This window comes from Gigantopelta aegis, chromosome 10, assembly GCF_016097555.1.
Source record: "Gigantopelta aegis isolate Gae_Host chromosome 10, Gae_host_genome, whole genome shotgun sequence".
Lineage (NCBI taxonomy): Eukaryota > Metazoa > Mollusca > Gastropoda > Neomphalida > Peltospiridae > Gigantopelta > Gigantopelta aegis.
This window is the reverse complement of record NC_054708.1, coordinates 76244520-76316608: the sequence shown is the minus strand read 5'-3', so window position 1 is coordinate 76316608 and position 72089 is coordinate 76244520. Positions and strand designations below refer to the sequence as shown.

General features: G+C 38.8%; 4 protein-coding genes across 6 annotated transcripts in view; all 4 read left to right on the top strand.

The window, feature by feature from the left end:
- The first annotated feature begins 10115 nt into the window (after nucleotides 1-10115).
- On the top strand, nucleotides 10116-12847 carry LOC121383812 (pantetheinase-like). Its single transcript, XM_041513911.1, has 3 exons — nucleotides 10116-10337; nucleotides 11723-12056; nucleotides 12663-12847. The coding sequence occupies exons 1-3, from the start codon at nucleotides 10116-10118 to the stop codon at nucleotides 12845-12847; spliced, it is 741 nt and encodes a 246-aa protein (XP_041369845.1).
- A 22676-nt stretch (nucleotides 12848-35523) lies between these two features.
- On the top strand, nucleotides 35524-39128 carry LOC121383811 (pantetheinase-like). The gene is made up of 2 exons (XM_041513910.1): nucleotides 35524-35745; nucleotides 36997-39128. Exons 1-2 carry the CDS (start codon nucleotides 35524-35526, stop codon nucleotides 38281-38283), a joined length of 1509 nt encoding a protein of 502 aa, XP_041369844.1. The 3' UTR covers nucleotides 38284-39128.
- A 7432-nt stretch (nucleotides 39129-46560) lies between these two features.
- LOC121384210 lies at nucleotides 46561-54896 on the top strand. Its single transcript, XM_041514485.1, has 2 exons — nucleotides 46561-46603; nucleotides 51690-54896. Exon 2 carries the CDS (start codon nucleotides 51707-51709, stop codon nucleotides 53999-54001), a length of 2295 nt encoding a protein of 764 aa, XP_041370419.1. The 5' UTR covers nucleotides 46561-46603; nucleotides 51690-51706; the 3' UTR covers nucleotides 54002-54896.
- Nucleotides 54897-62193: 7297 nt separating this feature from the next.
- The window catches only part of LOC121383298 (tetraspanin-5-like), an 11499-nt gene continuing 1603 nt past the window's right edge, over nucleotides 62194-72089 (top strand). The window contains exons 1-7 of one of the 3 annotated variants that reach the window (XM_041513226.1): nucleotides 62194-62377; nucleotides 62823-63253; nucleotides 65498-65686; nucleotides 67947-68135; nucleotides 69485-69619; nucleotides 70200-70247; nucleotides 71183-71299. In XM_041513226.1, coding sequence (XP_041369160.1) covers nucleotides 62272-62377; nucleotides 62823-63253; nucleotides 65498-65686; nucleotides 67947-68135; nucleotides 69485-69619; nucleotides 70200-70247; nucleotides 71183-71299 — 1215 coding nt within the window. In that variant the 5' untranslated portion in view covers nucleotides 62194-62271. The remainder of the gene's footprint in view (nucleotides 62378-62822; nucleotides 63254-65497; nucleotides 65687-67946; nucleotides 68136-69484; nucleotides 69620-70199; nucleotides 70248-71182; nucleotides 71300-72089) is intronic. The other 2 variants (XM_041513228.1, XM_041513227.1) reach the window with 2 other exon arrangements.

The window sequence follows — 72089 nt, the reverse complement described above, 5'->3', positions numbered from 1 at the left end:
AGGTAATTAATGCAGTTATAATCAATCAAATTATCACTAGATGGATTTTCATAAAAGTAACGAAATATACAATCAAATTATTCAGGGGAAAAAGGGTGCAATATCTGTTGTGAGCTTTACCATCGTTTTGCTTTGGTATCATTCTGTCCGTGCAAAACGTTTCTACTGAACAGTTTACTTCTTATGGTAACAAATACAGTTGTCGGTGCATTTCGATGGGACCTATTTACATACCCATCTGGTGCCACTCAGTATCAACACTTAATCAATTCACTGCAGTCTTTGGAAGTCAAAGTTAGAGTATTCCACAAAAGAATGTAGAACTATTCGTCTTTATCAAAGATACTTCCCATCTCTCTAGAGTGGGTGCATTGTTTTTTCACTGGTGGAACATAGTGTTAGTTTGATAAGTAGCCCGTTTTGAGTGATGTAGTTTTTAGGTACTGATGTTCTGATAATCGATTATAATCAAACATTGATCCATTTGGCTGCAGATGTTATGATCGATTATAAAAGTCTATAATCGATTGTGTGGCGAAATGTTAACTGTAATTATTCCTCTAGTCTAGATGATGTAATTGATGTAAATATGTTATGGTTTGTGTTTGTTTTCATGTCTACATACACAAAACGTCATTAATTAGTCATTGAAGGTAGATTGGCGAGTTGTGGGGTGTATTTCAGTGAGCATTACGAGAGGTACTTTGTCCTTATAATTAAAATTATTTATTATATTCATACAATTTTAATCGATTGTGTAATCTAAAGTTGATTAGTTGGTAACAACCGAATATAATTGATAATGGATGATCGAATTCCAACCGATTTCCAACACTAGCAGCAAGGCTTATTCGGTGGGTGGAATGGTTTCCATTGTCGTCATATTCTGGTAGGATAACAATTTCCTTGCTTCGTCAACATGTTCCACGTCGCTGGTCTTATTATACAAGATAACTCTGAAATGTTTCATTAGCTGGGGGAGTGGGGAGTGGGGAGCATTTACGATTACTTCGGTGTAAGGGTTGAGTACCATGTAGGTAAATGCACAAGTCACATCAAAGTAGCAGTTTTAAGCTGTCCTCTTACCTTTTCCAGTGAAAGCAGAGGTAGTGTCACATCCTGTGAATAGAGGCAGTGAAAAAGTTGTGGATTTTTTTTATACAAGACGTCATATTAGACACCATGATGCCTGCTTCCTTGAATATCCTTTCCTCACTTACTCTTAAAATGATGTTTATGTTACACGCAATGCATGTATTTTGGAACGTTCTATATTGTATAAAAAAGAGACACAATCGGCATGTTCATCACATGTCCGTATCTGGTAACAACAACATTCCGGGAAACTGGGCAGACATTTTTTGTGATCCAACCTTCAGGAACCTTTTGCATCACAAATGCTATTGTAGACTACCCCGAGGACAAGTAAGTAACCATTGCAACTAGTGCCGCGTTTATTCTTCTTAGTAGATATTCTCTACACTTCCGCAATTGGAACGTTTCACAGTTATTTTGTGTGTTAAGACTAGTTAAAAAAAACGAAGAAGAAGACAATGGAAACCATTTCACCCACTCAGAATGCCCTACTGTATTCAAAACGTGTTGCCTACCAAGCTGGGATATGGTCTACGAGCGAACAGCATGAACAAAATGCACACAATCCAGAGGGATGGGGAAGACTTTTGATAAAGACAGCCAATGCGGAGTTCTTATGTGTGACACTACCTATGAGACGAGAACCTGCAGTGAATTGGTTAAGCATACTTACAAGAGTTTGAGTGGATTTAGGACAAATGCCCATCGAAGCGCACTGAACTGTCTTTGTGATAAGTAAAATATTCAATAGAAAGGTATTTCATGTGTAGTGAAGTATGGAATCAGCGAAGCATCTTAAATGATAAATGCCTCTATATATTGAAATTCGGAATCAAGTTATTCTATGCCACGACTACCTATAGTATTGTAACTGGGCACCCTGCCTAAACACGAAAGAACTCTCGTGTTCACATTTGCTCGCGCCTGTAAAGGTGGTAGCGTGTATCACGAACAATTGTGTTCGGATAGACCCCGTCAGATATGGATAACCGTAGCCGAGTTAGAAACGTTCTTCTCAGGGTCTTAGAGAAGTTATGGTCCAATCCCAATTAATAACTATGTCTAAAGTATACAGCTGAAGAAAACAATGTTATATAAATTTATTTGTATCTACTCGCTTGTTTTTATCAAGGAAAATCGCGCGATTTGTCAATAAAGTTCGAAGTTCAATTTATAACCCGAATCGAATACATTGTAAGTCGTCCATTCTTGTATGCTAGTGTCATAGATGCACACTGGCATTGATAGGGTCCCACTCCTACATCAATGGTAGCAATTCGAACAATTCCAACAGCAAACAACATCAGTAACGTATACGGAAGTGTACGCTGGCACTTAACTTGCAAACGGAAGTAACTAGAATAACTGTCTTCAACAACAGGTACTATACACGGGTCAGGTACTCACTGGTCGAGTCCTGGTCCGGGGGATAAGTACCGAAGTCGGTCTGGAGTTTCAGTCAGCACCGCTGGTCTGGAAAAGGTGACGAATAGTGTTCATGTCGTCGAATTGACGGGGAGAACCTCTCTATGGTTTCTTAGGGTAGAGAGCCCTTTAGCCCGTGTATCTCCGGTAGACGAACTACAAGTCCTCGTCTTGATCAGAAGTATAGCACAACCAAACACTCCCGTCCAAGGATAATCAGCTGGAAATGGAATGGTAGTGGTCTGCAACTCCCTAGGTACATCCATATTGTGAACATCAGCATCCAACACGATAGTCAGAAGTCTCTATTTCGGTACTGGCTATCTAGTCTGTTCACAGTGTCACCAAAATGATGTAGCATACAGGATGGCAAACGTCAAATAGACTTCTTGGGATTCATCACTAAGTATCACTATCTTTTAGGTAGTTTACTAAAATTCCTTTTACTTGTATTCACACTGCGCTCCTATGCACCGTACCACTTTTTGCACTGTGCGTCCTTTTGCGCCTTTACTGTGCTCTTTTGCGCCTGTTTGCGCCCTTTTGCACGGTGCGCTCTTTTGCGTCCTTTTACGTCCTTTCGCGCCTCTACTGCACACTTGAGCGCTCTCGTGTGCCGTGCGCTCCTTTTATTTGCGCCTCTGTGGCATCCTTGTGTGCTCTACTGCGCCTTCTATGCGTCCTTTTACGCCGTCTGATAATAGCATTTGTCTCACAACTCTTTACTGCCTGGATGTGTTGATACGCTTGTTATATCACTTTTATTATAGTCAATGTTAACATTATTGAAAATAAAATTTTATTTTGTACAGTGGAATCTCCTCCAATTGTTGCATTTACCACAGACTAGCATGCAGCTAAGTCATGGCCAATTTGTTTCATTGCAGATGGTTTTTTTATAAAGTACATTTTACAGAAATAAAAAATACAAACATACAAATTTATAGTTCAGTAACGTTAGTTAAATTACATCAGAGTGACAATTAAATGTTGAAAGGTGTAGCAAGCGTTATGTTGGTTAAATTACATCACAGTGACAAGACAATGTGGAAAGGTGTGGCAAGCGTTATGTTGGTTAAATTGCATCACAGTGACAAGACAATGTGGAAAGGTGTAGCAAGCGTTATGTTGGTTAAATTACATCACAGTGACAAGACAATGTGGAAAGGTGTGGCAAGCGTTATGTTGGTTAAATTACATAACAGTGACAAGAAAATGTCGCAAGTGTGGCAAGCGTTACGTTGGTTAAATTGCATCACGGTGACAAGAAAATGTCGAAAGTGTGGCAAGCGTTACGTTGGTTAAATTACATCACAGTGACAAGAAAATGTCGAAAGTGTTGCAAGTATTGCGTTTGTTAAATTACATCACAGTGACAAGAAAATGTGGAAAGGTGTGACAAGTGTTACGTTATTTATTTTAAGGAAGAGGTTGTTATACAGATAGGATCGAGGGAATTAAGAAGCCACATTTTGCGTTACGTAACGTAATATCAAAAACATTTATCAATCATTGACCGTCATTGAGGGCAATATCATGTTTTATTATCCACATAGTTCAAGATATTCAGAGAAATATAACCAGCATGACCCATGTGTGTCATAATGATTTCACGTGCACAACGAATAACGTAATTTTGTGAAGCGATGTCATAACTTAATGGGGCTTCCCCAGTGTAAACGTTTATCAAAATGACGTCATTTCGGAAAATGACGTCGTTTCGTCGTCTCTTTTTAGTTACGTTTGAAACGTCTTGACATGGTCCAAGCTTGCTATTCAAGAAAATAATATTTCGGATAATGTTGATAATAAAGAAACTATTACACTCGTGTGTGAATCGTACTTATTTTATGAAACTCGCACGTCAGAATTCATGTATTACCCTCGCTCTCGATCGGGTAATACAATAATCCTGACACTCGTTTCGTAAAATCAGTACGACACACAAGCTCGTATAATAATCTCTATTTATGGATCGAAGAAATTGATATTGACCAAGGCCAACGCCCGAGGTCAATATCAATTTCTTCGGTCCATAAAACATGATATTGCCCGAAATGTGGTCAATAATTGTTTTATTACATAATGTCATCCATAAGGCTCGTACATTCCTGCTTCGAAATACGCCAACGCTTATAATTTCCCGCAATGCGTTAAAACTGATGGGATTTAGTGACATCACGTAATCCTATGACGTATGACACGCAGAGGAATGCGGAAATAAATAGAAATTATTATACGAGCTTGTGTGTCGTACTGATTTTACGAAACAGGTGTCAAGATTGTTGTATTGCCCGAGTGAGAGCGAGGATAATACATAAGTCTTAGCTTTTTTTCCTTTTCTTTTTGTTTGCATGTGTGTGTGTGTATGTGCTTTTGTGTGTGTGGGGAGGGGAGGGGGGTTGTGAGGGAGTAACCTATATGGTTGTGAGCTTTAGGGGGATAAGGAAGTATTGTCTGGAAAGTTATAAATTAGGCAAATTTTATGTAGGGACCTTGAAATGTTTTGAAGCAAAAAATATTTTTTAAATAATAATTGTGAGTTTTTGCAATCGGTACAGATCTGCCGGTTACGGTTTTTTGGTTTGATTCGATGTAAGCCAGTGCATGACGACTAGTATATCAAAGGCTGTGGTATGTGCTATTCTGTCTGTTGGGTGCTGTATATATGTAAAAGATACCTGGCTACTAATGTAGCAGGTTTGCACTCTAGACTAAACATGTCAAAAGTACAAAATGTTTGACATCCAATAGCTGATGATTAATAATTCCGTATGCTCTAGTAATGTCTTTAAACAAAACAAAATTTTACTTGTCCATTAGTCCCCCTCCACCCCACCCCTCAATTAAAACAACCCAATTTTACCATAATATATATTAAAACAATTACTCACCTAACAACAGATCAATTACCAATCTTGGGTAATTTATAATACATACTGGTAAGACATTTTATTATTCCTTTATTGTTATTCTTAGAATTTTCAACTTAATGGTTTCTGCCAGAGGCTACTGAGGTTAAACTTATATACCCTAAAATCTTGGAAATTAATAGATATATTTTTTAATGTTTAGATAAATGATAGTAAAAGAACTGCTGTTTATAAATGGTCATGTGCTAGAAATGTAATGTCCTAACCCTAATTTCAAAACATTTCAAACCCATAACCACCTAGATGAGGCACTTACATCTGTTTTGTTTTTATTACCTACCCTAAATATGATTTTCTTTTGAAGACAGTAGTTTTGTTTTTCATCATTATTTTATACCCCAAATTTTAGCAAAGCATAGGCATTTTTCTTCTTCCACATGTCATCTTATATGTAGCTTTGTGCAACTTTCTAATAGAAATCAAATAACATCATCAAAGTTAAATGCATTGTTCACTACTTTTTTTAATTTATTGCAATACTTTTTAATTTTATACTTTTAGTCACAATGATTTTGTTTCCTGTTAAAAAAATGTTTTCCTAAAATTAAATTAAACTTTAAATTAATACAACGATATATAATTAAGTTACAGACTAATGTACTTCTTCAAATGGATGTGAAATACTTAATATGTTTGTTTTTATATATTTCAGCAACTGGACCAATGGATGTGGAGTCATTGATTTGATGTTGAAAATGAGATTCTGAAGACAAACTATTACTGAACCGCAAAAGAAACGCGGCACATGTGTGGCTGAGAAAATATGTTTCAATTTATTAATATCAAAGATAAATTTTGAAAAATCTGATAAAGTCAATTTATTGGATGCACTTTGACCACAGTCTCTGGTTCGTTTGCCTGTGTTCAGGTAGTGGGGGGATCCAGCACATCGAGATTGTAGGGCGTGACATGTTCAATACCGTGTATGTCCTCCCTGGGTGTTCAAAACGGCCATACACCGTCGGTACATGGAGTGCAAGAGGCGGTTCACAAAAGCCATTGGCACCTGTGCCCACACCCTCAGGAAAGCTGCCTCCAGTTGCACACGAGTTGTCGGCCGTGGGACCACCTGGTTAAGCCGTCTCTGGATTTCATCCCACAGGTGTTCAATCGGGTTCAAATCAGGGCTCAGAGCCGGCCACGGCATGGTTCTGATGTTGTGCTGACGCAGGAAGTCCATGGTGATCCTGGCCGTGTGGGGGCGAGCATTACCCTGCTGGAACACGTGGTTATGGTGACGCGTGAAGAAGGGCACTATGTGAGGTGTTAGAATCTGGTCAACGTAGCGCTGCGCTGTGATGCCATTCCCTCTGCCTGCACCAACATTTTGGAACAAATGGGGCCCAATTCTCTGATTCAGGCCTATAGCGCCCCAAACCATGATGCTTTGGCCACCCCACGGGTCTCTCTCCAGGACACATGCGTCTCTGTAGCGTTCACCCCTCCTACGCCACACCCTCACTCTGCCATCCAAGTTGGAAACGCAGTACTGGCTCTCGTCAGAGAAGACTATCAACCTCCATTGTTGATGCCGCCAATGTTGGTGCTGTGTAGCCCACTGTAGTCGTGTCTGACGGTGGCGGGCGGTGAGGACAGGTCCTCGAGCGGGATGTCGGCAAAACAGGTTGTTGGCGGCCAGTCGACGTCGTACCGTGTCGTCACTGATGGGTCGCTGTCCAGTGCCAATGGTCGCGCGAGCTGTCATGCTGGCCGTTCTGAAGCGATCCTGGAGGTGTTGCCGGTTGATGTAGCGGTCCTGCCTGGGCGTGGTCACCCGGGGGCGCCCGCTGCGGTGACTGTCTGCAGTGCTGTTGGTGTTGATGTACCGCTGCTGTAGACGATGGATGGTGCTGACATGGACATTGTAAGCGTTAGCAACAACCAGGGCACGCTGCCCGGCTTGCAATCGGCCGATAGCTTGTTCTCTCTGCGCTGCTGACAATCGGGTCATACCTGATGCGTGCAAATTACGAATGCCAGGAACCGGTTCAAGTTGGTTTTTATACCCATAACCTCCACGAGATGCACGCGCATTTCGGTTTTCATGACAATTGTTTGCGACTGCCACCCACGGCCTTCGAGACAGGTGCGTTTTGGCGTGTCGTTTCATGGAAAGTTGAAAGGGTACCTGCAATTTGGGTCTCAGTCATAAACCAGCATGTCTTGTAATATTGACAGTTACATCCCCGAAATAAATTGTTATAATTTACCATATAGAAATGACATTTAAAAATCTCGCGTTTCTTTTGCGGTTCAGTATATTAAACAAATGACATTGCATCTTGATATTGAGAACAGAATGATAGAAATAATAGAACAGTTTCAACTGATATGTGAAAGAAAAACTGGGGCAGGGGATGAAATTGCTGCTGAAAATGAAACACTTTCAACAATTTCATTTAATACAATATATATATATATATATTTTTTTGTGTTTGACATATTGCTGCTAAAGAGTAATTCAGACTTCCAAGACTTGGGATTCAGTTTGACACCACCCATCAAATGGTAATCCTATATTTACCTGTACCAGATTGCATGGGGATTAATATGTAAAGACCCGCTCTTTGAGAAAAATGAAAATGTTAGGAAGTATTCTCATAATAAATATTAAACAAATTGTGCGAACTGCAATCTGTGGTTTAGTTTCATGTTATATATATGTATATATATAATTTTGCCTCTTTTTTTTTTTTGTTATATATATATATATATATATATATATATATATATATATATATATATATATATATATATATATATATATATAATATTAATTTAAATTTTTATTTTGTATTATTATTATTCTGTAGGCATGGGTTGTCTTATAATATTTATTACTATTTTTTATCTGTCTATGCCTCTAGAACAGATAAAGCTTTGTGAGTACATTCTGTGTGACAGTGGGATAACAAATGGGCGGGGTGTGTGTGGGGGGGGGGGGGGGGGCAGAAGCTTCAAGTTTGATTCCCAACAGTTGTTGCCACAACACGAGTTTATAATTTATTTAAACACTTGTACTGGCTTAATTGGCAAATATTTTACAGACTGTCCGGCTATCCTACTTTTTCGTACTTTTTGGTCTTTGTCCTATTTTTCCTACTTTTTCTTCAGAATACTTGGTTTTTCTACTTTTGTTCTACGTTTTCCTACTTTTGTCCTACATTTTCTATATTTTCATTCCTAATTGTGTCCAACTTTTTCAAAAGTGTGTGCTAGACAGCCTGATTTTATAAAGGGATGGGGCACCCAAACGTAAACAGCCCTAATATGTCTTGTCAGAACGGAGACGGCCCAATATGTCAGTATACATAACTGGAGGGCCAAACATGTGGTCCCCACCAACCTATTCTCTGGCTACGCCAGTTGTGATTTTATTTTTTATTTTTTTTATTTCGTGTATGGATTTGGTTTCATACATAGGGCAAGTGCCGTATATCGGTTGATTCAAGCAGTGCAGCTATGTAAGAATACACCCCCATAAACATCGCAATCCCACAATCTAAACCACTGCCTGAATAATTTTGGCACAGGCAACTGTATCCTGATATAGTTTTGTAACCTTTCGTGCATAAAATTATGGTACACTGATAGCATTCCCACACGCCTTGTATTTTAATGTTACTGCTCACGTCCCTCCCTTTTGTGTTTTTTTAAACAAAACATTTAACGTAACCCGACCAAACATAAAGACGGTTTTAAACGGGTCGAGGCCGGGTCGTCGCCGCGCATTCTATTCTCTTGTTCCTCGGCATATCGGGATTCCATTAATATAAAAGTCGAACAACAACAACAACAAAAATTAAGATGAAAAAGAAGAAGAAAAAAGAAACAAACAAGTCAGTTTAATTTATCAGTTCTGACAAGAAAAACTAGCATAGGATTTTTTTAATGTTCTTTTGGTTGCATTCGACGTTCACTTCCGGTTTCTTGTGCTTCGATAAAATTTACTGAAGTAAAAATGGTTTCGTCGATTTAAATCACGTTGTCATCGTAAATGTACCCTGTAGTAAAATACTTGAATGTCTCCTCTTGTCGGCTTTTTAATAAAACAACGATATTTGTAAATAAATTAAGGCAAAAACGTAATCGACAGATCGGTTGAATTTGCTATCGACCTATGCGAATTGGCAGCCATTATTGAATGTTTGTCTAACCTTGCATCACGTGTCACGGTGGGAGTGGTTAACTCGTCATACGGAGGGGTCAATTGTGGCTGAAACATTTTGACTTGGGTCTTGTTATAGATAAAGAAAACAATAATAATATGGATAATAAAGAAATTATTACACTCGCGTGTGAGTATTCCATATACAATTTGACGATTACCGATCTTGTTTTTGATGTATTTTCGGAATTAAACTCAGTATGACTTTTTGTTGAAGGACAGCAAAGCGTTTTGTCACAAGTTTGTGCTTGTTTACATTAGAATTAGCAGTTGACGTTGCATTACGTTACCTACTCATTAATTGGATAGAATTTCGTCTCGTGTTTATTTTCATTGGTCAGGGCAATATCACTTTTGATGGACCGGTGCAATATCATTATTTACGGAAGGTCATGTGACTGGTTTTCTGACCAATAAGAATACAGATATATTTTCATTATGTAATAATACAATTAAACAAACATTCCGTTTCTTCTTTTACAGCCCACAAGACAATGGCGAGAACTATGATCATCTTGTTTTTGACTGCGTGTGCTAGCCTTGTTCTGAGCAGTGCCTCTCGATATCCGAGGTCAAGGTTCAAGGCAGCTGTGTACGAGCACAAGGTAATTTTGCCGGAACCCAGCTATATACCGGTGTCCCGCCAGAAGGCGCTGTCCCTCATGTACAAGAACCTGGCCGTGTACAGAACCCAGACCGAGGCTGCAGGCAGACAGGTGAGACAAGGCCCAAGTTCAGCCAGAAAACGTTTCGCAAACGTTCGCGAATTATTTGATTTGGTCCCATCGTGGCCATTTGGTTTACTGTGAAGAGCATAAACCAGTCTAGCGGGCGTTTTTCCACTCGGTCTGGCTAAACGCAGCCAAAGTCTAAGTTCAGCCAGATCGAGCAGAAGGCCTCAGATTACAGTTATCTTCCCATTTGGTTGTCGAAAATCCGGAAATTTGACCGCGCAAGTAGTCTGCTGTTTGACTGTGATTATTTCATGGCAGACAGCTATGAAGTGGCAACTGTTTGACTGAAGTGACAGGGGATAGCATGTAGTTTGTAAACATGTGTAACTTGTTGACATTGAAGACTTGTTTGTGGTAATTCCGGTCCATACAAAAGTAGTGCTTTTTGTGTAAAATGGGTGTACTCCGGCCTGGTTTAGAGGGTGTGTCTGTTTAAACCAATATGCTGGGAGAAAGAGCTGGACAACAGTGGTTGTCCTTTTCAGGGTATGTGTCCCCCATGCAGGCAAAGGTACATACAAAACTTCACGGGTCTGCTGATATTAATAAAAATGTTATAGCCACTAAGGCTATATAGAAACATATAGCGAAATTAATTGTGGTCTGAGGCCAGAAAAACATCCGCTAGACTGGTTTATGCGCTTCACTGTAAACAAAACTGCCACGTCGGGAACCAATCAAATAATACGCGAAAGTTAGCGAAACGTTTTCTGGCTGAACTTGGGGTTGGCCTACGTTACGCCAGCCATTTTTTCCGCTAAACGTTTGAAAACTATTTTGTCGGGTTCCTGCTATAGGTAGTTATTTGGTTTAACGTGTTGCGTGAAAACCAGTCCAGCAAGTAAATATATAATAATAATAATAATAATAATAATAATAATAAAATAAAAGACCCACTCGACAAATTATAGATCCATCTTTAATTGCCCGAGTAATTTAATTAGCTTTAATTTTATTGATCAGCTAATCAACAACAGATCAATCCAAGTAAATGTTAATGCATTCTTTTCCAAAGAATCGACTTTGGAAAATGGTATACCAAGAGGCCCAGTCCTTCCTTTGTTTGAAACGCACCACTGTTTTGGATAGACTGGGTCATTAGTCGTTATGAAAGTCTGCAAAGCCCCACTAATCAAGTTAAGAAAAATATCAGTCCCTACCAGAGACAAATGTTCTCCATCGGCCAAGAACAATGTGAACTGAACAATTAAAATATATACCTGGGTATTGGGTGTAGGCATGGGACCCTTGTGAGGTATATAGACACGTGTGTGTGCTTGCATGCGTGTAGAAAGGAGTTCTAAGAGTATATCATACTTTAGCCATTTCACAAACATCTGTATAAGCATTTTCGTCTCTTTTCACAGAATGTAGACATCTTGTTTTTTCCGGAAGATGGCATTTATGGAATGATGTTAAAGATAAGAAGACAGGTGGCGCCGTATTTAGAGTACATCCCAGATCCTAGAAAGGAAAGCTGGAACCCTTGCACGGAGCCTGGGAGGCATGCTAACACAGAGGTACAGCAGTATCTGAGTTGTCTTGCGAGGAATAACGCCCTCTACCTTGTAGTAAACATGGGAGACAAGCAGCCCTGTTCCATCAAGACTGACCCAGGATGCCCATATGACGGACAATATCAATTTAACACCAATGTCGTTTATGGTCCCACGGGAACTTTGATCGCTAAGTATCATAAAGAGAACCTTTTCTACGAACATTTCGAGACCCCTTTTGGTAGATTTGGGGTTTTCACGTGCTTTGATATAATGATTCGCGAACCACCAATCACATTAATAGAGAGATACGGTATAGGAACTGTTGTTTTCCCCACAGCATGGATAGATGCTCTGCCGTTATTGACCTCCATCCAATTCCATTCTTCCTTTGCCGTAAAAATGGGAGTGAATCTTTTGGCAGCAAATATACACGTTTCATCATGGCAGTGATATTTATACACCTGATACCAACGCAGTTTATTATTACAACAGGTCTGTATCGAGTGGCGGAAAGCTGTTGATTTCAGAAATTGATGTTGTCAGCCGAGCCCCGCGTCGTGTCACCATCTCGCGTGAGGACAAAACACCACACCGCATGTCCAGTGGAACTGAATTCCCATCTGTATTTTTCCATGACGTATTTAATTTCGTGCTCCTTAAGGGAACACGAGGATCACTGTCAGTGTGCAACAATAAACTGTGTTGCTATCTAGATTTTGAGAAAGAGGAAATGGCATCAACAACGACGTGTATGCTTTCGGCGCTTTAGACAAGCTCCATACCTACAGCGGACATTACTACCTTCAGATATGCACCTTGATACGATGTGCAAATTCCATGAAACAAAGTTGCGGTCTCCAGTTTCTTTTACGAAAAACAAGATTCCGTTACCTGCGTATTAACGGAACCTTCGGCACTCCGTACGTATTCCCAGCGGTGCTGCTTTACAGACGGTGGACAACTGAAGCTGGCGCCAAAACAATGGATGTTTAATGACCTGGTTCTTGAAACGTCTCGGCGATTTGACTTCCCACTTCTCTCTGCCGACTTGACTGGCCGAATGTATGACCGAGACGGAGATGTAAACTAATTTTGGGTTGGACGCTAAATACAGACAGTTTTCATTATTGTGGGATTGTGGGTGACTGGTGGGTCAATATTTCGAAGAAAGCATTTTCTCATGGGTTTTGTTTTGAGGTTGTTGTTGGGTGTTTGTTTTATTACTATTATTATTATTGTGGTTGTTTTGTTGGCCTATTTGTTGGCCTTTTTGTTGACACTTGTTGTTTTTGTTTGTTTTGTTTTTTGGTGGTTTTTTTGTGGGGTTTTTGTGGGTTTTTGTTTTTTTATGGGGTGGGGGTGCGGTATGTTTTCCAACTTTGATACTATTTCATTTTCAATACAGAACACCTCTACGCAAAATATGTTTGTTTTATTTGTTTAGTTAAATCAGTACAGCCAGTACCAAAAGAATCATTTGTATAAACAGCTTTTTTTCTGGCATGAAGTTTTGCTTTGCTTAAAAACACCACTAGGGCACATTGTTCTGTTAATCATAGGCTATTGGATGTCAAACATTTGGTAATTTTGACATATAATCTTAGAGAGGAAACCCACCACATTTTTCCAGTAGTAGCAAGGGGTCTTTTATATGCACCATCCCACAGACAGGATAGCACACACCACGATCTTTAATATACCAGTCTTGGTGCACTTGTTGTAACAAGAAATAATTCAATGAGTCCACAGACGGGGATCGATCCTAGACCGACTGCACATTAGGTGTGCGCTTTACCACTGGGCTACGTCCGGCCCCTTCTGGCATGAATGTACCACTATGGGTACGTACAATTATTTCTGAAGAAAAGAGGGAGTGGAATGTAGTCCAGTGGTAAAGCGCTCGCATAGGATCGATCCCCGTCAGTGGTCCCATTAAACTATTTCTTGTTCCGGCCAGCGCATCACGACTGGTATATCAAAGACCGTGGTGAGTGCTATCCTGTCCGTGGGATGTTGCATATAAACGTCCCCTTGCTACTGATGGAAAAATATAGTGGGAATCCTCTCTAAGATTATATAGCCATTAGCCGATGATTAACAGATCAATGTGCTTTCGTGATGTTGTTAAACAAAGCAAACTAACTTTAACTGAAGAAAAAATTAGAAACGGAATCTGATGTACCAATGTTTTGGTTATTTCTCAAATACTGAATTGTTTTTCAACTTTATACTTAAAATATGAAATAAAATTGGTTATTAGATGACAAACATTTGGTCATTTTTGACACATTGTCTTAGAGAAAACCCGATGCAAGATATCTTTAATATGCACTTTCCCATAGCCAGGTCAGCACATACCACAGCCTTTGATATACCAGTCATGGGGCACTGATTTGGGATGGGGGGAAACTTAATCAGAGGATGGGTCCATTGAGGTAACTCGATCCTACGGCGCAACCAACCATTTAGGAGAGGGTCGTACCGACCGAGCTAGGTCCCGCTCCTAGGAGAAGGGGCAATGCACTATCGTTTAGAGTTCAGAGTGGCCCAATGGTCACCTTACAGATTCCGACCACAAAGTAAAAGTGGTGTGAGATTACAATGAGATAGGTCGTCAGTGTGGGATCTGATTATCTGCTGGTGGTGACATGGTTGTTGTTGAAGACGGCGTCGAGGGAGTTGTAGAAGATACTTCAGTTATATGAAGGAAACACGAAATGTTTAATTTAACCATGCACTCAACACCTTTGTTGTAATTTACGGTTGTAAGTGGCGTCGTACATATAATTAAAGTCCACTCAGGTAAGATAGGAAACATACTGCCGCCAATCCAGGTGCTTCTCTTTTCTTTTCAGCGAGTTGCGAGTTTTACCTGTTGTTGGTTGGATGGTTGTTGTAGGCAAATCTGCGGCGATTGAATAAGTTGAATCTCTAAAAACAAAACAGCTTTGATAGATTGTTTATACTAACAGTTTGAAATTTTGTCATTCACTTGACCAAAGTGCAAACTTCAATATATATTTATAACTATACCCCCCAAAATAAATAAATAAATAAACAAATAAATGTTCCCTTTTAACTTGAGAAGAGATTTGTTCTTTAGCAGGAATTGTAGAAGATACATCTGTTGTAGGAAGGAAAAAAGAAATGATTAATTTAATCATGCACTCAACACTTCTTCTTCTTTTTTCTTTTCTTTTTTTGTGGCGTCAAACATATAATTAAAGTTCACACAGATAAGATAGGAAACCCAGCCTATTCAGGTGCTTCTCTTTCCTATTAGCATTCACTAAACTGGGATGGTCGCGCAGACCTTATATATTATTTCAACTTGCTTGCTAGTTAGAAAACTTCCTCTCCCACCCCCCCCCCCCCCCCCACCCCAAACCTTTTCCTGTCTGGGCGGAGAAGCTGGCGAAAGTCGACACTTGCACCCATGACAGGCGTGTGCTAAAACAGCTTCTTCTGAAGTTTATTTTGTTTAACGACACCACTAGAGCACATTAATTTATTAATCATCGGCTATTGGATGTCAAACATTTGGTAATCTTAGAGAGGACACCCGCTACACCTTTTATATGCACCATCCCACAGACAGAAGAGCACATACTACGGCCTTTGATATACCAATCGTAGTACACTGGCTGGAAAGAGAAATAGCCCAATAGGCCCACCGACGGGGATCGATCCCAAACCGACCGCGCATCAAGCAAACAATAATCTATTACAATGAATTAATTGTCAAGCCTATTTTAACGACGTTTGTGAGTTTGTCCCTTATTTCCTTAAAGGAATAATCAGGCAAAGTTTTTAGACTGGATTGGTATGCATATGCAACACTATTTAATGCACATTATTGCTTAAAATATTGGTATATATAATTAATAAAACGGTAATGATATGTGTTGACTAAAGGGTGTGGGGCGAGTTTACCAACAGCTGGGCGAGTTGACCAACAGCTGGGGCGAGCTTACCAACAGCTGGGGCGAATTGACCAACAGCTGGGGCGAGTTGACCTACAGCTGAGGCGAGTTTACCAACAGCTGGGGAGAGTTGACCTGCTCCCGTCTTGTTACCTGCTGTTGGTTGAATGGTTGTAGGTAAAGCCGCCGTGGTTGAATAAGTTCAATATGTAAATAAAAACAGCTTTAGTAAATTGTTTTTACTAACAGTTTGAGGTTTTGTCATACACTAGATCAAATAAAAGTGGAAACTTCAACATATAGTTATAACTATACCCCCCAAAATAAATAAATAAATAAATAAATAAAAGCTCCCTTTTAACTTCAGAAGAAATATTTTCTCTAGCGAAAGAAGACCTATTTTACTGAGCTTTGGATCTACACACACACACACACACACACACACACACACGCACACACACACACCACTCTTCCCACACGTGCGTTATTTTAGGTTAATTATATAGGCCCTTGTGATATAAAATGATGGTCGAATACTTTTGTTTCGTATCCTGTAACACGTGTAGAACACCTCTCCACGAACGGGGCCCACCGGTCAAAAGTATCCTTAGGAGGTACAATTTGCCATATATTTCCCCCACAAGTCATGAAGTGAAGCAAATCGTGTTACCCTCCTGTGCTAATAATACTCCGAAGGCAAATACGTCATATACATGTAAGCATTCTAGAGTAGACATTGGGAATACATGAGTGGCCGTTAGATACTATTTATCTCACTAGTTATTTTTAAATGTATCTAACGAGCGAAAGCGAATTTGATACGTTTCTAAATAACGAGTTGTAAGATAAAATGGTATCTAACGGACACGAATATAGTATTATATTTCTTACAGTCATATCCTCAAAAAACAGGTTTTAAGCAAATTTTAACATCTTTTTCGACTAAAAGTTATTATTATTATTATTGCACTTACGCGTCACAAATAAATAATTGTCAGGCAAACTATACGTCACAGTATAATCGATTTCGATCGTGCTGTTTTTTCATTGGATGTATGGCATTGGTGACCAGGGTCCAATTTCACAAAACATCGTAAGCATAGTTTTGCACGTAAATGTAAATCTACGAATAAACAACAGTTCTTATTACTGTTAGAAGAACAACAAATAAAGTTTGAAGCGTGTCATTTTCTGTGGAAATAGATGCCAAACACATGTAAACGCTTGACCGGATAACTGCTAGTCGCAGACGTAAACTTACGTTTTGTGAAATTGGCACCTGGTCGTATGTCTTTAAATTGTTAGCACACGTACATGTGTAACCTAGTATGTGTTATCAAAAATAACGAATGATGTTCTCGCCAACGGGTGTGTAAGAAAAATAATTATTTACGTCACGCTCAAACTTAATATTATAGTTTGCATGAAATTAAGTCGTTCTCGTATTTTGTCACAACATCTGTATCTGTCCATGGTCAGACAGAAAGTGATTAAATAAAATACTCTACGTAGACCTACATTAGTAACCATGTAGAAGTAACATGACTGTGTCATTTACCCGTAGCTATAAATTTACAACAGGGAGTAAAATATCTAGGACAAACTAGGTTAAAGCATTCTAGCGTCTCTACAATAAAATACCATCGAGGGGGGGGGGGGGGGGGGGGGGGGGGGGGGTGTTATATTATTTGAAATTGATAAGTGTCTCCGAACATTTAGTGAGACAATTATAATATCAATATACACAGGAAAGACATATAGTTGACAATTTTGTTTTTTTAATATCCACAGTCTTTTGTTCGATAGTCCCCAAATTTCCGAGCCATATAAATAGATAGGTTTTATAATTTGGTTCATCAGTTTGAGCCCAAGTTTTGGAGGTATTAACAATTAAGAAAATTTGCTTTTAAATTGAATATAGCTTGCCTAGCTTTGGCCCGTATATTTTGAGTAGGGACTTTCATTTGTGCATTTGAATTAAAAATAATTCCTAAATATTTGTATGTTTTAACACAATCGATCAGATAATTATTCATGTAAAAAGGTCAAAACAAAGCTTCCGTATTAAAAGTGTCCAAGCTTGACTGAAGGCCAGTAACTGTTGATTAACTTAGCCAAAAATAGAAGATAATATAATCTTCATACGCATGTCAGTTGATAATTTTAATGGCTAGCGTAAGCATGTCGTTATAACCCAAATATTCAGGTATATCATTAATATAAAAACAATATATAGGATAAGGCTTGAAACTTCGCTCTTTTTTTCTACAAGGTTGACTAGTTTTGATTTATTGTTTTTCTACATACTTTCTTCAGTTCTAAAACCTTTTTTATTTGCCACTTATATTATTTCGCAGTAGTTTTAGAAGTATTCCTTTTCTCATTATCAAATGATTTCTAAAAGTATTTAAACAAGCAAGCACAAAGAGGACCGCCCTGTCGACTGTCTATCAAAGTTTTATGAGTAAACATAATTTCAGTTGCTCGTCTAGATCTTCTTAAAATGCACCTTGTTCCCTATAAAACATATTTTATATATATATATATATATATATATATATATATATATATATATATATATATATATATATATATATATATATATATATATATATATATATATATATATAAATGATAAAAGAAAACAAGTGTACAGTATATATGTATTTTAAAAAACAATTTAAAGAAATAATGATCCTTTTACATGTTTCAATGTTATCTTCAGAAAGGATCTGCTAAATAACTGCTAAATATGACGTCATACATATTATGACGTTACTGTAGTAGAAGGGGATTGATTTAATTACGTCATTGTTGCTTTTATCTATATATATATATACACACATATACACATATACACATATATATATATATATATATATATATATATATATATATATATATATATATACATATACATATACATATACATATACATATACATATACATATACATATACAGATACAGATATATATAGATAGATATATATATATATTGTGACGACCGAGCGTCTGAATGTTTTGTGAATGGCTGGTAATAAACTCCCAAATAACTATAGAAGGCAAAGATGACACAACAAATTTGTAAAGTTCAGTCATTTATTATGTAACAACAAGGGTAAATAATTTTCCAACAGTCTCAATAAAATGCTTCTTGCACTTCACTATATTATTTGTATATTTGCTATCAACAAGCACTTTCAGGTCATACACATTGACCAATATCATTAAATGTTGCTAAAAACTAACATTGTCTCAACTATATGTATTCATTAAAGTAAGTAGTATTCAGGTTACCTATTTTATCATTAAACTACATTATGCAACTACACAACTATTTTCATTATAACTAAACTTCTATTTACTTATACTCTAACTTCAGATGTGCTAGTTTAATATATTGCTTTATCTTTAATACTACAGTTCACTACACTATCTCTAATACTCTCTCTCTCTCTCACTACTTCCTACTACTTCAGTACTATATTTCTCTACTCAGAGTGGCACTACATCACTCTGTCACTTCGACACTATAATAACTACACAGGGTGGCACTACATCACCCTCAGTTACTACTTAAACACTATAAACTACACAGGGTGGCACTACATCACCCTCCACTACTACTTCAACACTATAAACTACACAGGGTGGCACTACATCACCCACAACTACTTCAACTATATTTCACTTCTCTTCACTACTTCTACACTATCTTCTCTTATACACAGTGTGAACAACCTCACTTTTCAATACTTCAGCAATATATTAAACTACACTTAAACTTCTATTTCAGTACTTCTCACTCTTCACTACTTCTATTCTATCTTCTCTTATACACCGAGTGAACTATCTCACTTTTCACTACTTCAGCAAAATATTAAACTACGCTTAAACTTCTATTTCAGTACTTCTAACTCAACAGACTACATATTCCTATCTCAGAATAATATCACTATGTCCAAGACACTTTATCTCAATGTTAACTTTTCACAGTAGATACCATAGCACTTCTGGGCTCTCAATTTATGATTGAAGGCTATCAACCTATATCTAAATAATAACTTTCTAATTAATTATTATTGCCAAATATAATTATCATGTTTATTGATACTACTTATTAGTGAGAATGGCTGTCTAATCCCAACTCTTTATTTAAAAACCCACAATTTTAGAAAATAAACAAAATGGGTTCCAACCCACCTAATGTAAGGGTAAAGCCAGACTGACGGCCAGCGTTAAACGCTGCCTTTTTATAACTTTTCATAATCAGCGAAAAATTCAGCGTGCTGAATCAGCGCACTGGGAGGGTATTCACGTCTAAAACAACCAAAATCAGCCGTTTGAATTCAGCGTGCTGAATCAGCGCAGCCGGCTGAATCAGCGAACTAAGACCCGCCCCCTGTTTGGCTGGGTAAGGCTAGTCACGCTAAAAGTACACCCGACTTCCCTATTACTGGTGTAAACTAATACCTCAATAAATTATCTAAATAAACATATACAGTAAATTTTAATCTCATTCATGTTCCTACAAAAATAATAATTTAAACTTTGGTTTTCCAAAGTTTAGTTATATTTACCGCTAAAATGTTTGACAGCTGTGACCCGGATGTATAATAAATATAATTTTTGAAGGTCACGGTCAACTCGGCCATTACCGCCATTTGCAAATGTGTGAACATATAAACATGATTTGTTAAACACTCAGAAGTGACAAGAAACTTCGTGCCACGACATGACATCATTGGAATATGAATTTGGAATGTACACAAGTAATAATTACATCATTTAAAAGGATCGACATTCGCCCAAACTTAATAAAATGGACATAAAAGACTTCGTAAGTTGGCGGTTGGCAATGGTCTCATACCGGAGTTATGTGAGCGCCAGTTAACAATTATAAAAAAAAACGTAACTCACAACAGTATTACTTATAAATATACTGGGTTCTCACTATATATATATATATATATATATATATATATATATATATATATATATATATATATATATATATATATATATGCTGTCTGTGGGAAAGTGCATAAACGATCCTTTGCTGCTAATGGGAAAAATGTTGCGGGTTTCCTCTGATGATTACGTGTCAGAATTAACAAATGTTTGACATCCAGTAGCCGATGATTAATTAATCAATGTGCGCAAGTGGTGTCACAGTGGCGTCGGAAGGTGCCACAAATGGTGGCACACTTTTATATTTACACACTTTTACACTATTTTAAAGCAAAATATCTGAAAAGTAGGGGGCATATAGTTATAGTTAACACCTGTACCTGTATGTATTCTGGGTAACTGGTTCGAATTGACAAGCAAACTGTTTAATTCGAGGCAAAATTGTATTTTCACTTACCTTTTTTTTTGTACCACCATAGACCGAATGTTTCTATCGTTGTATGATATACCTTCTATATACAAGGTATGTCGCCCTTTACAATGAAACTGATATCACAATACACGGATGGCTGGTCATTACACATAAAGAACTAGGATTATGTTGGTAATACAAATAAACTAACTGCAGTTGTGTAAAGTATGACACAGCATTGGCGCCAACGTGAAAAAGGTAATGTAAGAGAAAATTGTAAAAAAAAAAAACACACACCCCCCCCCCCCAAAAAAAAAAAAAAAAAAAAAACAAACAACAACAACCGAAAACCAACAAAAAAGCCATTTATAGTGTCAGAACATTTTTCTTTGAAGCGAAATGCATCAAAATAAGTGTAAATAAGTCACTAAAATATCAGTCACTATTGAAGGGTCACTCATATTGTTAGTACTACACATGTTAACGATGCCCATCCAACACACTAATTAAGAAAGAAGGAATGTATGGCCTTCCTGGATTAGCCCCAGAGTGAGATTTCCTAAGTAACATTTGGATTTCAATATGAGTAATGGTACTTCCGGTTATAGGCCACAACAAAATGATAAAAGTTGTACAAACACATGTACCTACTATCACCCCAACAAATGGGTTTTAAATCAAGTAATTCGAAAATGATCGATGTAAAGGTATTTGACGTCAAACATAGGATTATTGTGGTGTTAGAGCGGGAATCTTTGACTACCGTGTGGTGGGCAGCGATTGCCAGAAAATTACATAGCTTGGTCACTGACTGTAGCCAGGGCTGAATATCTGTCCAAATGTCCGTTTAGACCTCTACAGTCAGAGTACTCGGGTTAGGTTATGTGATTGCCATCCACATATTCACGCACACTTCATTTGAAAATGCGTCGTGTTGTTTGCTTTGTTTAATGCTGGCCCTGGTCTTTGTACATAGGAAACGGATGCAGTCATTTGAAGTTGTTGCCTCATCCACCAATCACACTGTTGCTGCAATCACTCTACGTGTGTTTTCGGGATTTCTCATTCTGTTTTCAGAATGAAGAACATGGAAGCGTCTTTCGCATCTTCTAACACTTTGCTCCACCAAAACTCTAGTACGTTTGTGTGACGAATTATAACGTTGTTCTGCAGCACCATGGGGTTGTAGGAGAGGTGCCATGAACCAATTACGGCAGGGATATCCACTGTCACCTAAAATGTAGCCAGATGTTTGTCCATTTTCCATTATATTCCAAATAGTACTCGAACGTAACATGCGACTGTCGTGAGTTGACCAGGCAACTATGTTTATCCATTTTCCATTTGCATCGCACACCACCTGCACATTGGTTGAATAGTACCATTTTCTATTGGCACAGTCAACCTCGTGTTCATGTGGAGAAATAATCCACACGTGTGTCATCTACACACCCGATAACACCAGGTAACTGCTATTTGGAAAAAAACCCTTCCTTAATTCTTTGAACCTCGGCGTTATTTAGGAAATTTCACAAAGTCATCTATTTTCTGTGCTAGGGAAGTGGATACACGGTGGATCAATCTGCAAGCTGTAGATTGTGATCTGTAGAGGATCTCCAACAATGATATGAAAGGTCTCAGACGCATAGTATTACAAAGCTATGAGGACTTGCTGATGGAGGCAGAAGGTTGCAGTTTCGTCTTGTTTCGTTTTCAATGTCCACGGCAACTATATCCGTAATACGCATTATTCCCATGCGCGAAAATCTATAGCGTTTTATAACTTCAGAGTCGGAACACACATCCAAAGGGTTCTTACGATCCCCGAAAATATGTTCCCGTCGCATTGTTCGTCGTAACTCCGGCAACTGCAACCTTCTACGTGCCATCTTGACTGCACGACGTAACACAAACAAGTGACTTAACAGCTTCCTAATGAGTTAGAGATACTCCCTCGACTCTAGACTTAGCAAACAACTTAGAAGCTTGCTACCATTAGAAGGGTTTTATGAATAACACTTGGCAACAAACTGGAGTTAGAAGCCAGTTTAGCAACTACCTAGGCTTACCAGGAACCGAACGCCCGTGGGACCTGCCTCGGTGGCGTCGTGGTTAGGCCATCGGTCTACAGGCTGGTAGGTACTGGGTTCGGATACCAGTTGAGGCATGGGATTTGTAATCCAGATACCGACTCCAAACCCTGATTGAGTGCTCCGCAAGGCTCAGTGGGTAGGTGTAAACCACTTGCACCGACCAGTGATCCATAACTGGTTCAACAAAGGCCATGGTTTGTGCTATCCTGCCTGTGGGAAGCGCAAATAAAAGATCCCTTGCTGCTAATCGGAAAGAGTAGCCCATGTAGTGGCGACAGCGGGTTTCCTCTCAAAATAACAATCAGCCGATACACGATTTGTCACCCCGAAATGTTTTTTGACCCCGCGGTGACAAATCGTGCTAAAATGTACACCCAATACACGATTTGGCACTCTTTTTGCCGACACCATTGTCACTTTATTTTTCATCGCCACTGTACCGTAATTTTTTTCTCCCTTCGTCTCTTATCTTTTTCTTCGTTTGTTTTAGATACGTTGACCTTCGTTTTACAAGGTGGAACAGGACTAACTTATTTTCAGATAGTATAAACCTGCTTTTGACAGTTTAAAACGGCTAACATTACTTACAATTCCACAACCTTTGTGTTTCTGGATGCCCCTAATGTTTACAAAATGGAGGGGTCATATCTGGCTGCCCTATAGCCATTTTTCGGGGACCAAAGTTTGAGGGTGGATTTTAAGTCTTTGGAACCTTTAGAAAGAATTTAGACCTCATGTACCTCACGAATGTTCCCGATAACAGAAGACCAAATCTATCATGGCCGTCGGTGGGCATACTGAAAATCGGAAACCACCATATCTCACTTAATATGTGAGTTAGAATCATGAATATGGAGTCTTATTTTCATTACATAGAGCGTACATAATGTTCCGGTGGGTTTGTAATCTTGACATTGAAGGGTGTATACTACCAAATCAAATCCCATAGACGACAATAGTAACATATGTGGCTAAAACTCCTACATGCAACGTATCAATCGACACAGACGCCATGGATATAAATACTACCACCCCTCACCCTTAAAGTGAATCACAAAAAAGTGGGTGTCAAGCTGCTCATTTCTGAGATAACGGGTAGCGTCTATGACTACCCTAGTTCCGCACAAAATTTGAGTACTTTTTTTTACAGGTACCCCATACATGTTCCAAGCACAAGGCTACTTGACACAGTGGTACTAGATGAAATACAATTGCATACATTTTTAGCCCACATGAAACTAATTTTTTTTACAACCAATACACTCACATTTATAACCAATCACAGGACTTGTGGTGTCCACTTCTCTATCAAAAGTTGGGTGCACCTCGAACTTTGACCCAGCCGGAAGTTATTTGGTTTAGTACTACCTGAAATCCAAGATGGCCGTTCTCTACAACAGTGATAATTGGAAATCGCTGGAACTTTCGAAATATTTATGTTAAATCGTAAAAGTGAATTGCCTGTTTGCACTGGAAAGAGGATGCACAATCAATTGGTGAGGTTATTTTTGCAAGTTGAGATCATCTTGATCTTTAAATCCAAGATGGCAGCTGTTTATTATATTTAAAATGACAAAAATGAGAACTAACAAATAGAATGATAAATGAGATGTCATTCATAATAATTTTATGGGTCTTTTATATAATTTGATGTCATTTTGACCTTGAAATGTAATATAGAGGGCGTGGCAGCTGTATTCAAACTATGGAAAACGTAATATATTTTGAAATAATTGTATGTCCACTGGAATCTTAAATTCAATGTATAATTGGTTGTAACGGAAACCTAGTCTCTCACAATAATGAACTGTCAGAATGACCATATGTTTGACGTCCAAATGAACTGTCAGCATCTGTTACACTCTGCCTGTATACTGGATGTTCGTCGGAGTGCCAGCGGGATTTTTTTTTTTTTAAATCACTGACCAAGGACCAGTTAGGACCACGGCAACAGGAAATGGGTGTGTGAGAATGGAATGACAGGAGTAGATGAAAGCGAGGTCACTGCTTTTTATTCAGAATTGTACGAAAGAATCGCTGTCTGGTATGACAAGACATAAAAAGTATTAGTCTTGGTTTATTGTGAAGCAAGTTATATTACAAACGTACACTGGTAGCAATAGCGGCGGCCATCTTAAATTTCCTAAGATGTAATCCCAGACCAACCTAGTAGATGCTTTAAATGGGTTCCACAACCCCCAAAACCTAATATTATGCAAAATGTATAGCTAAGCACATTATATTTAGAACATAATTTAAGGTAATACTGGACGGCTATCTTGAAATTCTTGTGATGCAATTTCACATTAATCAAGAAATTGGATTTTTTAACCCCTAAAATCTATGACTAGACACAAAAGTAGGTTTATTATAAAGCAAGTTATACTCAAAATATAAATATGAGACAATACTGGTGGTCATCTTGAAGTTCCTACGACAGTGCGCGGGGGGCGGGGGGGGTCGGCGGGCGGAAGTTTGTCCGGGGGGGTGGGGAGCGTACGGGGTCCCATTTTTGTACGGGGGAAGGCTAGCTTTTGCCCGAATTAAAACAAAAATGCCCGAATCTGGAAAACAACAGTTATTCATATTAGCATTACTACCAAACAATTAAATAGGGTTGCAAAGACATCACTGCGTATTTTTTACATGGATTACAACTAATTTTGAGGATAGAATGATGAAAATACATTTTTAAAACGGTCTCATTTCATATGTACTTGTTTTCGTACTTCAAGCTAATTAATGTTCAAGCACGCTTTTCTGGGCATACACCTCATCTATCTGGACTGTCTGTCCTGGAACCCGTACCACGAAGCGATCTTAGCGTTAAGATCACCTTAACTGCATATGGTAGATAGGAGGTTTTGAACACGCTCATCCCGGGATTAACTTCTAAGTACGGGACAGGAGGGGGAGGTGGAGTTGGAGTTGGGCGGAATTTGGAATGAATTTAATAGATAGGACAAAGACTTAGAGCCAAAAATGGAAAACTGATCATTCTACTCATGCCTGGAACAGAAAAAAATAGAGTGAAATCCAAAAATAAACTTTCACTGCTCGGCCGAAAAGGTATCAAGTGGTTTGGGCAATTTGACGGGCTGCCAAAAATAAAGTCCGTCAGACTAATTACAAAAAAAAAGAAGAAAAAAAACACATAAAATTTTGAATGGGAGCCAAACAAATTTAAAGTCTGACTAAGCCCTTATATTATTTGGAGGCAAAGATTTGCGGAAGGTTGCGTCTACGACGACTGGATAAGTTAATGGAAGTTGTAGTGTGGTAGATGGTCAGTCCAAAAGAAGAGGTGCTTCATCACGTAGACATAGGCACGGCCAAAGATGATCTGGGTGATTCTTGAAATTCAAAATGGCCACCATTTTAATATATTTTTCCATCTATTTCAACTCTCGGTTAACATAGAGACACAGTATTTTTTGTCGATATGTACATTTATGTAGCCACGAATTTATTGATGACATTTTTATAGTCATCCAGTCGTGGCAGCCATCTTGAACTTCAAAATGGTCACCATTTTAATGTATTTTTCATATATCATAACTTCCGGTTTAGGCAGAAGCACAATTATTTTTGTCTGTAAATTTTTAGGATCAATGAATTAAAGGGTGACATTTTTATAACCATCCTACAGTCATGGAACCACGTTAAAATTCAAAAATGGCAGCCACATGGAGATTTAAAAATGGCCACCAATTTTGTCATTTGGCAAATACTTTTCCTCCTAGTCCACATACATTTTATGTGAAATAATTAAAATATTGCATTACTAATGACTTTCATGTTCTAAATTTTAAACTAATGAAATAGAGGAACAGACCAATTGTAAACTGTAATTCACAATGACACATTAGCAGGGCTCACCCATTTAGTATCTGGCTAATTGAATTTTGTGTAAATTAGCCACTTTTTAATAATTTCTAAAGAAATATCCTACATACATGTATCTGAAAACTGAATAAAATTTATTATTTTTCATTGTGACCCCTGATTAGGCATCTACTTCGTCTGTAATGGCATGTGTATTGCATCAACCATCACCACTTGTAGAGTTCTGTACATTGCAGGTTGTATTCCGTACAGGTTCATCTACCTGAACACTTACCGATACCACAGTTGCATCTGATCAGTTCTTGCACCTTCCACCACATTTACAAATATATCCTCCTTGATCCAACCATGGGTCTAGATCACTGGATGTAGCATGGAATCCTAAACTAAGATAGTTGCTTGGAGATATGCTCTCTGGGTATGCTGTTATTAGATATTTGACAGTGTTTCCACACTTTGGATTGGTGATGGTGTCTCAGTTATACACATGACCCTTGAACTTAATACAATGGGGTACTGACCTTACTGCACAGTGATCGCAATTAAGGTCAAAACACGTGGTCAAGTTAATTTTTCTACACAAACATTGGAAACCATAAAAAAAATCTTTCTTTTTTTGTAGAAACCTTCGAAACCATAAATAAATAGTCTAATAATAACTTGATATTTCTAAAAAAAAAAACAAGCAATGTGGAGTCTTTATATTATAAATTTATTAAATATGATTTCATTACCGTGTGATATTAATACAAATAACTGAGTACAAACGCAGACATACACACAAACACAAACATACGTACAGACGCACTTACACTCACACACACACACACACACACACACGCACACACACACACACACACATGCATACATACATACATACATACATACATACATACATGTATATTAGAAGATTGAAGTAAATAGTTTTGCGAAATATCTATTTATATTACTGTTATCAAGCGATTTAAGAATTTACAATACTATTGCACTGGTACTATCACTATTACAATACTACTGCAACAGTAAAACTGACCGCAATAGTCACCCCTATAATACAGTAGCCTTACTGATACTGATAAGTTGGGGGTCAACAGATGTACATGTGGATAAGACTTAATAAGATCATCAAGCATCAGGTTACACATAATATGGTTAACTGTTACGGCCAACATACATCCCATAGGTGCAAGAGTGGAAATGAAAGACCCATGCCCAGTTGATATGGCGGTGCAGCGCTTCCAGACAAAGCGCAAGTTTCTAGAATACCGAACTGGCCCATGAAATGCCAGATGAGTTAAGATGATGATAGCTTGGAATCGGAAGACGATGCTCAATGCAATGATGAAAATAGCTCAAACGATGAAGACTCATAAAGACGATGTGAAAAATGACAATATTGTGCTTGCTTGCGCAGGTTTTATATTAGTGAAGTTGTGTCTGTTAGGGAATGACTCTCCCCAAATCTGTTTACCCCTTTTGAGCCGGTTGTATACCATATGCATAATAAAATCAATCATTTTATTAAATCTTATCCACATATACATCAGTTGACCCCCAACTTGTCAGTAAGGCTACTGTATCATAGTGTTTCTGCATCGTCCTGAATATGGGAAATTTGGAAAGACCACATAATGGTTGGGTATAGTCACTCGGCTCCCTGCTGCCCATATAAAAAACTGGTAGACATTCACATACCTCAAAGTTTGCCGCGCCATTGTCGCGCCATTGTGGTAGATTGTCTCTCATCTCAGTTTTGATGGTCCTTGCTGGAAGGTTAAAGAACTCCAGCATTTGGTACCAGTAACTAGCATTAGTGTGTAAACACTCGTATCATCGGCTACGACACGTGTCTGAAAAAATCTAAATTACGGCATGGGATTTTTAATCCAGATACCGACTCCAAACCCTGCGTGAGTGCTCCACAAGGTTCAGTGGGTAGGTGTAAACCACTTGCACCGACCAGTGATCCATAACTGGTTCAACAAAGGCCATGGTTTGTGCTATCCTGCCTGTGGGAAGCGCAAATAAAAGATCCCTTGCTGCTAATCGAAAAGAGTAGCCCATGTAGTTGCGACAGCGGGTTTCCTCTCAAACTCTGTGTGGTCCTTAACCATAAATAAAATGTGTTGAGTGCGTCGTTAAATAAAACATTTCTTTCTTTCTTTCTATTGAGCGCGGGCGGGACGTAGCCCAGTGGTAAAGCGCTCGCTCGATGCGCGGTCGGTCTGGGATCGATCCCCGTCGGTGGGCCCATTAGGCTATTTCTCGTTCCAGCCAGTGTACCATGGCTGGTATATCAAAAGCCGTGGTATGTACTACCCTGTCTGTGGGATGGCGCATATAAAAGATCCCTTGCTGCTAATCGAAAAGAGTAGCCCATGAAGTGGCGACAGCGGGTTCCCTCTCTCAATATATGTGTGGTCCTTAACCATATGTCTGACGCCATATAACCGTAAATAAAATGTGTTGAGCGCGTCGTTAAATAAAACATTTCTTTCTTCTGTTTTCTATTGAGCGCAGATATCAGTGTTTGCACATACCTGTATAAACACTCATTTATTACAGTGAGACAGATGCCCATTCAGTTACTTCGTTACAAAACAATTTTGGGTGTAGCTTGGATTACATGACACAGAAACTCCCTCTCCCGAGTTATTTAATTTGTTTACTATCCTTTACTTATGAAGCGAGTCAGCGTGACTTTGAGATTCTACGTTTTTCCGCACAATATTTTTTTTATCTAACTAGATAATAATTATTAGGGAAAGTGTTTTTGTTTAACGACACCACTACAGCACATTGATGTATTAATCATAGATCTGCTATTGGATGTCAAACATTTGCTAATTTTAACATATAGTCTTAGAGAGGAAACCCGCTACATTTTTAATTTGTCCATTAGTAGCAAGGGATCCTTTATATGCACCATCGTCTGGATTAATTTTAGATAAAAACAACGTTGAAGCAGTTAATGTTATTTTTGTTTGTTCTTTTAAATCGATAGTAATTTCCATCTTTTCTTTATGAATTTTATTGTCCCAAGACAGAGGTTCTCGAATACGATGGCCCGATGTCCGAGGCCAGTGGTTTTTGGATTCGGGTCAGTAAAAGTTACTCTGTGCGATCCCGACCCATCCATGACATCATTATACCTACCGATGTAAGTTTATTCAAGTTATAAAGTGTAAACAAAAGTTCATGGCCTCAGATTACAGTTATCTTCCCATTTGGTTGTCGAAAATCCGGAAGTTTGACCGCGCAAGTAGTCTGCTGTTTGACTGTGATTATTTCATGGCAGACAGCTATGAAGTGGCAACTGTTTGACTGAAGTGACAGGGGATAGCATGTAGTTTGTAAACATGTGTAAATTGTTGACATTGAAGACTTGTTTGTGGTAATTCCGGCCCATGCAAAAGTAGTGCTTTTTGTGTAAAATGGGTGTACTCCGGCCTGGTTTAGAGGGTGTGTCTGTTTGAACCAATATGCTGGGAGAAAGAGCTGGACAACAGGGGTTGTCCTTTTCAGGGTATGTGTCCCCCATGCAGGCAAAGGTACATACAAAACTTCACGGGCCTGCTGATATTAATAAAAATGTTATAGCCACTAAGGCTATATAGAAACATGTAGCGAAATTAATTGTGGTCTGAGGCCTCGTCGTATCGCCGCCATTTTCTTTCTTTTTGCACTAGAACCCAAACATCTGTTACTCTAATACTAATATTAGTACAGTGCAAGCGTAATATGCAAAACGGTAACCAGTATTTTATTAGTTTAAAGGTTGCAAGCACCATTTACGTTCGCAAAACTTTAAAAGTGTAAATTATTAATTTAATTTATAAAATATATCATAAATTGCAAAAAATCTAAACAATAAAAATTAAATACACAATAGAAAAATTTAACGAAGTATCTACATTAAAAAAATTACTAATGTGGTGTGGGGTGGGGTCGGGTTGGGGTTTGAATGGTATAAACTGAAATACATGTATACAATTTATGCTAATAAAGGTTTTTGTTTCTTTCTTTTTTTCTTTTTTTCTTTTTTATTATTATTATTATCTATCTATCTATCTCTCTCTCTCTTTTGGGGAGAGGAGTTCCCATTCTTGAAGATATTAAAAGTAGGCCTACTCTCCTTAAAAGTTGATAATTAGACTAGTCTTAGTTGTCAATCATCCTGTATCTCAAGCGATCCTTGGTAGTTAATAAAACCCCGGGTGTTAATATAATGCGGGTCTTGCGCAATAAGGTACCAGTTGCGAAAATTCTTTGTCGCATCTTTCTCACATTTGAAAGGTAAGGCATAACATTGTTCAAATATGTCAGTTATTGATCACACCTATATGTACATATTGTATATGTTATTTTGTTTTCACTTTTCAAAATGTACGTGTGATGACAACCTGCAAATTTTTTTCAGCAGAATGTGTATTTTAAAAGCAGGCTTTGAAAAAACGTCAGAGTAAAACAAATCGCTCAAACAGTTGAAAAGGAACACGGCGAGCTCCTCGAAATAACCCTGCTGGTCATTAAAGCGGCAGTATCCGGAATATTTTCATTATAGAACAGAAAATCCAATTACGTTTGGTGCATATATGACGCCACACTCCGCATTGATTTCACTACACTGGCTTATCCAGGTAAAAATCAAAGCCAGCATTTCGAATGTGGGACACTTTTGACGGGCTCGTACCGATCTCGGTTTTCATTGGCTTAAGTGTGGAATTCCCCAACAAGAGATCACGTGAGGATTCGCAATTTTTAAACAAATTTAACTGTCTTGATTGGGGGTCGTCTCATATCTCCAAAACATATTTATATCCATAGAGGTGTGGTACAACGCTTTTCCAGGGGTCGGTGGGTGGGGGATTTGCCGCGAAATTTTTACAGTGGCCAGCTGTTGGCATACGCGTTACATGTAACGGGGTATTACTAATAAGTAACGCTCTAGGGGTAGAGGAAGAGGGTATTGTGTTCGATTTACGTAATATTTGTCATGTATATGTTATTTTTATTCATTACTTAGACCTAAAAAGGTGTTTTCTTGGAAATGCGCGGTCAGTCTTGGATCGGTCCCTATCGGCGGGTATATAAAAGACCATGGTATGTGATATCCTGTCTGTGGGATGGTATATATAAACGATCCCTTGCTAAAAAAAAAATGTAGCGGGTTTCCAAGGCGCATGTGCAGGGATTTCAGCGGGGTTGGGGTTATAGAAGTTTATATGGGGCCATTTTTTTTTAAGCTTGGGCAAGTAAGGGTTTCGACCTCCAATACCCTCCCCCTGCACATGCACCCGATTCCTCTCTAAGATTATATGTCAAAATTACCAAATGTTAGACATCCAACAGCAGATGGAAGGAAGGATAGGATATGTTTTATTTAACGACGCACTCAACACATTTTATTTACGGTTGTATGGCGTCGGATGATTATTAAATCAATATGCTCTAACTGTGATGTCGTTAAACAACTCACCCCCCCCCCCCCCTCAACTTTACCCTTTCCAAACGAAAGAATATTTATTTGAATTTGTCGATTTTAACACGAAACATTAAGAAGTGAAAACGTTCATTGTCTACTTTAGTATATTTTATTTAAAAAATATATACATGATTAATTTGTTACTAGTATACAAACTAAACTTTGAAAGTTCTACTAACACTTTATAAAATATTAATTCTGAAATAGGAAGGTACGATTGTCGATAATACGTTGTCAAGATCAAATCGGTTTTAATGAAAGACTATAGTACCGTATCCTCAACCGAACGTTCTTCGTACAGCGCAAGATTTCTCTTTTAATTTTTTGAGACGAACCCTACAATTTGAAATCGGCAAACGCATCTGTTAACTGTAACTGACAACAGGCTGTCGTTTGTGCTTTGCCGAGCTATGGCGGCACAGGCGACCAATCAAGCGTATACTTTTGACGATCTCCGTTCATAGCGAACACACACGAGTTTTTTAAAAGTGCATTTGAGCTTGTATTTCATATTCGTACATGATGTTATAATATGGTAACCAGACACTGTAACTTTAAAACACTTTGTTTTGTAAATTGTATATTATCAGTATTTCTTACACACGGGGTCCCGTTGGTGAGAACACCATGCGTTATTTGTTTTACAATACATAGTTGTTCACACATGTACGTTGGTTAATAATTTCAAGACATACGACTGGCTGCTCCTAGGTGATGACCAAGTCACTAATGTTATACGTCCAATAAAAAACAGCACGTTGGAAATCGATTACACTGTGACGTATAGTTAACCTATGACGCGTAAGTCAGCTTCAAGTGCAACGCTGTAAATACCTTTTGGTCAAAAAATTGTTAAACTTTGTTTAAAACCTGGAGATTTCTTTTAGGATATGTAAGAAATAGAATAATACATTCGTGTCCGTTAGATACCATTTATTTCACAACTCGTTGTTTAAAAACGTATCAAACTCGCTTTCGCTCTTTAAAACAACTCGTTGTGAGATAAATGGTATCTAACGGCCACTCATGTATTATTCTCTATAGGTAGCACTAAACCAAATAACATGTGGCTGTACATTAATTGCATATAGTTAACATGGTGGCTTATGGGGTTTTATTTGGTACAGTACAACCTTTACATAAAGCATGTTAGTTTTCTATGGAATAGGCCCCCTCCCGAGAGAAACATTGCAGCCGCGTTTGCATTAGGCCTAGAACAAAAACGATTATATTAAGAAGAAAAACATAATTTAAAAAAAAAACATAGTGTAAGTACGGATCTGTAGACTTATAGATTTATTTTTAAATTGCATGTGCCATACGTAGGCCTAGTGCTTATACAACTGTCAATGGTAGTCTTTTAAACAGACAATCATTCCAAGTATGTAAATAGCTCCCGAAGGTGATTAAATTTTGATAAATATATTCTTTTACTATAAATTTGTTACATGTAACAGTGTGTTAATATAAACTTAAAAAATACATATTGTTTCAGGGAAATAAACGTACTGTAATACATGTAGTTTAAAAGTGTATATGTACATTATGTAGTTGTGCATCTACAAATTGCACTTACCATTAATTACATCTTTTTCAAGAGATTCATTACATGTAGTACTCACACCTGGCTTGTTTCATGTTCAATATATGATCAGAGTTACTTGCTTAGCATGTATTTGATAATTACATAAACAATAACTATCTGGTATTTGCATTTTCAGTCCAAAAGAGTGGACTTTTTTGTCCAGTGTCATGCTAGAAATTATCATAACACAGTCAACATACTCCCACAAAAAGTAAAAGTAGTATGACTGTAATAAGGCTTAGCAGTTATTGTAGAATAAAATGTTGGGTTTTTGCAACATTTCCCCAAAATAGTCTAAGAAGGCTAAAAAGAAGTGGAGGGGAGAAGAAAACCATTTTAAAAATAATAATAATAAATAAATAAACTGAACAAATATTAACATTTCCAGTTTCAGGATATTTATATAAATAAATTCTGGATTATAATTTGGAAAGTATATTGTTGTTATGGCATGTATCACACGCACACATACACCCCCATTTACTTGCAGGTAGAATGAATGTGAGGTGATACACGTTTTATATCTGTACTGCCTCTATGTGTTGATACGCTTTTTATATCACTTTTATTATAGTAAATGTTAACATTATCGGAAATAAAATTTGATTTTGTACAGTGGAATCTCCTCCAATTGTTGCATTTACCAAAGACTAGCATGCAGCTAGTCATGGCCGATTTGTTATGTTGGTTAAATTATATCACAGTGACAAGAAAATGTCGAAAGTGTGTTGGTTAAATGAATGAATGAATGAATGAATGAATGTTTAACGACACCCCAGCACGAAAAATACATCGGCTATTGGGTGTCAAACTATGGTAATGCAAACAAATAAAGTGATGATCAACATCAATATAAAAATTCAAGATTTAAATAAAAACAGTGTAAAGAACTGTGCAAAAATACAAATATCACAGATAGATACTGACTTTTATTCAAAATTTCCATTTTATGTCGAGAAAACAAGGGGATTTGTGCTGTATTGGCCATTCTCAAAGAGAATGTTACACCCCTGCACCACGGTGAGGTTACAGCACACGCAAGGGTACGTTGGTTAAGTTACTTAAGTTACACCACAGTGACAAGAAAATGTCGAAAGTGTGGCAAGCGTTACGTTGGTTAAATTGCATGACAGTGACAAGAAAATGTCGAAAGTGTGGCAAGCGTTACGTTGGTTAAATTACATCACAGTGACAAGAAAATGTGGAAAGGTGTGGCAAGCGTTACGTTGGTTAAATACATCACAGTGACAAGGAAAGGTGTGACAAGCGTTACGTTATTTATTTTAAGGAAGAGGTTGTTATACAGATTAGGAATGAGGGAATTAAAAAGCCACAGTTTGTGTTACGTAACGTAATGTGAAAAACATTACAATTAAACAAGCATTCCGTTTCTTCTTTTACAGCCCACAAGACCATGGCGAGAACTGTGGTCGTCTTGTTTGTGACTACGTGTGCTAGCCTTGTTCTGAGCAGTGCCTCTCAATATCCGAGGTCAAGGTTCAAGGCAGCCGTGTACGAGCACAAGGTCATTTTGCCAGAACCTAGCTATATACCAGTGTCCCGCCAGAAGGCGCTGTCGCTCATGTACCAGAACCTGGCCGTGTACAAAACCCAGACCGAGGCTGCAGGCAGGCAGGTGAGACAAGGCTCACGTTCAACCAGCAAACGTTTCGCCACCGTTCGCGAACTATTTGATTGGTCCCCAACGTGGTCATATGGTTTACTGTGAAGCACATAAACTAGTCTAGCGGACGCTAGGGACAAGTGGTTGACTGAACTTACACACGGTCTAAGTTCAGCCACTAGGAGCAGAAAAACGTCCGCTAGATTGGTTTATACCCTTCACTGTAAATGAAAAGTCCACGTGGGGAACCAATCAAATAATTATCCTAAGTTAGCCAGCCATTTTTCGCTAAACGTTTGCAAACTATTTTGTCTGGTTCCTGCAGTGGTTATTTGGTTTAACGTGTTGCGTAAAAACCAGTCTAGCAAGTTATATATAATAATAATATATAAAATAAAATAAAAGACCCACTCTACAAATTATAGATCTGTCTTTAATTGCCCGAGTAATTTAATTAGATTTAATTTTATTTATCAGCTAATCAACAACAGATCAATCCAAGTAAATGTTAAAGGGACTGTCCTGAGTTTGCAGCCATTGTAAGATGGTTGCCATAACAGATCCTTGTTGGCGACTACTATTTCATACTAAATATATTTTCTTGTTTAGAATACCAGTGTCTGTGTATCGAATGTGTTTGCGGTCGTATACTAATGTTTGTAGCACTCAGGTTTTAACTTTAATTCGTGATATATATTATTTCGTACGTACTAAATTATTGGGAGGTATAATCCAGTCTGGGTTACTATAAGCATTAGGACAATATTAATCACCTTGTAAATACAGACATTTATATTTTTAAAAAGGAAAATGTATTTAGTGTTACGTCATCGAAAAGGGTCTATTGGTCGGAAATATTTTACAGTGGTTGTAAATTCAGGACTGTCCCTTTAATTCATTCTTTTCCAAAGAATCAATTTTGGAAAATGGTATACCACAAGGCTCAGTCCTTCCTTTGTTTGAAACGCACCACTGTTTTAAATAAACTGGGTCGTTAGTCGTTATGAAAGTCTGCAAAGCCCCACTAATCAAGTTAATAAAATAGCAGTCCCTACCAGAGACAAATGTTCTCTATTGGCCAAGAACAATGTGAACTGAACAATTAAAATATATACCTGGGTATTGGGTGTAGGCATGGGACTCTTGTGATGTATATAGACACGTGTGCGTGCTTACCTGTGTGTAGAAAGGAGTTCTAAGAGTATATCATACTTTTAGCCGTTTCACTAACATCTGTATAAGCATTTTCGTCTCTTTTCACAGAATGTAGACATTTTGGTTTTTCCGGAAGATGGCATTTATGGAATGATGTTCAAGATAAGAAGACAGGTGGCGCCGTATTTAGAGTACATCCCAGATCCTAAACAGGAAAGCTGGAACCCTTGCACGGAGCCTGGGAGGCATGCTAACACAGAGGTACAGCAGTATCTGAGTTGTCTTGCGAGGAATAACACCCTCTACCTTGTAGTAAACATGGGAGACAAGCAGCCCTGTTCCATCAAGACTGACCCAGGATGCCCATATGACGGACAATATCAATTTAACACCAATGTCGTTTATGGTCCCACGGGAACTTTGATCGCTAAATATCATAAAGAGAACCTTTTCTACGAGACCCAGTTCAACAAACCAAAGAACGTTAATTACGTACATTTCGAAACCCCTTTTGGTAGATTTGGGGTTTTCACGTGCTTCGATATAATGTTTCGCGAACCACCAATCACATTAATAGAGAGATACGGTATAGGAAATGTTGTTTTCCCCACGGCATGGATAGATGCTCTGCCGTTATTGACGTCCATCCAATTCCATTCTTCCTTTGCCGTAAAAATGGGAGTGAATCTTTTGGCAGCAAATATACACTTACCCTACACGTTTCATCATGGCAGTGGTATTTATACACCTGATACCAACGCAGTCTATTATTACAACTGGTCTGTATCGAGTGGCGGAAAGCTGTTGATTTCTGAAATTGATGTTGTCAGCCAGGCCCCGCGTCGTTTCGCCATCTCGCGCGAGGACAAAACACCACACCGTATGTCCAGTGGAACTGAGTTCCCATCTGTACTTTTCCATGACGTATTTAATTTCGTGCTCCTTAAGGGGACACGAGGATCACTATCAGTGTGCAACAATAAACTGTGTTGCTATCTAGATTTTGAGAAAGATGGAAGTGGCATCAACAACGACGTGTATGCTTTCGGCGCTTTGGACAAGCTCCATACCTACAGCGGACATTACTACCTTCAGATATGCACCTTGATACGATGTGCAAATTCTATGAAACAAAGTTGTGGGTCTCCAGTTTCTTTTACCAAAACAAGATTCCGTTACCTACGTATTAACGGAACCTTCGGCACTCCGTACGTATTCCCAGCGGTGCTGCTTACAGACGGTGGACAACTGAAGCTGGCGCCAAAACAGTGGACGTTTAATGACCTGGTTCTTGAATCTACTCGGCGATTTGATTTCCCACTTCTCTCTGCCGACTTGATTGGTCGAATGTATGACCGAGACGGAGATGTAAACCCATTTTGGGTTGGACGCTAAATACAGACAATTTTCATTATTGTGGGTCACTGAGGGGTCAATATTTCGAAGGTTGTTATTGGGTGTTTGTTTGGGTTTTTTATTATTGTTGTGGTTGTTTTGTTGGCTTTTTTCTTCCTTTTTTAATTTTATTTTATTTTTTTTAATTTATTTTTTATTTTGTTGTTTTTATTTTTATTTTTATTTTATTTTTATTTTAATTTTTTTGAGGGGGTGGGTGTGTGGAATGTTTTTTGTTTTCCAACTTTGATACGATTTCATTTTCAGTACAGAACACCTCTACGCAAAATATGTTTGTTTTATTTTTTTAGTTAAACCAGTACAGCCAATACCAAAAGAATCATTTGTTTAATCAGCTTTTATTTCTGGCATGAAGGTTTGCTTTGCTTAAAAACACCATTAGAAATATATAATCTTAGAGAGGAAACCCACTACATTTTTCCAGTAGTAGCAAGGGGTCTTTTATATGCACCATCCCACAGGCAGGATAGCACACACCACGGTCTTTGGTATGGCTGGAACGAGAAATAGCCCAATAAGTCCACCGACGGGGATCGATCCTAGACTGACCGCGCATCAGATGTGCTCATTACCACTGGGCTACGCCAGGCCCCTTCTGGCATGAATGTACCACTATGGGTATGTACAATTGTTTCTGAAGAAAGGTTTGTTTTCCTCATTACCATAGTTTGACAGCCAATAGCCGATGTATTTTTCGTGCTGGGGTGTCGTTAAACATTCATTCATTCATTCATTCATTCTGAAGAAAAGGGGTGGCAGAACGTGGTCCAGTGATAAAGCGCTCGCCTGATGCACGATCGGTCTAGGATCGATCTCCGTCAGTGGTCCCATTAGACTATTTCTCGTTTCGGCCAGCGCATCACGACTGGTATGTCAAAGACCGTGGTGAGTGCTATCCTGTCTGTGCATATGAAAGTACCCTTACTACTGATGGAAAATTTGTAGTGGGTTTCCTCTCTAAGATTATATAGCCATTAGCCGATGATTTGTTGTTAAACAAAGCAAACTAACTTTAACTGAAGAAAAAATTAGAAACGGAATCTGATGTACTAATGTTTTGGTTATTTCTCAAATACTGAATTGTTTTTCAACTTTATACTTAAAATATGAAATAAAATTGGTTATTAGATGACAAATATTTGGTCATTTTTGACACATTGTCTTAGAAAAAAACCCGATACATTTTTCCATTAGCAGCAAGAGATCTTTCATATGCACTTTCCAATAGACAGGACAGCACATACCACAGCCTTTGATATACCAGTCATGGGGCACTGATTTGGGATGGGGGAAAACTTAATCACAGGATGGGTCCATTGAGGTAGCTCGATCCTACGGCGCAACCATTTAGGAGAGGGTCGTATCGACCGAGCTAGGTCCCGCTCCTAGGAGAAGGGGCAATGCACTATCGTTTAGAGTTCAGAGTGGCCCAATGGTCACCTTACAGATTCCGACGACAAAGTAAAAGTGGTATGAGATTACAATGAGATAGGTCGTCAGTGTGGGATCTGATTATCTGCTGGTGGTGACATGGTTGTTGTTGAAGACGGCGTCGAGGGAGTTGTAGAAGATACTTCAGTTATATGAAGGAAAGACGAAATGTTTAATTTAACCATGCACTCAACACCTTTGTTTTAATTTACGGTTGTAAGTGGCGTCGTACATATAATTAAAGTCCACTCCGGTAAGATAAGAAACATACTGCCGCCAATCCAGGTGCTTCTCTTTAGTTTTCAGCGAGTTGCGAGTTTTAACGACTCAATGGGTAGGTGTAAGACCACTACGCACTCTTATTATCTTCTTTTCTTTTGTAATAGACAAAAACGTACTTGGGTTTTTTTTTTCCTCTCTCTCTCTCTCTCTCTCTCTCTCTCTCTCTCTCTCTCTCTCTCTCTCTCTCTCTCTCTCTCTCTCTCTCTCTCTCTAACCACTAACAACTAACCCACTGTCATGGACAGACAGTCCAGATAGATGAAGTGTGTGCCCAGGAAAGCGTGATTGAACCTTAATTGGATATAAGCACGAAATTAGATACTTTTAAAATTCTGAGGTCTTTTTACCTGTTGGTTGGATGGTTGTCGTAGGCAAATCTGCGGCGATTGAATAAGTTGAATCTGTAAAAACAAAACAGCTTTGATAGATTGTTTTTACTAACAGTTTGAAATTTTGTCATTCACTTGACCAAAGTGGAAACTTCAATATATATTTATAACTATACACCCCAAAATAAATAAATAAATAAATAAATGTTCCCTTTTAACTTGAGAAGAGATTTTTTCTCTAGCATGAATTTTTTTTTTTTTTTTTTTTTTTTTGGTGGCGTCGAACATATAATTAAGGTTCACACAGATAAGATAGGAAACCCAGCCTATCCAAGTGCTTCTCTTTCTTATTAGCAGCAAGGGACCTTTTATAGCTACCATCTCACAAGTAGGATAGTAACCATATAATGTATTACACTGCCTTCGTTGGTCCTTTACCTGTACGAAAGACCCGTTTTGTAAAATTATTACTTCTTATCATATACTAAAACAAGATGAAATTTCAACATATGATGACGCTTTTACTTTTGTTTTGCCTTAGAATAGGCATCTATTCCTTCATAAATATATAACCAAAGTATATCATTTATAATTCTTTATCTTTTTTAATCTTAAATTTCACATTTTCCTGCTCAATCTATTATTGATTTCTATAATTATCGATCATCATATCGGTAGAGCGAAACCGATCACTAACCGATATAGTATCTTGTCCGTCTAGTCATTGTGATTAGCAAAAGAAGAACACGTGTCATGACGTCGTTAACATTTCTTAGCTGAGGACTCAGACCCATGATAATGCTGCACACGTTTTGTGAGGGAAACTGGGTTTGATTTTATTCTTTGTGTAGTAGGGATTAGAGCAGGGCAGTGATAATCAATTGAAAGGAGGCAACAAACGGGAAAAGGCATTCACTAAACTGGAATGGTCGCGCAGACCTTATATATTATTTCAACTTGCTTGCTAGTTAGAAAACATCCTCTCCCACCCACCCACCCCAAACCTTTTCCTGTTTGGACGGAGAAGCTGGAGAAAGTCGACACCTGCACCCATGACAGGCGTGTGCTAAAACAGCTTCTTCTGAAGTTTATTTTGTTTAACGACACCACTAGAGCACATTGATTTATTAATCATCGGCTATTGGATGTCAAACATTTGGTAATCTTAGAGAGGAAACTCGCTACATCTTTTATATACACCATCCCACAGACAGAATAGCACATACTACGGCCTTTGATATACCAATCGTAGTACACTGGCTGGAACGAGAAATAGCCCAATAGGCCCACCGACGGGGATCGATCCCAAACCGACCGCGCATCAAGCGAGCGCTTTACCACTAGGCGACGTCCCGCCCACGCTTCTTCTGAACGAGCACGTTAAAACCTATGACTTGACCTGACCTGACATGACCTTAGAAATCTGATCAGAGGTCTTACTGAATGCTGGTCAACTCGCCCAAAAACCAACTCGCCCCCTTCCAACTCGCCTCAGTGTTTGGACAACTCGCCTCAAACTTTACTGTCCGTAAATAATTGTGACGAACTTAAAAATGGACGTCTACAACTTTGGTGTCATTTTATTTATTAATATTATATTTAAACTCCGCTATTATGACCACTTATTAAAATGGTTTTATAAAAAATAATCTATTTACAATGATGAATGAATTGTCAAGCCTATTTTAACGACGTTTGTGAGTTTGTCCCTTATTTCCTTAAATGAATGATCAGGCAAAGTTTTTAGACTGGATTGGTGTGCATATGCAACACTATTTAATGCACATTATTGCTTAAAATATTGGTATATATAATTAATAAAACGGTAATGATATGTGTTGACTAAAGGGTGTGGGGCGAGTTTACCAACAGCTGGGCGAGTTGACCAACAGCTGGGGCGAGTTTACCAACAGCTGGGGCGAATTGACCAACAGCTGGGGTGAGTTGACCTACAGCTGGGGCGAGTTTACCAACAGCTGGGGAGAGTTGACCTGCTCCCGTCTTGTTACCTGCTGTTGGTTGAATGATTGTAGGTAAAGCCGCCGTGGTTGAATAAGTTGAATATGTAAATAAAAACAGCTTTAGTCAATTGTTTTTACTAACAGTTTGAGGTTTTGTCATGCACTAGATCAAATAAAAGTGGAAACTTCAACATATAGTTATAACTATAGCCCCCAAAGTAAATAAATAAATAAATAAAAGTTCCCTTTTAACTTCAGAAGAAATATTTTCTCTAGCGAAAGAAGACCTATTTTACTGAGCCTTGGATCTACACACACCCCCCCCCCCCCCCCCCACCTCCGCACTCTTCCCACACGTACGTTATTTTAGGCTAAATATATAGGCCCTTGTGCTATAAAATGATGGTCGAATACTTTTGTTTCGTATCCTGTAACACGTGTAGAACACCTCTCCACGCACGGGGCCCACCGGTCAAAAGTATCCCTAGGAGGTACAATTTGCCATATAAACTCATTTACACCCGGAAGTAAACCTACCCATGGGTGGCAGTTTTCCCCACAAGTCATGAAGTGAAGCAAATCGTGTTGCCCTTCCGTGCTAATAATACTCCGAAGGCAAATACGTCATATACATGTAAGCATTCTAGAGTAGACATTGGGAACTTCTCTCTCCACTATGTCTTCAAACGTTTCTGACATAGATACATTCCATCAGATGCTGTTTCTTGTCCTCTGTCATATCTATAGAGAATAATACATGAGTGGCCGTTAGATACCATTTATCTCATTAGTTATTTTTAAATGTATCTAACGAGCGAAAGCGAATTTGATACGTTTCTAAATAACGAGTTGTAAGATAAAATGGTATCTAACGGACACGAATGTATTATTATATTTCTTACATATCCTCAAAAAACTGATTTTAAGCAAATTTTAACATCTTTTTCGACTAAAAGTTATTTAGAGCCCTTGTACTTACGCGTCACAAATAAATAATTGTCAGGCAAACTATACGTCACAGTGTAATCGATTTCGACCGTGCTGTTTTTTTTCATTGGATGTATGGCATTGGTGACCAGGGTCCAATTTCACAAAACATCGTAAGCATAGTTGTGCACGTAAATGTAAATCTACGAATAAACAACAGTTCTCATTACTGTTAGAAGAACAACAAATAAAGTTTGAAGCGTGTCATTTTCTGTGGAAATAGATGCCAAACACATGTAAACGCTTGACCGGATAACTGCTAATCGCAGACGTAAACTTACGATGTTTTGTGAAATTGGCCCCTGGTCGTATGTCTTTAAATTTTTAGCACACGTACATGTGTAACCTAGTATGTGTTATCAGAAATAACGAATAATGTTCTCGCCAACGGGTGTGTAAGAACAATTATTATTTACGTCACGCTCAAACTTAATATTATAGTTTGCATGAAATTAAGTCGTTCTGGTATTTTGTCACAACATCTGTATCTGTCCATGGTCAGACAGAAAGTGATTAAATAAAATACTCTACGTAGACCTACATTAATCATGTAGAAGTAACATGGCTGTGTCATTTACCCCTAGCTATAAATTTACAACAGGGAGTAAAATATCTACAAGGACAAACTAGGTTAAAGCATTCTAGCGTCTCTTCAATAAAATACCTGATGACAATGTTAATGCAGGCATGGCGAAAGCAAGTAGACATCGGGGGGAGGGGTGGGGGGGTATATTATTTGAAATTGATAAGTGTCTCCGAACATTTAGCGAGACAATTATAATATCAATATACATAGGAAAGACACATAGTTGACAATTTTTTTTTTTTTTAATATCCACAGTCTTTTGTTCAATAGTCCCCAAATTTCCGAGCCATATAAATAGATAGGTTTTATAATTTGGTTCATCAGTTTGATCCCAAGTTTTGGAGGTATTAACAATTAAGAAAATTTGCTTTTAAATTGAATATAGCTTGCCTAGCTTTGCCCCGTATATTTTGAGCGGGGACTTTTATTTGTCCATTTGAATCAAAAATAATTCCTAAATAATTGTATGTTTTAACACAATCGATCAGATAATTATTCATGTAAAAAGGTCAATACAAAGTTTCCGTATTAAAAGTGTCCAAGCTTGACTGAAAGCCAGTAACTGTTGATTAACTTAGCTAAAAATAGAAGATAATATAATCTTCATACGCATGTCAGTTGATAATTTTAATGGCTAGCTTAAGCGTGTCGTTATAACCCAAATAGTCAGGTATACCATTAACATAAAAACAATATATAGGATAAGGCTTGAAACTTCGCTCTGTTTTTTCTACGAGGTCGACTAGTTTTGATTTATTGTTTTTCTACATACTTTCTTCAGTTCTAAAACCTTTTTATTTGCCACTTATATTATTTCGCAGTAGTTTTAGAAGTATTCCTTTTCTCATTATCAAATGATTTCTAAAAGTATTTAAAGAAGCAAGCACAAAGAGGACCGCCCTGTCGACTGTCTATCAAAGTTTTAAGAGTAAACATAATTTCAGTTGCTCGTCTAGATCTTCTTAAAATGCACCTTGTTCACTACAAAACAAGTGCACGTAAAATTAGTTGTAATTCACGTAAAAATGCGTATATATATATATATATATATATATATATATATATATATATATATATATATATATATATATATATATATATATATATATATATATATATATATATATATGATAACATATCTACGCACATGACATACATAAGCGTACGAGGCGGGGCAAATCCTCAAATTTGGGCAAAAATTATAAAAATATCCGAAAATGTGCTAAACTGAGGCCTTTGTACCATGTATATCTATCATCATTCTGCACGTAAAATTAGTTGTAATTCACGTAAAAATGCGTAGTGACTCGTTTGCAATCCTATATAGCTGTTTAGCAGCAATGCTCCAGATTCGGGCAGTTTTGTTTAATTCAGGCAAAATCCAGCCTGTCCTACATATACCGGGTGTCATTTCATTATACAATAAAATAAAATAAATAAATAAATAAATACTAGTAAATTTATAAATGGTAACTTTAGTGGGTTCATGATATATGACATATTACATCACATAGCGTAAAACAATAGTGATAATAATTGTAGCATCATCGTTTTAGGATAAATGACAACAACTGCAAACGGGGTATGTGCTTTCCTGTCTGTGAGAAAGTGCATAAACTATCCAATCTAATTAAAATTAGCTCCACTATTACATGTGGATCTAACAGCAGCCAGTTGGAGCTCATGTCCACCAATCAAAACCTTACTTGCAGAATCATGCCAGTGATTTGAAAATAATTTGAAAATATTCCGAATTATCCTGAGGGTATACGATATGTTTCATGTGAATTACGAATGCCTTATTTAGACCAGTAGAACTAATTTTCATCAGATTGCTAACAATACTGCGTAGTCTCCAATGTCCAGGTAACATTTCGTCTGTAAATATTGACCAATCACACTTCGCCTTTTATAACGTTATTTGGGAGCATACAAATTCTAAAAATATCGGGCGAGTCTATTTTATTGGCCGCAGTACAGCGAACCATACCAATACGTACGGGATGGGTTATCAGTCTTCAAGTTTACATTAAAAATTATTTATTTATTTATAAAAAAAAACAAAAACAAAAAAAATCAGTCTTCAGTTTTACATTACAAATTATTTATTTTATAAAATAAAACATGTTTTAAGGCATTCGTAATTTACACGAAACATGTCGTATACCCTCAGGATAATTCGGAATGTTTTCAAATTATTTTTTAAATCACTGGCATGATTCTGCAAGTAAGGTTTTGATTGGTGGACATGAGCTACAAGTGGCTTCTGTTAGATCCACATGTAATAGTGGAGCTAATTTTAATTAGATTGATAAACAATCCTTTTCTGCTAATGGGAAAATGTTTCGGGTTTCCTCTGATGATTACGTGTCAGAATTAACAAAGTTACAAATGTTTGACATCCAGTAGCCGATGATTACTTAATCAATGTGCTCAAGTGGTGTCGCAGTGGCGTCGGAAGGTGCCACAAATTGTGGCACACTTTTATATTTATACACTTTTACACTATTATAAAGCAAATATAAAGCAAAATATCTGAAAAGTCGCTTCCTGCGACAGTGTATCGTTAAATAAAACTAACTTCTAATCGAGGGAAATACAATACTCATTTTATGCTTATTCCGATGAATGAAACTAGTCGTTTGGAATATAGTCAAATTATCAAGTTATCTCCCCTGGCAATTAAAGTAATGCATGTAAACGACTGATAAGTCTCGTGTATTGTAAGTATTTATGGAATGATTGTTTTATATTTAATCGTAGTAGTTTATTTTCAGAATACACGTGACAGAGTAATCTTAATTAATGGCATTCGCCAATTACCGCATTGTTAATTTAAGCTGGACAAAGATTAAGAAGAATGAATTTTGATTATCTCCCCTGTATTTGTTTTCTAACAGTGTTACACACCACTATTAATTTTGTAATGTTATCAAAAACGGACGTCGCCGTTTAAGGAGAGCTGTCACTCGGGTTCCCCATCACTCAGCATGAGTTTTCATTGACACTGTCAGTGAAACCTAATTGAAAAATGTATGGGCCTACTTATTGATAGGAAAAAAAATGCATCATGAAGAAAACCGTGATCTGGGCTACCTCATAAGGCCAAGAGAATGAAAGTTATAGATTTGTGTCCGAACAATTTTAAAAACACATGAGGCTTTTTTTCATTTCACATTATTCATTATTTTTATTGATATATTATTTCCATAGTAGATTCAAGTCCAAATGAGGGTATAATATCCGCCCGGTCCCCTCCATTATTATTTTTAGTTAGGGTTGAGGGTTAGGGTTAGGGTTAGGGTTAAGGTTAAGGTTGGGATTAGGGTTGGGGTTATGGCTGTGGTTAGGGCTAGGGTTGGGGTTAGGGTTGGAGTTAGGGTTGGAGTTAAGGTTAGGGTTAGGGTCAGGTGAAGGGGGGACCGGGCGGATATTTTTCCCAAATGAGGTCTTTGACATGTTTGAAGGTGGAATATAAAGTATTGAAATTTTTTAATTTCATTTTAATTGAGCTCTAACTAGCTAGCTAGGGCCTATATGTCTCCTTTGGATTGGTGAAGGACCAATCACATCATTCGACACATCAAGAGTTCGGCAATTTTTGTCAAATGTTTGGAATATACTGCTTCCTGCTTGGGGATTCAATGCTCTGCTGGGCTACACTTCAGAATGTATGACGGAGATGGCAGTTTTGGCGCGAAGGACCTCGTAGACATTACCACTATTGACGATTTGGAACTTGAATTTGTGTGATGATCATTAAGTGCCTTTTTTGTGCAAATAATGAATTTTTTTGTAAATAATGAAAATTTTCATCAGTAGCTTTCACGGCATGCGGGCGTTGGATGCAAATCTGTAACTTTCATTCTCATGGCCTATAATTAAACTGGTCTACTTACATATAAATGGTATATAATAATTAAATATATGACTTGTTTTTAAGGAATCTACATATGCGTGAATCCTGACATTGGAATGCTTTTTTTTTAATTAAGAAAACCTTCCCCAAAACAAAGTTCACAAAATTAATGAGGAAAAGACACTTGATTAGACATTCAAAATATTGTTATACATATGTAGGGAAATGTATACACAATCGCCATTTTGCACTGTAAACTCGATATTAAATAACGTGTAATATTAAACAAACATGAAGAAATAACAGTTTTACACCATTGTCGTTGTCAAAGTCTCGCCTGTTTCGGAAGAGTTTCGGTGACATCACATGATGACATGCATCACTCTTGAAAATCAAGAATGTCATCATTAGACTACGACCTACATTTAATCTCTTGACAACAGAAACTAGCATGAGTATTAACATTTGTTGGTTGATTTTGATAAATTGGAACACGGTAAACATTATATCAATTATCATCAAATCAATCATACATTACAATGCACATGCATAGAAAACATTTCCCATTTATATAGGCTAGATGACAATTACTAGCAGATACAGGCCTACTTATTAATAATTTGTTTACTAATCCTTTTCCAGGCCTGCACAAATTGCACGGACAATTGTTTCGTTTGTGCATCGGTTATGCCATTTTATTTGGCATAACCGATTTACCATTCATGTCAAATTTACTGAATGATTAATCCCGGCAACGTACCAACATATTTTTATCACGAGTACAAACATTAGACTTGTTCCTGACGCAGTGCTTTTTCGTAGTGTGTAACGTAACCAGTCAAGTTTGTATAAATATCTTGCGAAATAGGTGCATTCCCATTTGTTGTTAGAAGGTGTTATAGCCGAATTTAACCAATAAAAAATGGCGATATTGTGATGGTCATTATAATCTCGAACTGGATACGCAACCAGGGTAAACCAGAGTCACAGTGACCCTATTATTAACTGTAATTCTGAATCGGATACTGACAGTGACGATGACGACAGTTTGCAGTGAATTCTTATTTATTCACACATAGTTATGCACACATGATGATGTGTTTTGTATAACAGGTCAAGCCTGACAAAACATAAACATAATAATATGAGGGATCTAATTCAGACAGTAATGCACACCTGAGATGCTTGGGTCATGTAGTTCTAATTGAACCACCACCTCAGAACCAGTGGATTTTTCCCATCCGAACTATCCTAATCATGTCATTGTACATAATAATGAAATTCAAGCCAAGTTGATTCCTACACATGTTTAGCTGCACATTCATCAAACCATCTAACACTGAAAAGATATCTATAATTGTGTGCATCAAATTATCTGAATAGTGGATATTGAAATTTAAAAAATCAAATTGTCTGCATCAGTGTATGTCATAATTATATTTCTATAACACTGCTCCTGAATTTTTTTTAAAACTCCATTCCTGAAAGGGAAAAGAATGAACCAAACAATATAAAATTAGAAGAAAACATTATTGGTTTATTGGTTCATTTTTGAAAGATATGTCTACATTTACATGTTCCAAATACTTCATCAATTAATAATGCTTGGATTTTCACTTGCCTAAGCATTATGAGGTGTGTGATTTTTCACTCATCCATAGCGTTTTTGAGGTGTGCGATTTTTCATTCGCCTAAGCATTTTGAGGTGTGCGATTTTTCGCTCGCCTTGGTTTTTCAAAAGCCAAGGACTGATGTATGTCATGTCTATGGCATGGTGTATATAAAAATTCCCTCGGGTCTCACTACACAGATGTCATCTGCCATGGAAACCCATGTTAAATTGCCCAACTTCAAATGAAGATTGCCAATAGAACGGATTCTCGTTGGCACTAACAACATACACCATTGCGAACATACATTATATAAGCATTTATTTTCACTCCAAAATTGAGAACATTTCCGTCTCAGTTTTTTACTGTATGACCGCATCTGGCTGTAGTACTGGTCAGAACAGGTGGTTCATTAACCAATTCACTCCAGCTGTCTCTTGCACTATACACCCATGCCCCAAAAGGTCAATGTACAATATTACAAAATAACCTGGGCAAAATACAGCCAGAAGGCTAATTACCATTAAACATACATATGTTTTAATTCTTCACCATTTTCTAGAAGTGAATATGTGAACCTTAACATGTGTCACAATTAGGAACTATAGTGGACCGTGATGAATGAAATCTCACCCGAAAGTGAACTTGTTACAGATCAAGTTTGACTTTCATGGTAATTTACCCATTTTTAGGGCTTCTAGATTATGGTAGCCCCACTCCCATGGCTAGTGATATTCAGTGTTGGGCTAGTAAATAATTACTATAACTAGCCCGACGGCTAGTGGGGAAAAAAACTCATGTCAAATGCTAGAGTTACATATTTTGTAAATATAAATATCCAGTCCCCTCTTTCCACCCCAATCTAAGGATTTTAAAGCTTAATTTCCAGAGACTTGGCCCACGACAGACATGCCTGAAACCATAGTGGTTTATGGGCATGTTAAAAATACTCACTCAATCTCCCTCTTTAGGTGACATATCAGATTATTACGATTAGCAAAACTGTATTTATTTAAAGTAGGGCTAGTACATTTTTAATCATGGCTAGTACATTTTTAAAATTACTGATCCCATGGCTAGTGGATTTTTATAAAATTCTAGAAGCCCTGCATTTTTGACAGAGTTATGACCCTTGGACTTAGGAGATACAAAACGGTGAGGGTTTTTCCGATATTTTTTGCAATACCACAAAATACATGTAGCTTTATCAAGTTTTGTTACAGAACCACTTTGACGACAATTTACACATTTTTCACACAGTTATGGCCCTTGAACTTACGAGATATGATTTCTTTTTTTTCTGGACATGGGTTGGTTTTTTTCAGTGCCTGAAGACATTGATATGAAATTTTGTTTATAGCTTTATCATGTACTATCACAGATTAAGTTTGACTTTAATAGTAAATTACTAATTTTTCACAGAGTTATGGCCCTTGAGTTTAGGAGAAATGAAAATTGGTTGGGCCAGTTGTGGTGACTTGTATTGCTTTACAGTACTCTCAGAATGTTTGTTTAATTTATGACTAAAAATGACACATGGTTTTTAAAACATTACATACACATGTATACATGTACATGTATGGATGTAACTGTTGACAATAAAGCTGCTCATGATCTCTCCCTTACCACCACCAGGAAATAGTGAAATAAAGAGTATTCAAGAGTACAAATTAAAATTCTTTGACATGGCTTTGTAGATAATAATACCATTTCATTTTCTTATCAATTTTCAAAATGTCAGAACACTGCGAAATGTTGCTGAATTGAATGATCATAAATTGCATTAATGCATTGTTTTGTCCATATTTCATTGCTTTTGACAGTTTTGCCGTTTCCTGGTTTATAGAACAAAGAATTTAAAACCTCACTCAATAAACAGGATACTGGTACCCCTCAACACACGTTTTATGTTTTTGGGTTACACAGTGGGAATACTGTCATACCTCAAATGAAAAGGTAATGTGTGGTACTATAAATGAATGTAAATTTTTGATATATCATCTATACAGTACTCTCATAATTTATCATCTACTTGTCTGATAATTTATCATTTACTAATCTACAATGGCCTAGTAATCATTGCATTAACATATACAGTCAGGTATGCCTTTAACTTTTTCTTTCTTTCTTTTTAAAAATTATACATGTAATAACTAATATTTGGTTTTCAAAAATTGGAATTAATTATAAAAGTATCTTGAAATGACAATATCTTTATGAAGCTGCTTTATATGTAGATTTATCAGCAGTGATACACACCAGATTTAGATGATAGTATTTTTTGGAAGTACTTGATAATATTTAGCTCTGTACTTAAATCTCTGCCTTTTGCAATTGCAGGTTAATTTGGAAACACCATGGAAAAGCAATACACAGTAAAATTCTTTACATCGTTTGTGGACCATTTACAAGAACTCTGCAGAACATCCTTTCAGTTTGACCAGACAGTTGAAGTGAGTGGATACATCTGTATTGAGGTGGACAATTCTAAAAAAGAACGCTACGTCTTAAGTGAGGTGATTCATAACTACGGAAATGTTGTCAGTGAAAGCTTCTGTCACAAGGCTTTTAAGACGACCACAAAGAGTCTTCAGTATGGAAGGCCGCAGCCTGCTCATGGCAAGTCATTCCCCTTTGAAAAGGAAAACAATGCACACCGACTGGTGGATGATGGTAGCAGTAGTTACCAGAGAAGCCGCCTGAAGTCGAGAAGCAGGGACGAAGCAATGGCAGGATATGCTTATTCAGCATCTCCAGCACATCACAATGCAAGTAAGCTGCACCTCCATCACAGATCACCTCATCCACCTGATCGAGGTGGGGACATCTCGGTCCAGCACGCAGTACGGGCAACAAAGGAAGAACGATCTTCACACACACAGTCCTGTCAGTATCAATCCAGTTCTAAACTTCCAAGTTTTGCAGAAATGGCCGGCCAACCTCCAAATCCTAAGATGGCTCGCATGTCTGCCACCACTGACTGGGTTGGACTAGTTCCCTCTGTGACCCATTTAATACCACACCAATCTCTTGGAAACTCTACTGTTGGCAGTGCCAGTGGCATATATACCTCATCGTCAAACACAGCTGTCGAACATTCTTTACCCTTGATGTCACCTACCCTGTCCAGGAACCAGCCACAGTCCAGTAGAACTCCAGAACGCAGGAGTTCAGGCGCATCATCCTCGGCCGTGTCTCTGGGAGAGGAAAGTGATCGCATTATTGAAATTGACTTGGATGAATACGAGGATGATGATCTGAGTCACGTGAATTCCAACATAAGCAGCATTACTGGAAATCCAGGACATATTAGTCAGTTTCGAAACTCAAGGGACTTCGCTCCAGATCGTCCCAAAACAGAAAGATTCATTCAGGCTAATATTAGGTACGCTTTAAATTTGATAACCCAGTTTCTAGAGGCTCGTGGTGAGAAGCGGCAGATCCACTCAATTCCCCCAGATGAGCTCGACAGCTACCTCTCCGTCTTCTACACCACTGTGCGTAAAAGCAACGGTGACGAGTTTCAACCCACCTCTTTCAAAACCGTTCAGAATCACATTGACCGATACCTCAGGGAAAACAAGTATCCATATTCAATAACAAAAGACTCTGTGTTTGAACAGTCGCAGGCAGCATTCAGAAAGAAGCGCGATCAGCTGATTCAGACGGGAGCGGGGACGTCGAGAAGTAATCCAATGAAGCATGGCGATGTGGACGTGCTGTTTGAGAAGAAGCAGCTGGGAGGACACACGCCTAACTCGCTCATCAACACCATGTGGTTCATGAACAGTGCTTTCTTTGGAATTTCCTCCCACCACGAGCACCACAGTCTGAACTGGGGCGACATCCTGCTGGGTCGAGATCCAAGCGGCAAGGAGTGTCTGACCTACATTTGCCGAACTCAGCCCAACAAAGTTCTCACGATTTACGCACAGCCGGAGACGCCCACCAAGTGTTTCTTGTCCTTCTATAAACAGTACATGGCTGCAAGACCCCAGGACATGCTCGGTCCTCATGCTCCGTTCTATCTTGCTATAAACTCGGCCTGTACACTGGATGATGGCGACGATATGGGAAAAGTGTACAAGTCTGAACGTATCTGCCCAGAACGCCTGATGAATGTCGTACAAATGATGATAGCGGCTGATCCGGACAACCAGCTGAGTAACTACGGCATTGAAACAGTTGAACGTGGGAAACAAGTTCGTGCTGGCGACAACCAGCCAAGTAATGGTAGTCACCAAATGAATAACGAAAGGCTCCAAAGAGAGAGGGATAGTTGTCAGGTTGACAAGGAAAGGAGTAGTCATCTAGCTGATAACGAAGGCTGCCAGACGGACAGCGCCAATCAGCAAGTTGCTGTTGGTAACGAAGATCGCCAAACCGACAGCAGTGATAAGCAGATCGGTAACGAAAGGCGTCAAACTGATGACCACTGTCCGCAAGTGACTAACGACGATCACCAGTTGATGGGTGGTGGTACTAATATTGACTGTCAGCAAGTAACGAACGACGATCCCCAGTATATGGATGGTGGTATTAATATTGACTGCGAGGGTCGCAAACTTGACGACGATTATCCACATGTCAAAAGCGAACTGGAGCCTGTCTCCTTTGAGATGGACTCTTTGTCGGAGGATATGGACAGCTAAACTGTGTAGCCGCTGAAGTCTTTAGCCATATGGTTAGGTGGCAAAGAAAGGAATGTTTAATAACACCCCAGCACATGATTTAATCAGCGCCAATTGGGGATCAAGAACGTGGTTGTTCCAAGGCTTGGCCTCGGATTATGCCAAAGAAGAATAATCTTGTTTCCTCCACATGGGTTAAAATCTTACATGTCGCGTTATTTTTGGGCCTGTAGGAGAACATTTTAGTCAAAACATAGTAATACAGTTGTGAGAATCGAACTCGTTATTTTAAGATTTCAAGCGTTAACGTCAGTCACCAAGGCTTTATCATGGTAAAAGGTGTTCGTACTGCACGAAACCTTGAGACTATTCTTGGAATTAAGGATGTTACAGGCGCAGTGTTACGCCACCAGCTTTAGGGTGGTAAATGTAGGTACGTGTTTCGTATCACATTTTAAGATCCAACTTTCATGGGTGCATAGCTTAGTAAGAAGTTGTTATTCCACTACACCGACTTGAACTAATCTCTAACTGTTCTCGGCGCCTATTTATCAAAGACTGAAAATATGGAAAATATTTTTATGCACATGATTTTTATTTATATCATTTGTTTTATTTCCCCTATGTTATTATGTGTTTATAAATAGAAGGGATTGCCTTAAAGACCACGGATAACTTGCATAAAAACTTCAGATCTTTGACAAATACGGCTCCTGAACAGACAGCCCAAGATAAGGTGGCTTGAAATTTTTATTAGCTATATTATGTACGGAAGTAAATTAAAATGAATGAATGAGTGGATTGAAACCAGCTAAATGTACATAAGAGAAGTAAAATTGAATTACCAAGTCGCCATTTTATTGATTAGCAATATAGTTCAGAACATTAGGTCATTATAAATTAAAGATCGATTTTATTTTTTATTTATTTTATTTTTGATGTGGAGGGGTGAAATTTTATATTTTAAGGACGCTTGAATTGCCGCACGTCGAGCACAGAAAACATTTTGACCGTTGAAAGAAAACGGTAGTTGGCTTTAATTTTCGTGGTAGGTCTGGAACAAATCAAGGATTTATTTTATATTGACCAAAATCATTATATATTTTATTTTTGTTATAATGAGTAATTATTAACACGCTATTAAATAAGATGCGTGTGATATTGTATAAATATTTTATGCGGTGCAGTTACAGCAGTATCGGGCCCAAGAGCTAGTGACCTTTTTAAGGGCTTCAACAATCTGAGAATTACAAATATGGATCTTGTGGTTATATAGACACTTCATTTAAGACCCTTTTATCGTGTCCATTGTAGGGCTACACACACAGACATACACAATACACAGACAGACACACACACGCACAGAGAGAGACGCGCGCACACACACACTCGCACAGAGACGGACACATACACACAAACGATCCACCAGGATTGTCGAAAGGCAGATACATAAAGTAATGGGTCTGCCTTAATGTACAAGTTTCTGAACCCCACATATCACGTTATGGTAAACGGGTTCACGAAGCAGTCTTAGTATTGAGATCACCATAAGCGCATAACTATCGTATGTACTTACGGTGATCTTAGCTCTAAAATTGCTTCATAAAATGGGGTCCTGGACCATACCTAACCGTAACTAATTAGGGGCAGCGAAAATGAGAATGAGATCATGGATGTACGTTCAGGAAGACTGGTGACTGGGTTTTGAACCTAACGTTAGATGAATGTCGTATGATAAGGGCGATGGTACCAGTCAAATTGTTCACGAGCGCTCTGCATTCTGAACAAGACCTTGATCTTCTCTAGCAAGACAAATAGGGCACTTTATAAACTTGTGCTAACGGGGTATGTCAGTGGGAAAAGTGCGTATGAAAGACCCCTTGCTGCTAATAGAAAAATGTACTGGATTTCGTCGGAAGACCGAGTCGGAATTATCAAATGCCCGATATCCAATAGCTATTGATTAATTAATCATTTACTAGCTCTAGTGATGTCATTAGGCAAAACACTAACTTGTTCGAGGAGTAATAGGGGAAGGGGCCAGGCTACGTATTCATAAACGTACTTAAGTCAATGTATGATACTTATTTATGTACTTTAAGTATGTATTTAGGTATCATACATTGACTTGAAGTACGTTTATGAATACGGAGCCAGATGACTCCATCAGTTAGGGGTCGGAACGTAGCCCAGAGGTAAAGCGTTCGCTTGATGCGCGGTCGGTTTTGGATCGATCCCCATCGATGGACCCATTGGGCTATTTCTCGTTTCAGCCAGTGCTCAACAACTGGTGTAACAAAGGCCGTGGTATGTACTATCCTGTCTGTGTGATGGTGCTTATAAAAGTTCCCTTGCTGCTTATTGAAAAGAGTAGCCCATGAAGTGGCGACAGCAGGTTTCCTCTATCAATATCTGTGTGATCCTTAACCATGTGTCTGGCGCCATATAACCGCAAATAAAATGTGTTAAGTGTGTCGTTAAATAAAACATTTCCTTCAGTCAGTTAAGTACATCACTGGAAGCGGTTTAATCTAAATAACTGGTTCGGTGGCAAAAATATACGGGTTTATAAATTTGGCTTTAAAAATACGGAAGGTCCCGGTAATGTGCAGATGTTGTAGACCTTTTTAGGGGTCGTTCATAACTGTACTCTGGGTTTATATTGGGTTGGGGGTTTTTTTTACCACCCATTTTCCTAAATTAGTATATAAAAATGTTGTCTTTGTAACATTTTTGTTTGTTTTGAAAGTGTATGTTAGAATTAACATTTTCCCTAGCATACTGTTATTAGGTTTGTGAATTTGTTTATAATTGTGAATATCCAATTAACGACTTCCATTTTCGTATGTTTGTATATAGTATGTACATGTATATCAATTAGCATAACTCTGTATTTAGTGTGTATATGTATAAAAATAATATACATAAAGTTCTGTGTATTTAGTGTGTTCACGATATGCATAATTCAGCACAATATGTATAAAAACAATATACATAACTGTTTAATAGAACAAACTGTATGATCAGTGTGAATATGATCAGCAATTTTGTAGACGTATTAATGGTACATTTTTACATTGTTTTACTTCCAATAAAACTGTATATGTGTCTGTGAAAATGTGTTTCACATGTTCTATACGTAGATGTTTGCACACTGATTTTATTTGTTGTCACATTATCGGTATTCTGAATTTTGAAGGTAACCATCGATTAAAACTTATTACAAAGTCCTTTAAAAAAACAAACCCAAAAAACCCCAAACATTTCTTTAAGGCAGAAAAAAGTGGGTCTCTGGTCAGACCAAAGTTCTAGGTGTTTTTTTTACATCCTCCTCATATGCCTTGGTCCATCCTCAATGACCATGGTAGCCTCTCCTTTGCCTTGGTACCCTAAATATTTTCCTAAACAGTAGCGCGGGGTTTCTGTACAATCCACAGGTTACTCCTACATACGTTATACCGTGGAAAAAAATAAAAAATAATAATGCTGACGTGCGAGTGTCAACATCGACGCCCACGCCGACCAAAGACCAGACATATTTTGTTTGACCTAACAAGCTTCGGTTATCGATGATTCATTGATATTTTCATTAGGCAGGACTGTAGAAACGATATTTTAAAATGTGGGCCGATATATTTCAAGTGGAGGGTTCACTAAGGGTTTGCTGTTTGAGGGTTTGTTCTTGGGGGGGGGGGGGGGGGTTTTGGTTGTTTTGTTGTATGGGTTTGGAGGTTTTCTCGATCTTTGGGTGGCCTCAAATGTAATTTCCTGTCTTCGAACTTCAGGGGCTGGATGTAGCAGTCGGTTTGGGATCGATTCCTATCGGTGGGTCCATTGAGCTATTTCTCGTTCCAGCCAGTGCACTACGACTGGTATATCGAAGGCTGTGGTATGTGCTATCCTGTCTGTGGGATAGTGCATATAAAATATCTTTGCAACCGATGAAAATATGTCACAGGTTTTGTCTCTAAGACTTTATGTAAAAATCACCAAATGTTTGACATCCAACAGCCGATGATTAATAAATCAATGTGTTGTAGTAGAGTCGTTAAACGAAACAAATGTCTTCTTCAAACGTGACCATATGCCCGACGCCACATAACCGTAAATAAAACGTGTTAGTGCGTTGTTAAATAAAACAGTTCCTTTCCTTTCTTCAAACGTGACTTCTTGGACCTGAAACGTAATCTCTGCAATGTTTTAGATTACACAGAGAGAACAAAATCTTATGGTCCTGGAGTTCGATGGGTGGGTTGTTGGGTCCGATCACTACGGGCCCGTTACATTTAAGCCTGGTAGATACTGGGTATGTATGTCCTAGACCAGTAGGATTTCCACGAGTACTCTCGCTCGGGCGGAGTCTAGCAAGACTCGTATCCGTTCACAGGATTCGAATACCCGTGCAAGGACGAGCACTTTCATTTAATTGTATTTTTAAATGTAATTTTATCATGCTTGCCACCGGTTACCTTATAGGGTTGTGAGATATGAAGGGAAACAAAAGTTGAATGTGTGGAATACAGTATTATCAATGACATGATATGGCATCCATGTTCAGCGCTGGAATTAAGGAAGGAAATGTTTTATTTAACGACATACTCAACACATTTTATTTACGGTTATATGGCGTCAGACATATGGTTAAGGACCACACAGATATTGAAGGAGGAAACCCGCTGTCGCCATGTCATGGGCTACTCGTTTCGATTGGCAGCAAGGGATCTTTTATATGCACCATCCCATAGACAGGATAGCACATACCACGGCCTTTGGTGTACCAGTCGTGGTGCACTGGCTGGAGCGAGAAATGGGCCAAACGACAGGGATCGATCCCAAACCGACCGCGCATCAAGCGAGCGCTTTATTACTGGGCTATGTCTTGCCCCCTGGAATTAAGACGCATAATGCTGTTTTACTTATTCCTTGCTCTCACTATCATCTAGTGGCGGGGAGGTCCGGGACTCGTGGAGACCCTACAGTCCAGAGTAGGTCCATCGCTAGTGCCAGTGAAGATGGGCATCCAACCCATATTGACCTGTGCTCCACTGCAGGCACAGCAAGGAGTGTGAAAGGATGTGTTAAATACTGCTTAGCTACTCACCGGGACAAAGTTCAAAGTGCACACAAGTTTGAATGTAGCGGTAAATAAGGTCAGGTTCGTTATTGGTGAGATGTGTGACAGTACAGGGCATGTCATAAAATGTTTCGTCTGGCCAGTAATGGGATTACTTTCTTTTTTTTTTCTTCTTGTGGGTTTTTTTGTTGGTTTTTTTTTTTTTTTTTTTTTTTTTTTTTTTTTGGGGGGGGGGGGGGTTGCGGAACTAAGGAAGTCAAAAATGCTTCCCATTATCTCTGAAACTAGCAGCTTAACCCCCCCCCCCCCCCCTTCTGATTTATTGTGAGGGGTTGTAGTATGTATACCGATGGGATACATTATTATATTGGTTGAAACGTTGCGTATAGTAGTTTTAGCTATACAATATTATGTTAAATCCGTTGAATATAGACCATTGGGCTATTTCTAGTTCCCACCAGTGCACCACGACTGGTACATCAAAGGCCGTGATATGTGTTATCCTGTCATGATGTGGCGACAGCGGATTTCCTCTCAATATTTGTGTTGTCCTTAACCACATGTCCGACGCCATATAACCGTAAATAAAATGTGCTGAGTGCGTCGTTAAATAAAACATTTCCTTCCTTCATTCATTCATTAATCATGGGTGCAATTTTAAAACGTTCCACCACATGTCTTCGACCTTAGGTGATCCCACTCCACAAAAATGTATGAGAAATGAAAACAAAATATTTTTTATGTTGTGTTGTGAAAGATGTCTTAAATTTACAAAGCTTGTTGTGTCTTACGTGTAAATACAAACATTTACAATGCTTAAAGACCTGTGTGAAAAATTGGTTTCGTAAATTCGACCCAATGTGTTTTTCGTGTGGCTTAGAGCTTGTTTGATGTGAATGTATTCGAAATAGGCATCACACATTTCAGAGCAGCATTTTCACAATCCACTTGTGTGTTTCGTGTGTGTATTGATTTACTAATGGAGCATGCGAGGGCACGAAAAATTGACAAACCATTTAAATACATGATATAAAATGAATAATATACAGCTTGTATTTTATGTTGTGACAATGAATACGCTGTCAAGTTAATGTTAATGTTATTGTGTAAAGTGTTATATATAATTTTTTTAGACGGGACGGGACTGGTGTATTGAAGGTCGTTGTATGTCTTGTGTCTATGAGAAATACATATAAAAGATCCGTAATTGCATCTAATGCAAAAAGGGGCGGGACGTAGCTTAGTGGTACAGCGCTCGCCTGATGCGCGATCGATCTAGTGTGCTCATTGGGCTATTTCTCGTTCCAGCCAATGCTCTACAATTGGTGTAACAAAGGCCGTGGTATGTACTATCCTGTCTGTGGGATGGTACATATAAAAGATCCCTTGCTGCTAATCGAACAGAGTAGCCCATGAAGTGGCGACATCGGGTTTCCTCTCTCAATGTTTGTGTAGTCCTTAACCATATGTCCGACGCCATATAACTGTAAATAAAATGTGTTAAGTGCGTCGTTAAATAAAACATTTCCTTCCTAATGCAAAAACAATGTATTGGGTTTTCTCTGAAAACTACGTGTTAGGATTACCAAAACGTGTGACAGCCACCAGCCGATTATTAATTAAGCAGTATGTTCTAGTAGTGTTAAGCAAAACAAACTTTTAAATTTGAACATTTATAAAAATGTCACTACACTGTCTGACATTAGTAAAGTTATTTCTTGCGTTGTGAAACGGAAAGTAATTTGGAAACTTTTAAACGTTTTTGTAAAAATGTATCAATGCAATTTGTGCATAGAAAGAAGAAGATAGGACTATTTGTTTAACGGTACGGGCGGTGATTACCCGGAACATAGCCAGTGAAGCAAGCATCTCACAAAACAACCTTCAGAACATCCTCACAAATGTCATATTGATGACTATTACAATCCAACATATGCAGCATGCTGGATACAAAAAGTACACCCCAGGTGGCGGGGATTTTGGTGGACGAGGCTTGCCAAGTCCCGGGGTCTGAATGTCCCCCACCTTTACTTGTACAGATGGTTTAAAAAGTAACTTTTTTTTCTTTGATCATTTTACCATAAACTATACTGTCATATTTGCCGTGTTTGCTTCATGTGTTAAGTAATATTTAACACTACAAATTAGAAAGATAAGTTTTATGAGGCAGTTAAAGTTTGTTTTACTTAACGACACTACTAGAGCAAACTGATTTATTAATCATCGGCTATTAGATATAAAACATTTGGTAATTTTGACATTATATAGTCTAGAGAGGAAACCTGTTATATACTTCTATTAGTAGCAAGAGATCTGTTATATGCACCATCCCACAGACAGGACAGCACATACTGGTCGTGGTGCACTGGCTGGAATGAGAAATAGGGATCGATCCTCACTAGACTGAGGCTCCTTCACTAATGGTTGTGCCACACACATTTCATTCATTTCAACTTATTTTCGTGCTTATATCCAATTAAGGTTCAAGCACGATGTCCTGGACACACACCTCAGCTGTCTAGACAGCCCAGGACACTTGGTTAGTTGTTAGTGGTTATTGAGAGACAAGAGGGTGTAGTGGTTTTACATCTACCCATTGAGTCGTTAAAAGTCGCTCCACACACGCACGCGCACACGCACACACACACACACACACACACACACACTCCAGATACCGTTTTTGCGGGCCTGACTACTAGGGTTTTATTTGCGTTCATATAAAATGAAATACCAGCTGGGAGTGAAGAGTCAATATATAAACAGCAGGTTTCAATTATCATAGCGCCTGTCAATACAATCATTTCTAACGGCAGCGTTACTCTGGAGGGAAGTTCGATTACTACAGGCAACCTCTCCGAGATTGGTTCACGATATCATCTATCAAATTTCTGTCGTCTCTCATTAAAACAATATCTCATTTCGTCATTGCATTACAAACAGTCAGCCAGACTCTGTCGGCAGTAAATCTCTGTTCGCAGTCATGGCACGAGAGGCTAGGCCAAGCTTTGGACCGATTTGTAGTCGGTTTACGTACTCCAGAAAACGGCGAAGTATGCTATTAACTGTCCGCGTAAAAAAAGAGAGTCGATAGTAGAGATTGCAGCTAATGATTCAGTGTCGAAGCAGTGCTCGATAGACTTAAAATATTCTTGCATATTGTATCAGGTTTCGATATGCCTGCCAAGAGTTGATGCACAGCGGTTTTCACGTATAGTGTATGAAAGACAGACGGGGGAAAAAAGGGGGAAGCAAAGATATTTTGTCGCATAGTTCTTTTCAGGACCACCTGCCACAGTTCCAGCTGTCAATGTCAAGCATACGAGGTATGTTAACGTTTACAAAGTCAGCTTTGTATGTGTGTATTTATCCATTCGCTCGATCCTACCTGTGAAAAGTTAATATTAAAATTAGCATTGTGTATACGGTTCACCAGTAGCACTGTAAAACGGCAGTCTATATTAGCAATAACATGCAGTCTTCACGAGCCAATTTCCAACCCGTACTTCACGACTTGTATATGAAAGGCTGTGGTATGTTATTAATGACGTACAGATAGACCGACAGAGAGAGAGAGAGAGAGAGAGAGAGAGAGAGAGAGAGAGAGAGAGAGAGAGAGAGAATGCCGCAGAGTGGTTTATGTGGAACATTACACAGACGAGGGCTGGGATAGATATGATTTGCGAGCTTTCCAGGGAGAAAAAAACATATGTCTACTAGCTTTGAAGGCTTTATTTAAATGCATGCAAGCGTTCTTGTTTCGTCTTACAGCTCCTCTGGCTCGTTGGGAGGAAAACACGTCCTTCGAGCTGGATCCTGTCTGGGTCGTGCGAGATTTGAATGAGCAAACAACATTGACGTCACATTTCCCACAGACTTCTTTTCCGTCATCTTCAAGTTCACAAAATGGCGGCCGGTCTTCCGCAGAACGCTTGAACTATGGCGACTGTCAACCGCCGGCTTGCACTGAAACTGATAAGACGGTCGGGTGTTTCCGTGAAGATGGAGCCGATGAACCACTTTTCCCAGAAGCCTCGTCTCGGGGCGAGACGGGGCGTGGTGGTGGGCAGTGTCAGGATGATTCTAAAGCCTCTCTCCTGTCCCCGAGAGAGAAAGAGTTGCGGAAATTCTATAAAAGACGAGCCGCCTTCATAGACTTCCTCATAAAGTATTCATTATTCGTCTCAAACTTTCTGTTTTGGGTAAGGTCGATCGTTGTTGTGTTATTGTTGTTGTTTCTGTTCTTTTTCTTCTTTCGCTATGCCCATTTTTTCTTCTTCCTCCTAAACTGCTATGTAAAAGATTTCCTCGGAGTGGCTGTCCTCCTATAGATGAGGCACTAGATAGAGAGTCATGGAATCAACCACTAGTTTGCCAAATGCCCTTTCCACTGCATTGTGCAGATATTTTGTCGTTCAGATGTAAAAGTTATTGATTAAATAAATGTAGCATTCACTAAAATAAGGATGTTTAATCTATATATGTAGCATTCACTAAAATAAGGATATGTTTAATCTATATATGTAGCATTCACTAAAATAAGGATATGTTTAATCTATATATGTAGCATTCACTAAATAAAATAAGGATATGTTTATATATGTAGCATTCACTAAAATAAGGATATGTTTAATCTATATATGTAGCATTCACTAAAATAAAGATATGTTTAATCTATATATATAGCATTCACTATAATAAGGATATGTTTAATCTATAGTCGACCAAGGTGTAGATGAACACATGACACTAGAACCACTTGTTAGTAAATTAAACATTAGGATTGAGCATGCTGATTTACTGTATCTCTACAACAAATCACCTGCTGTTGAAGGTATTGTTTAGCAGGTTCCCTTGGTGGTACGTTTCCAACCAACGAAACCCTTGTCATCAGACCGATAAACAAACAGAAAAGCATTTGGCTGTTGTGTGATAGGCAAAGGATGGATTTCAATCCAGGTAGACAATCCCATGGTGGTTTCCATGTTCCAATCAGTGCTGTACAACTTGTATATCAAAGGCCGTTGTGTGTGCTGTACTGAGAATTTTCAAATGGAAAATAGTTTATGACATGGCACTACAGTGACTGTGTACAATTTATTTCTGGTTATGGGGGCGGGACGTAGCCCAGTGGTACAGAAAGAAGTGTTTTATTTAACGACGCACTCAACACATTTTATTTACGGTTATATGGCGTCAGACATATGGTTAAGGACCACACAGATTTTGAGAGGAAACCCGCTGTCGCCACTACATGGGCTACTCTTCCGATTAGCAGCAAGGGATCTTTTATTTGCGCTTCCCAAAGGCAGGATAGCACAAACCATGGCCTTTGTTGAACCAGTTATGGAACACTGGTCGGTGCAAGTGGTTTACACCTACCCATTGAGCCTTGCGGAGCACTCACTCAGGGTTTGGAGTCGGTATCTGGATTAAAAATCCCATGCCTCGACTGGGATCCGAACCCAGTACCTACCAGCCTGTAGACCGACGCCACCGAGGCCGGTCCCAGTGGTACAGCGTTCGCTCGATGCGCGGTCGGTGTGGGATCGATCCCCGTCGGTGGGCCTGTTGGGCTATTTCTCGTTCCGGCCAGTGCACCACGACTGGTATATCAAAGACCGTGGTATGTACTACCCTGTCTGTGGGATGGTGCATATAAAAGATTGCTGCTAATTGGAAAGAGTACCCATAAAGTGGCGACCACGGGTTTCCTCTCTCAATATCTGTGTTGTCCTTAACCATATGTCTGACGCCATATAACCGTAAATAAAATGTGTTGAGTGCGTCGTTAAATAAAACATGTCTTTCTATCTGGTTATAGTCCTACAATATAGTTCATTCGCCATGAGACGTGACTGTCTTGCTGTTCGTGGGATTCAAAAAGTTATTATGATCATTCTTCAGGCTGTCATCAAGTATTTACCCGCCAGTCTGTTAGTCAACGTTTAATGTTCTCATTCCCCAAAAGAGGACCGAGCATTTCTGCTCGTTGGTTCGTGGCTTAGATTTTTTGTTCTGAAATTGCCGATCATTCAAACATTCTTATTTCTATGCAAAGTTTTAAACTTACCTTGATTTTTGAATTGTATTGTATTGTATTGTATTGTATTGTACTTTCCCCACTGTTCTTTACACTGTGGTTTTACATAATGATATATATATATATATTAATGAAAATAATCATATTTATGTACTTATCTTTGTTTCACTCCCAATAGCTGGTACCTGGGCCCGTGCTTATAAAACTGTTAAGAGTCCCGACTCAATCTCTAATGACATCACACATATACAGTTTGTATGGCATTGTCATGACGTTCACATTTCAGACTCTTATTAGAGTGTCGAGTATAGTCTCTAAAGGTTTTATAAGCACCAGGCGAGGTATGTTCTTTCGTCGTTAAACATGTATTCGTTCACTCATTCATTTGTTCATTCACTGTTAGTTCGCCGGAGTTGCCGCCGTCGGGTTCGGATACTGGTTACTGTCGGAGAAAGGTAGAATCGTCACAGACGGCATGTACTTCTTCTTCGACCCAGCCGTCATGTCCATGGTGAACGGCTGTGTCGTCTTCACTGTCGCCTTCTTTGGGTGCCTGGGCGCCTTGAGGGAAAATATACTGCTGCTCAAAATTGTAAGTAATTGTAAGTTGTACTGTACTACCTTGGTGGTGTAATAATATCTTTTTATTGTTCTTTTGTTTAACGACACCACTAGAGCACATTGATTAATTAATCGTCGGCTATTGGATGTCAAACATTTAATAATTCTGGCTAGTAGTCATCGGAGTAATCCCGCTACATTTTTCTAATGTAGTGAGGGATCTTTTATATGCACCATCCCACAGACCTTTGATATGCCAGTTGAGAAATAGCCCAATGGGCCCACCGATGGGGATCGATCCCAAATCGAAAGCGCATCAAGCGAGCGCTTTACCACTGGGCGACGTCCCGCCCCCGTAGTGATAGTCATCGGGCTGAAGGCTGATAGGTATCGGGTTTGCAGAGCGAGTTTAACGACTCAGTGGGTAGGTGTAAGGCCACTAAACCGACTCCTGTAAAACTAGGTTTTTTTTGGATGCATCTATTACATCTGGTAGCCAAGTGAATTACTTAAACGTTATTTTTACAAAGACTACTCTTTTGATATATACTCTTCAAAAAAAAGAAACTTGACATTGATTTTAAAACTTTAATAATAAAAAAAACCGGTAGATATAATACAAGCAACCAAAGATCAAGGCGCCATAGGAAGGGGATTACTCTGTACATATCCGAAACAGTATCTCTGAGAATTCACCTGAAACATGTACACAGACATATGTGTGACATAGGGGTGGGCAAAATGTCAGTATCGGTTATGACCACCACGAGCCCTGATGACAACTTGACAACGGCGACGCATGGAAGCAATCAAACGTTGTACAATGTTCTGCCACTCATGCTGCAGTGCCGTAAGAAGTTGAGGAAGTGTCTGGGGTGGTGAATTCCTCCGGCGCACACGCTGACCCAGTGCATCCCATAGATGTTCTATTGGGTTTAAATCCGGCGAACGGGCAGGCCAGTTTAGTGTATGGACGTTGTGGCGCTGCAGAAACTCCTGACTAACACGTGCAACATGTGGTCTGGCATTGTCATGCTGAAACATTTCAACGTTGATGTTCATGTGCGGAATGACGTGATGCTGCAGGATCTCGTCTCGATATCTAATGCCCGTCAGTGCACTTGCCACATGCACAAGAGCCGTCCTACCGCCATGATAGATTCCTGCTCACACCATGACTTGTTGAACGCAGTTTGGAGCATAACGTTCCCCTCGACGTCTATAAACACGTGTGCGTCCATCAGCACTTGACAGGAGAAAACGAGACTCATCTGAGATCAAAACAGTCTTCCACCTGGCACTTGTCCATCGGATCATCTGCTGGCATCACTGCAGACGCTCCGCTAAGTAACGTGGGGTCAAAACGTTACGTCGAACTGGTCTTCTAGGGAAAATCCCTGCCTCCCTCAGCCGATTACGAACTGTCTGGTCAGAAATTCTGCGTAGTCCAGGGATTTGTGTCGCTGTAGTTGTTGCTGTTGTGGTTCGATTTCGAAGATGACACACCCGGATGAATCGATCTTGAGACGCGGTGGTTAGGCCTACTCTGGGACGACCTGACCTTGGCCTGTCATTAACACTTTGAGTGGTGTTGTACCGTGCCCATAAAGCAGAGATGGTCTGTCTGGAGACGCCAAAGTGCCTTGCCACAGCTTGTTGAGTTGTTCCTGCTTGCAATCTTCCAGTGGCATTATTACGTTGAGCTGACGTAGATATTGGCATTATTGCATTACCTGTACAGTATTGGTATGCGGTCTGTTTGAATCACTGCTGATGTGGCCTTTTATGCCCCACCAACGGAGGGTTTGGTATGCAAAGTTACAGAACTTCATGATTCACGTGCTTCTCTGGGGATTGCGCCTTTTCGTTTCAGGACAAAAGTTGACTATGGCTACGTTTATGCGAATCGGACGTGTTTTATAGTGTTTTTGCATCACCTTTCGCTCACTTATTTGATTGTCTTTGATTCTATATAAAAAATAATCCGATTGCATTATTTTTACCAATGTCAAGTTTCTTTTTTTCTTCTTTTTTTTCTTGAAAAGTATATTTTATTTTATTATCTTATTTTCTTTTGTAATAGACAAAAACGTGTTCTCTCTCTCTCTCTCTCTCTCTCTCTCTCTCTCTCTCTCTCTCTCTCTCTCTCTCTCTCTCTCTCTCTCTCTCTCTCTCTCTCTCTCTCTCTCTCTCTCTCTCTCAAAATATATGACTTAGCTTGTTTGATAAATACGGACCCAGATACATAAAGAATGAATGAACAATGGCCTAATGTGAATGTACACGTGTAGTTTCAGGTTAGTCTTTATGTCGTGCTAATCATAGAGACGGCAGTCGCCATCTTGGTGTTCATTTTCTACACCATGCCTGAAGTCCGGAAAAACCTCAAGATCGGACCCGAATATGTTCTGACGCAAGCTGTGAAACGCTACCACCACGACGATGGGCTAAAAATGTGGATCGATCTCATTCAAAAAGAGGTAGGCACAGGCTAGTCCGAATCTGACGTAGCAAATTATGTGGGTTTAAGTTATTGGGTCCGCCTTGGACTAGGCACAGGCATAAAACGGTCGTGCGATTAGTTCTTGATCAGTCGGTAGAGTGGTCGTCTGCGGTGTCTGGGTAGTAAGAGTGAACCTCCTGGGTGGACCCATTCTCTGATTGGGTATTTCCCCGTCGAAACCAGTCTCCCAAGACCGGTATATCAAAGGCCGTGTTGTGTGTGTCCTGTCTGTAGGAAAGTGCATATAAAATATACATCATGCATGATTGCTGCGTATAGGAAAAAAAGGTAGCGGGTTTCCTCTGAAGACTACGTGCTGGGGCGTAGCCAGAGAGGAAAAAACGCCGAGGCAAACCCTGACGTGTAAAATAAATATCAGTGTCATGGGAAACATAAAATAAATCTGGGGAAATTCCAGACGAGGCAAGCGCCTCGTCTACCCATGCTGGCTACGCCATTGACGTGTTAGATATCCCAGTTCTATGACATCTAATAGCTCATGATTAATTAATCCATGTTATCTAGTTGTGTCGTTAAAACAAATTTTAACTTTAAATATCTGAAAGAGCCATGCTTTATATTTCTGACTCGATTCTTTACTGGCGCAAATGCTTAGCATTAATATTCCACCGATTGCGATAATTCGAGGTGGAATTAATACTAGTATATATCAATAACCATTACTATAGTGCTATATTGTGGACGAACAACAGACAAATACATTGTGTCCATTCTTGGCTGAGTTAATAAACTGATTTTCGTATTATCGAATGAAATGAATTCCCGTGGGTGGAAATAGAGATATTGAAAAACAGTGTTCATTGCGTATGGTTCATCTGATGCGTGCAATAGGAACACCTAGTTTAATTGACATGTCATTTATAGTGTCTTCCAATACAGAGGACACCTCTAGAGTACATTGATTTATTAATCATCGGCTATTGGATATCAAACATTTGGTAATTGTGACAAACAGTCTTAGAGAGGAAACGCGCTACATTTTTCCATTAGTAGCAAGAGATCTTTTAAACGGACCATCCTGCAGATAGGATAGCAAATATCACGGCCTTTCATATACCAATTGCGATGCACTGGCTAGAAAGAGAAATAGCCCAATGGGTCCACCGATGGGGACCGATCTTAGACCGACCGTGCATCAAGCGAGCGCTTTACTACTGGGTTACGTCCCGCCCTTATTACGTGTCAAAATATGTCACATCTAATCGATGATTAATAAATCAATGTACTCTAGTGGTATCATTAAACAAAACAAAGTCCATTTATTTTTTATTTTCTCGCTCTCTCTCTCTCTCACGACTTGTACAGTTTAAGTGTTGCGGTGTGACGGACAGTTACGACGGATTCCGGGACTGGCAGCAGGACGAGTACTTCAACTGCTCGGACTCGAACCCGAGTACTCAGCGGTGTGCCGTCCCCGTGTCGTGCTGTATTATTGAGCCGGTGAGTTCGTTCATAATAATTTCCTTCTGGAATATCAGAGCGTATATCCAGGAAATTATACAGAGGGAGTGGGGTCCAGACTGTGACGAGCGAAGTTCAGGTCATACTCCCCTGGAATATATATATATATATATATATATATATATATATATTAACGTGTCTACAAACTCAGTCAAGTCTATTTACGTATGTGAGGGCGGGACGTAGCTCAGTGGTACAGCGCTCGCCTGATGCACGATCGATCTAGGATCGATCCCCGTTGGTGGGCCCATTGGGCTATTTCTCGTTCCAGCCAGTTCCCCACAACTGGTGTAACAAAGGCCGTGATATGTACTATCATATCTGTGGGATGGTACATATAAAAGATCCCTTGCTGCTAATCGAAAAGAGTAGCCCATGAAGTGGCGACAGCGGGTTTCTTCTCTCAATATATGTGTGGTCCTTAACCATATGCCCGACGCCATATAACCGTAAATAAAATGTGTTGAGTGCGTCGTTAAAACATTCCCTTCCTTTAGGTATGTATGGTTTGTAGAGACCATTTCCAAATGCAATAATTTTATTTTTCTTTAAAATGCAGGGAGATTACATGAATATGATGTGCGGCTTCCAAACCACTGACAAGTCGGTGAGTTAGTAGTAACTTCAGACCTCGAATAGATAGATTCTGATGGCTTGTGTCAAGAAACAAAATGTTTGGAAATCTGTTTCACGACTTGATAGATAGAGGATACTTCCCGAATGTCTTGTGATACATCATAATTTATCAGCACGGGTTGATAAAAGTATGAAATCCGAGGCTTGCCGAGGATTTTAATACTTTTATCAGCAAGTGCTGATAAATTATATCACAAGACACAAGGGAGGTAATCTTTTTATCATCCACTATCATTCTTTTCAGTTGTGACTGTTGTAAACAATGTCAATAATGTGGGTTGAATGTCACTATATTTGGCAGCGGTAGACTCGTTAACTAGCTGAACGTAACGTTACTAATGATAGGTTTAGCGCTGAAACATACACAGTGACGTAACAAAAGAAGCGATATCTCCTAGAAGAATATCGCAGGAGATATCGCAAATTATAGTGCCAGCGATATCTCCTACAAAAGCCTTTAATGGATGATAATAAAGAATCACACCTCTCTCCCTCCCTCTGTTTCGCTCACCTTCTTTCACTCTCCCTACACCTCTCACTCTCTCCCTCCCTCTGTTTCGCTCACCTTCTTTCACTCTCCCTACACCTCTCACTCTCTCTGTGTCCCTCACTCTCCCCTACATTTTGTATCTGACTAATGTCCCATAATGTGTAAAAGACAGTGTGCCCTCCCTCTCCCCCCGGGTTTGAGGTGAACTTTTAAACAACATAAAAACAACAATAATAATAATAAGCATTAACAAATAACAGCATGCTTGCCAGTGGACATATTTGCATTGTATGTTAAAACAGTTTAATCTTTAAACCATTTCAAATAAACGTTTGTGTATCTCTGTGTTATTGTGTATAAAACTATATGGCGTACGACTGAAGATTTACTTATAACATGTTTGTGGATTGTTACAGAGAGAGGACGTGTTTAACCGAATATTCACCAAAGGCTGTATGAAGAGTTTTGGGGAGTGGCTGGCCAATAACGAAGTTGTCATTGGTGCTGTGTGCGCTGGAATAATCATCCCGCAGGTAGCTCTGTACAGGCACGGGGGAGCAGGGGGAGGGGACTGGGGGAAGGGGTGGTGGAGTTCACACTGAATCAAAAATATTATTGGTAGTAAATCTTAAGTCGGAGATTAATTCTACTTGTAGAATGCATTTCAAGACATCTAGTTTTCAAATGTTAAGGGGCAGCATAGCCTGGAAGCCCTTAGAAACTTTTCTATGCGCCCTTTATCTCAGCCCACCCACCCCACCCGCTTACCCATGCAAAATAAATATGTCTACTTGCTTCCGTCTTGCCTGCTGTAGTGGTTAGATGTAGTGTCGTTAACATTCCAGAGTTCAGCCCTAACACGACTTCGTTTGTTCTCACCACTAAATAAATAAATAAAGAAATGTTTTATTTAACGACGCTCTCAACACATTTTATTTACAGTTATATGGCGTCAGACATATGGTTAAGGACCACACAGATATTGAGAGGAAACCCGCTGTCGCCACTTCATGGGTTACTCTTTCCGATTAGCAGCAAGGGATCTTTTATATGCACTATCCCACAGACATGGTAGTACATACCGTCGTGATGCACTGGCTGGGACGAGAAATAGCCCAATGGGCCCACCGACAGGGATCGATCCCACACCGACCGCGCACCGAGCGAACGCTGTACCACTGAGCTACGTCCCGCACCTTACCACTCAGGGGCGTAGGCTGGGGGGTTTATACATATGGAGTTTCTGGTGGTGCAAAAACAAAATAGAAAAGGTCCACTTGGTTCATATTCATGTAAAAATATAGTATTTGCTAGAAATCTTTT

Bases quoted from the DNA above. Each gene is read 5' to 3' on its own strand.
- LOC121383812 (XM_041513911.1), top strand. From the start codon at position 10,116: ATGGCGAGAACTATGATCATCTTGTTTTTGACTGCGTGTGCTAGCCTT. The intron at 10,338-11,722 runs GTGAGACAAGGC...CTCTTTTCACAG, and splicing joins CCGAGGCTGCAGGCAGACAG to AATGTAGACATCTTGTTTTT. The intron at 12,057-12,662 runs AGAACCTTTTCT...ACTACCTTCAGA, and splicing joins GATCGCTAAGTATCATAAAG to TATGCACCTTGATACGATGT.
- LOC121383811 (XM_041513910.1), top strand. From the start codon at position 35,524: ATGGCGAGAACTGTGGTCGTCTTGTTTGTGACTACGTGTGCTAGCCTT. The intron at 35,746-36,996 runs GTGAGACAAGGC...CTCTTTTCACAG, and splicing joins CCGAGGCTGCAGGCAGGCAG to AATGTAGACATTTTGGTTTT.
- LOC121384210 (XM_041514485.1), top strand. From the start codon at position 51,707: ATGGAAAAGCAATACACAGTAAAATTCTTTACATCGTTTGTGGACCAT.